This window comes from Mesoplodon densirostris, chromosome 7 (genome assembly GCF_025265405.1).
Source record: "Mesoplodon densirostris isolate mMesDen1 chromosome 7, mMesDen1 primary haplotype, whole genome shotgun sequence".
NCBI lineage: Eukaryota > Metazoa > Chordata > Mammalia > Artiodactyla > Ziphiidae > Mesoplodon > Mesoplodon densirostris.
In genome coordinates this window covers 4,445,258-4,515,285 of record NC_082667.1, presented here as the reverse complement: position 1 = coordinate 4,515,285, position 70,028 = coordinate 4,445,258, and the positions used below count along the sequence as shown (strand labels likewise).

General features: G+C 52.4%; 3 protein-coding genes across 3 annotated transcripts in view; 1 reads left to right on the top strand and 2 right to left on the bottom strand.

Moving 5' to 3' along the window:
* Positions 1–19,141: 19,141 nt before the first annotated feature.
* On the top strand, positions 19,142–31,876 carry CCND1 (cyclin D1). Its single transcript, XM_060103186.1, has 5 exons — positions 19,142–19,519; positions 21,073–21,288; positions 21,811–21,970; positions 25,838–25,986; positions 28,581–31,876. The coding sequence occupies exons 1-5, from the start codon at positions 19,322–19,324 to the stop codon at positions 28,743–28,745; spliced, it is 888 nt and encodes a 295-aa protein (XP_059959169.1). The 5' UTR covers positions 19,142–19,321; the 3' UTR covers positions 28,746–31,876.
* Positions 31,877–42,512: 10,636 nt separating this feature from the next.
* Positions 42,513–49,062, bottom strand: LTO1 (LTO1 maturation factor of ABCE1). Its single transcript, XM_060103188.1, has 5 exons — positions 48,899–49,062; positions 47,416–47,521; positions 46,242–46,312; positions 42,952–43,069; positions 42,513–42,668 (listed from the first exon to the last, which is right to left on the bottom strand). The coding sequence occupies exons 1-5, from the start codon at positions 48,946–48,948 to the stop codon at positions 42,600–42,602; spliced, it is 414 nt and encodes a 137-aa protein (XP_059959171.1). The 5' UTR covers positions 48,949–49,062; the 3' UTR covers positions 42,513–42,599.
* Positions 49,063–67,133: 18,071 nt separating this feature from the next.
* The window catches only part of FGF19 (fibroblast growth factor 19), a 5,338-nt gene continuing 2,443 nt past the window's right edge, over positions 67,134–70,028 (bottom strand). Inside the window, exon 3 of the mRNA XM_060104676.1 lies at positions 67,134–68,686. Coding sequence (XP_059960659.1) covers positions 68,372–68,686 — 315 coding nt within the window. The 3' untranslated portion in view covers positions 67,134–68,371. The remainder of the gene's footprint in view (positions 68,687–70,028) is intronic.

The following is a 70,028-nucleotide window of genomic DNA, read 5'->3' as shown; positions in this document are numbered from 1 at the left end:
CTGGGAGGCTGGCCTTGTATCGCAGAGTCAGAATCCTACCCCCACCCGCAGGACTTCCTGCCTTCAGTCCTGTCCATCCCCTAAGAACTTTGCTCTACGCGAGCACCTTGGACATCCCCTCAGTATCCCTGAAATAAATCCCAAACTCCCTGGCCTGACTCCTTGCCTTCTCTACTCTGGCCCCACCCACCCCTGAAGTCACCCTTCTTGCTTCCGGCACCCCTACCCTCCCCACCTTTCCCCCGGGAACTCCACCTTCCTGTAAGTTCCAACTGCTCTCACTCGCAGGGACATCCACGTACCCCGAAACCTGACTGCCCTCTCTTCTGTGTGTCCCCTCTGACTCTTGATTGTTGCCCATTGTTTTGTGATGGGTTTGTATAGGAGTCAAGTGCCCACCTGGTTGGATACTCCAGGCAGGGAAAAGGAGGTGGTACCCAGCCCAACACAGGACAGGATACAGGAAGATGCAGGAAGATGCTCAGCAGTTCTCAGGTGAGTGACTGACCCAGGTTGCTGGGGGACCATGGCAGAAGGCACAGAAGAGACTGGAGAGGAGCAGGGGCATCAGAGGTGCTCCCTGAACAAGGCGAGAGAGGGCAGCAAACACGCACCCACCCATCTGAGGTCTCAGGCCAGGGAGTAAGGGGTCCCTGAGGGTGGACCTGCCGTTCTTGGGTAAGCCCTCCTTACCTTGAAACCTGCAAAGCTGTAAAAGCCGTAAGATACACAAAAAAGCATCCTGTATCTGTGCTTTGCTTCCCCACCACACACAGCCTCAGCCAATTAAAAAAAAAAAAATCTTTGAACTTTTGACTGCACCTTTTCCAGAGGGCAGGGTGAGGGCCAGCAGCAGGCCTGGCCTGCCTGCAAATGGAAACTTTGCCGAGGAGAGGATGCTGTGGTCTGTTGACCCAAACAAGCCCATTTGCAAATTGGCAGGTGGAATTGACCCCGTGGAGATAAAAGGCTTGATTTGGGAACATTTGAAAAAGTTATTGAGATGTTTTTATTGAGTGCAAGAACAAGAGAGGGGGGAAAAATCGTTCATAAAAATCTTACTGAATTAAGTTAGGCACAATGGTAGTATTTTAAAGCGACAACTTCCAGTGAGGTTTTTAAAAAAGATTTTTACAAGCTGTTTTTTCTTCCCCCCTTTTTTTTCTTTCTTGTTTTAAACCGTGCTCAGTGAAAAGCCTTCTAAATTACTCTTAACCAAATTATTTTCAATTCTTGAACCGCGATTTTTCCCTGTGCCTGGGGAGGCTCCATCTCCGAATTTACAGATGGGCAGGCCAGTTTCCCAAAGGGCAGCTGCTGCAATTCAACTCTGAGATTCCTTAATGTGAGTCTGCAGAAGCCATTGAACAATAACCACGTTCCCAAGGGCCCCAGAAGGCCTTTGATGGGAGGCCTGACGCTATGAGCCCTTGTGATTACTCAGAGGCCGGTCTCCACATCTCTCCCCCACGCTGAAGGCAAAAATGAGAAGATGGAGCGAGGAAAGACCCTTTTGTAGCAATAAACCACTTGAGACTAAGAGGCGGGCTATGGACTGAACGTTTATGTCCCCCTGAAATTCATATGTTGCAGCCCTAGGGAGATGTAACTTAGCTTCATCTGCGTCACACAATTGAGAGTTTGGGAAGTTTACACAGTTCTGCAATGAGAGAGAGGCCACTGGTCCTTGGGCCATCTGGTTCGCCGACAAGCTGCCCTCACTGGCCCTTTGAAGATGGAGCTGCACCCTGCCGAGACAGGTGTGGGCACCGGGATCCTTTGCCCCGAGTACACCCCCAAACTCCCCCTCCTCCGTCCCCCACCCTGGCACCCAGGTGCCACCCTGCCAGGTGGTGAGCTGCCACTTTTCTGAAAGCTGTGGGGAACAGGGCAAGGGTCTTCCCCACTCTTGGAAAGCACCCCCCCCCTTTAAGTACAGCCCCATCGTGCCTACCAGGTCCAGCTGCCTGAAGTTCTGGCTGCTGTTTCCAGCCCCTGATGCAAACCCTGGCCTCCCCTGCCCTTGAGCCAATTCAACACTGTTCTAAAACCAGAGCAAATCAACCCTCCCCTGTGGGTGGAGAGGCCCCCATCTCCCTATCTCAAGGATTTGCTTGCCCTGTGGAAGGAGAGGTAGGGAAGGGAAGGAAAGCTTTCGTTCCTTTGGATTCTCCTAGAACAGCAGGAACACAGATTATTATCACAATACACTAACCTCCTATATATGTTTGTCCACCTGCCTGAATCATGGAAAATTCATATCCTTCAAGGAATAAATAGTTCTTCCATTCAATAGGCTATTATAAATATATATATGGGGTGGGGAATAAATTAGGAGTTTAGGATTAGCAGATACAGATTACTGTGTACAAAACAGGTAAACAAGGTCCTACTGCATAGCACAGGGAGCTATATTCAATATCTTGAAATAAACCATAATGGAAAAGAATATGAAAAACTATATATATATAAAACTGAATCACTTTGCTGTACACCAGAAACTAATACAACATTGTAAATCAACTATGCTTCAATAAAAAATAAAATATATATATATATATGGGGTACACTATTTAAGTATGATGCAAATAGAGTTTTGAATCAAACGGAAAAGAACAGGGAAAATGTATAGGTTAGCCTCAATCATAAACATAGACCCAGAAATCCAAACACTAAGGAAACCTAGCAAAACCCAGTGAAGCCTGGAGTTTAGTTAGCAGCAATGTCCCAATGTCGGTTTCTGGGCTTTGATGCACCAGCCGTAGTTATGTAAGATGTTAATAACAGGGACATTTCATGAGGGATATATGGGAACTCCCTTGCTATCTAAATTATTCCTAAATAAAAAGTGTATTTTTAAAGTTCCAATACGAGCAGAGACTCTCAGCACTTAAAAGAATAAAGTGTCTACAGCAACCAAGTAGGGTTTATCCCATGAATAAGTTGGTGGCGATAAAGTAGGAAAATGATTTATCATATTAGCACAAGAAACAGTAAAATGCGATTTAATTATCTCAATAGACGTCAAGGAGCCATTTGAAAAAAATGACTATCTAAAAATTCGTATAACTAAACAAATATTGTATTCTACACATGATGAAAATTGTGGATTTAAAACCAAAAACCAATATTACTTAAGTAATAAGTCATGAGCATTAAAAATCGTAATCATTCTGTGATGCATCCCATCCAGTCATCAATCCTATTTTAAAATAAAACTAGAAATATTGGTGAAAGCTATTTGATAAGGAAAAGAAATAACATACAAATGCAGGAAGAGAAGACGTACAAGCATCAGCTGTGCTGTGGTCATGAGTATAAACCTAGGAAAGCAACCAGAAGTGTTAGTAAATTAACTCTGGAAGTTATGGTACATAAGAAAACAATGTTTACCAACTGTGTCTTATATGAGTATCAGGCAACCAGAAAATGCATGTAAGATAAAAGAGATTTCAAAAGCAATTTTAAAAATCAAATAATTGAGTATCCATTTACCTGGGACTACAAAACACATGATAAGACCCTAATAGTAGAAAAAAAAAAAAAAGGAAGGCAAAAAAGTGGAACTTTATTCTGCTCTTGAGGAAGAAGCAGAATTAAGATGACGGACTAGTGGGCTAGAGCCAAATGTTAAATATTCAGGAAATTCACAAGCCATTTGACAAATCTCAGAGAGCTTGAAATCAGCCAGGTCAACCACACTGAGAGTATTTACACCACGGGGATCAGCAAGAGCCATGAATCAGGGCTTTCCTTCCTGCAGAGCCGGTTTCCTGCACACCATCAAATTTGGTAAAGGTCAAAGGTTTTTTACTGGTACTCTTAGCAACGCGATAAATTGTGAAATTCCAGAATTTCAGTGGAAGAGTGTATGTGTGCACATGTATGCATATATGTACACGCATGGGCAAGGGTATGTACACTTGAAAAAATTAAAGTTAAAAAATTTTTGGGCTTCCCTGGTGGCGCAGTGGTTGAGAGTCTGCCTGCCGATGCAGGGTACACAGGTTCGTGCCCCGGTCCGGGAGGATCCCACGTGCCGCGGAGCAGCTGGGCCCATGAGCCATGGCCGCTGAGCCTGCACGTCCGGAGCCTGTGCTCCGCAACGGGAGAGGCCACAGCGCTGAGAGGCCCGCGTACCGGAAAAAAAAAAAAAAAATATATATATATATATATATATATATATATATATATATATATATATATATATATATATATACAAGATGGATATCCAGTTTCAACTCAATAAGTGATCAGAGAAAAAAAAAGAAATTAAATTTATATGCCGGAAAATTTAGGTAACACGTTGTCACATGGGAAAATGCAAAGCTTCTTCACTAGCAATTAAAGAAATAAAACTCTAAACAATACGAAAGTATTATTATACCCCTGTGAATCCAGCCGAAAGAACCAGAATGATAAGACTGTGTTGGAGGAGTTGAGGGAAAAGAGTATCTTTCTACTGCCTGCCATAATCTGGTTGTGCCTGGCGAGTATTCTGACAGCGCTTTTTGTCTTATTGAGAAAAAGAGACCAACTATTTATATTCTTTTATATCACGTTGGAAAACATGTTCTGAGGCAGTGTTTCTGAAGAAAATTTCTGGAACCCTGTCAAACAAGCCTGTTTCTACACTGCAGGACTTTTCGGTGCCTTTACGCACAAGTGTGCACCACAAATCTCCAAGAGTATGTAGCATTTACCCAATTAATTGGTCCCCAGAATCTTTCTTGTGGTAATTTTACTAACATCCCACAGAGCACTAGGGTACTGGAAATCAGACTGAAAATAAGAGAAGAATTTTGTATAGAGATTTGATTAATAAAAGTGAACACTTTGAAAGAACCTGAATTTACTCCAGCATAGGAAATGTTGTCCAATTCAGCTGTATTTAGTAATAAATGATTTGAGTGGAAGTTGCCTATTGTCTGCCACGCAGACAAGCAGTCTTTTTCAACTTCTAACTGAACTCATTGAGAAAGAGTTGAACAGGACTAGAGCCCTGTGGCTTGTCACTAAAGCCCCATTTCCTCAGCTGCCATTGCTCAGGGGTCCCTGTTTCATTGGGAAAACCAACCGGACTCCATTATCATCTTGTCCAGAGATGTTATCAAAAATCACATGTCCTGCTGCAGGCAAACCGGAAGGTATACTTAGCGCTAGATGTGTATGTATCTTGGTTAACCTTCAGAAAGGGGAAGAAACAGAAGCCTGCTTCCCCATCGATGGTGTCAGCTCAGCCAACTGACCCCTGATTAGATCTTTGTTTGAGTTAGGATCGGAAATAAGCACTGTATAAACTCATTCATGTCTTATTCAGTCTCATATTCTGCTGATTTGTTTGCCTGCAGTTTCCTAGGAAGCATTCCTGTTTGAAAATATGCACATGGAGGGAAAGAGGGAATTCACCCTACTTTGGTCACTGGCAGGGGTGGGGGGTTGAACCAAAGAAATGTAAGTGTAAAACCAGAGCATGGAAGACTCACCCACATATCACATATGTTCACAAGGCAATGGTGGTGAATGCAGCCCAGGGGACCCTGCAGGGACCGAGAGGGTGGAGACCCATGGCTGTGGATAGTGATTCCTCCACTCCACCCCCAACCTTCACTCCATCTCCCCATCCCATCCATCCATCCCTCACCCCATCCAACCACTTCATCCAACCCCATCCATCCCATGCCTCCCGATTTTCCCACAACATTTAACACACACAAACACACACTTAAAATGTATCTGTCTTCTCAGTAGCCTGAACTCGGGCATTCAGGAAGCAAGAGAAAATTACCAAAGTGGTCATTAGCCAAAAAGGACCCATGTGTTCTGGCGACATTCAAATGACCTTGGCCATCAGGAAGACCTCTTGGGACAAACCCCAACCTGAAATGACCCGAAGGCCATCACTGTTCAAGCCAAAGACACATCTTTTCGCCTTTAGCCCATTCATTCCTCATTCCTTGGTCCAACACATCAGTGCAAAGCCCCTCAGTGTGCATGACCTCAGGACAGGGTACGTTTTATGCTTCCCCTCCTGCCTTCAAAAGTTCACGGTCTAGGACATGGAGAACCTCAAAGACCCACGTCCAGCAAAAATCAAGCCCGCCATCAGCGTGCATTTAGAGCAACATGGCAAACAAGACCAATGACTTTTATTTCCAGATTTCCAAAGGCAGCCACGAAAGGACCAGTTTCCACGGCCTGTGGAGGCTCAGCCTTCCCGGCCTGTCCCAGCCACAGGAGCCGAGTGCGTGTGTCACCAGCTTTGATGGCTGCCCGTGGGGGCCATACTCCACGTCTGGTCACCAGCAGAGGTTTGCGAGTTTATCACATTAACTGTGTCTGACCCCCCGAATCCAAATTACAGGCCAAAGCCACAAAATTGTCTCCAATCAGAGGCCTCTTGCTCAAAGCCCTCACAAGCACCAATTCCCCTTAATCAGGACCCAGGGGATGGGCCAGGCACTCTGCAACCAGGAGCACGCTCATTTTTCCAACTTTGCAAAGCTCCTCGGCAGTCTCCCTCTAATTTTCCCGTTCGTGTTCTTTTGAGGAGGTTTTGTGCATGGCAAGCCAGAGTCCGTCGGCAAACAGAACAAGAACAGCAAGAGCAAAATGTCAAGCTGAGAGCCCTGGAGGGCCGCCAGCCTAGGCTCCATCCCAACAGGTCCCCTGCGAGCTCCGCGTTCACGAGTCCCTCGCTGCCTCAGTCTGTGCATCCGATCACGAGGCACTTGAATCTATGAGCTCTGGGTGTTTGCGTGACTTCCAAAGAGTTACCTTTGCAGGCAGACCCCCTCCCTCCCTGCATCCCACCCCTGCATCAAAACTCAAAGTGAGTTTTCCAAACTCTAAAGACTTTCAAAGTGATGGCTTCCCTGGGAGGCTAACCTGGGGTCCTTTTTTCCCCTGAGCTCCTGGGAAGTCCGGGATGGTGGTGGGATGCGTCGGATGGTTATAGACTCTAAAGGAAATAACACTGTAGCCCAGCAATGTGGGCGGCCCCCTCTGCGTGAGAAGTGCCCGCGGTCAGAGGTAGCCATGCGGTTGACCACACAGCAGGCTTTGTGGAGGGGTTGCACAGCATTTGGGTCTTGCGTGAAGGCCAAGCTGTAATGCACTTGGGGCGGGGGGACACCACTGCAAAGGAGGCTGAATGCCAAGGACAGAAATAGGGGAGTGGTGCACGTGTGAAGGTTTTATAGGAGGAATGAGAGGTAAGGGAGGAGAAGTTGACTTGGGCAAAGAGGGTCTTGGAATAGCAGGCTAGTGATTTGAGAATGTCTTCAGGGGGCCTTGGGGAGCCACTGAGAGTACCTGAGCTTGGAGTGGCATCGTAAGATAGAGTCCTCAGGTGCGGCCCACAAAGTGAGTGGGAAAGGGGAGCAGTTACATCCAGAGCAGTGTAACAGTCCTAACTTCAAGCCAGGTGATGATTACGGTATCCACAAGCATCTTATTCACAATGGTGGTTCCACTCAATGATGCAGCTTTACAGTAAGCCTTGAAGTCAGGTAGTGTCAGTCCTCAAACTTTGTTCTCCTTTAATATTGTGTTGGCTTTTGCCTCTCCATATAAAATTTAGAATCAGTTTGTCAAAATCTACAAAATAACTTGCTGTGATTTTGATCAGGTAGCACTCTATAGACCAAGTTGGGAAGAACTGACATCTTGACAAGACTGAGTCTTCTTATCTGTGAACATGGAATTTATTTATTTTGCTCTTTGATTTTGTTCATCAGAGTTTTGTAGTTCTCCTCAGACAGATCTTGTACAAATTTTGTTAGATTTATACCTAAGTATTTTATTTGGGGGGAAAGGGGAGTGCTAATGTAAACAATATTGTTTTTCTAATTTCAAATTCTGTTCATTGCTGGTACATAGGTAGGCACGACTGACTCTTGTATATTAACCTTGTATCCTGCAACCTTGCTATATGCATTTACCTTTTAATGTCCCAACCTGGAAGTTTCACTCATCACTCTTACTCACAGCCTATTGGCTAGGACTAGTCACATGGCCATACAGCAGCAAGGGAGGCTGGGAAATGTAGTCTTTAGGTGAATAGTAGGTGCCTAGTTAAAAATTCCATTTCTGTAGGGAATGGATCTCAGAGGACACAGTGATACGTGCCCCACAGCCTCCTCCCCCAGCAGTCTCTCCTTGAGTGATTCTGTCTATACAATGTCTATTTGTATACAATCCAGGCGTGGGACACTCTAGGTCTAGCCCCCTTCAAGGTGCCTTTATGTGTCCTAGTAGAGAGCAGGCAACTGCTGGATCAGCACACACATGTGCCTCCCAAGGACCACAGAATTCTCAGAGATAACGTGGTCCAAGTCCACACCAAGGAGAAGACAGCTGCCCCGACTGCTTCTCATTCACGCTCTCAGCACCAGCCTTGCTGGTCACAGAGGAGAGATCATTTTGCACGTTAGGCTCTATCTGTCGGTTCCTCTTTACATTTCCTCCTACTTTCAGCCGATGCCCTGCATCTTAGGAGGCAAAGTCTGGGCCTCGTCCATTCCGAAATGGTCACTACCCAGTGATGATCACACTGGCTATGTGTTTACGAGCGTTGTTTATCCTGTGGGACCCATTAAACTCTGCCTTAAAACACCAGCCTCCCACCCCTTTGTCTGCTGGAGTCATGTGAGAATTTAGCCTCCTCCTGAACTTGTACCTGGGATGCTCCTCCATGATGGGGAGGACCTCATGTGGCTACTGCCTGATGAACCACAGGGGGTCTGGCTCAGGTGTCCCAAGGACAGCAGGGGACCTAGGGGCCTGGAAAATGCCCTTGTATCTTTTGGAGTTGTCTCTGGTTGGATTCTTTTTTCTGGTTTTAAGATAATATTTCTTCATAAGAGGATACAGTATATGGAAAGCACATGATAGAATATAGAAGGAAGGGAAAAAATCATCCCTGTCACCTCCCCAAGGCTCAGCTCCTTCCACGTTGTCATATGTCCTTCAAATCAACTATGTAAGTCCTACAGTTGAGCTAATGCAGTACTGTACATATGTATCTTGCTTTGTTTCATTCTCTGAATATACCGTCCCTTATTATTGGGATGTTAATAATCCATTAATTAGTCCTTAATAATCCCTTAATCATCTACCATCCCTTTTTATTGGACATGAGCTTGTTTCTAGGGTGACTCTTGTAAGTTTCATATTTGGCAGTGATGTCATAGATCTTCGCGCAAGCTGCAAATGTCCTCAGTCAAGGTGCCCTCCTCATCCTAGTTTTTGGTCTAATGCAACTGAAACCAATGCTGATGGATTTAAGCAGAAAAGGAAAACCAGATGGAGAAAACAGGCAGGAACAAGGGAGGTAAGGCAGCGTGAATCCCAATCAGACCATGCTCCGATCCTGTCTCAGGAGGGGCCCATACCGTCCCCAACACCAGACCTGCAGCACGACTGCCATAGCCCAGACCCTGTCACCAGACCCTGTGACCTCAGCCATTGCTACCCCTGAGCCTGGACGCCCTGCCAGTCCCACAGAAGGGATTTTCTACCTCCTCTGATTCTGACCATCACCAGTCCCCAATTCAGCTCATTATCGCCTCTGTGGCAGAGGAGACAAAGCAAAGGGCCACTGCGTGGACACACTCCAACTCCCTCACCCCTCGGGGTGCGGTGATAAGCCTTCTGTTCCATGGTGAGTCAGCTGCCCTGGGGGCTCTGCAGGCCCAGACCTACCAGTCAAAAGAGAGAATAATCTTGGACATGCTTCCAGACTTTTCCCCTTCCTCCCTCTCAAGTCTGGAAGCTTGTTTAGGATTATTCTCTCTTTTGACAGGTTGAACCCCCTGGGTTACTCCTGGGATGTTAAAGGTACAGGTTTATTGGGTAAAAGTCAGAGCTGACACACCCTGGATGCCTTTCCGGGGTCTCGAGGAACGCCCCACCCTCACCCTGATCTTCACTGTGCATGCCTAATTAGGACACGTATGTATCCATGCTATTGAGTTTTCTTAATGTCATGCAAAAAAAGCATTTCTGGTGCATATTTGCTTATGGTTCCATGCTTTAGGACCTCCCTGTGGATGCTGTAGGAGAAAAGGTGAAAGAGAGAGGGCAAGAGAAAGAAGGGCAAGGCAGGAGGTTTGAAACCACTGAGAAACCCTCTTTAGACCCATCCAGGTCTCTTCCTGGGTCCCAGAGAGCAAAAACCCCCAAGAGTGACCCTCCACCTGATTGCATAGTAAAGATGATCCCTGCCACACAGAGAAATGAAAACATAAATGTTCCGAACAGCATTATTCTCACAGTCCAAACACAGAAGCAACCCAGATAGATACATCAAATGTGGTACATCCATACAGTGAACTATCACTCAGCCACAAAAAGGACTGAAGTACTGATGTGTGCTACAAAACATAGACGAACCTTGGAAACACCACGCTAAATGAAAGAAGACACAGAAGAACCCATATCGGAGGATTCCATCTACAGGAAACCTCCCAAATGGCAAATCCATAGACACAGAGAACAGATGACTGGTTTCCTGGGGGTGAGGGGTTGAAGACAAGGGAGTGTCTGTTAATGGGTTTGGGGTTTCTTTGAGGGTGATGAAAACGTTCTAAAATTAAACAGTGATGATGGTTGCACAACTCTGCCAATATACTGAAAATCACTGACTTACACACTTTAAGTGGGTGAACTTCATGATGTGTAAATTATATCTCAATAAAGCTGTTTTAAAAATAGGTGAACGCTGCAATTTCTGGGGGCTTCATAATTCGCCTTTTCCCTTGGGTTTTAGAGTCAGAGCCGGAAGGATCCCAGTTCTGCCAGAGCTCATGACGCTGTGGGCCTCGATTTCCTCATCTGTAAAATGGGGATGAAGTGATGGTCCTCAGAGGTTGCTGTAAAAATGACCTAGTTGCTCTCTGTAAAGATGCTGTGCTGCTGTACAGGAAGAGGCCTGTGGGGTGCGTTCCTAACTTTCCTTTCTGCTCCCACCTTCCAGATTGCTTGACTCCCCCCTCCTCCCCCACTCCCCTGCATCACAATCACACCTTCCTTGCCACCATCCCTATCTTTCATCTCCTCTTTCCAAACAGCCTCTTTCTATGACCTTGACACTTACGTGGGAATGTGCTGGTGCAGTGGATTCTGAGCTTGGCCTCATCAGCCAGTAAGGGAAAGGCAGAGGAAGGGGTGGGTGAGGCCAGATTCCTCTTCCCAGAGAGCTCCTCTGACCTCACCCTCTTGGCCCCCCGACCCTGCTCTCTGCCCTCTGTGACCCTCAGTGGCTCCCTTCCTGCTGTTGTAATCCCAGTCTGGGAAGCGACAAAGGATCCCGAGACCTATTGTTTTCAATACCTCTAAAAGCACAGAGGAAACCATACATTCACCCAGGACAAAGCAATAAAAAGAAATTCTCAGATATTTTCCTCTGTGTCTGGAAGGATATCAACTCGGCATAACAACTTTGCTAATCTCACGTTGATTGAACTTATTGGCAGTTACAGAAGCTTTTGATTGAAAAACATGGGGAGATGAGTTGGTTGTGACTTAATGAAGGGGCTCCTTTTCATGCCTACAGTTTCCAGACTTATTGTGAGTCTTGGCTAATAATGGCCTCACTCCCTGTGTGCCTGGATTTACCCAAACTAACTCATTTAGTCTCCGTGAAAACTCTGTGAGGTCAACACTACCCTTACAGGGAATTAATTCCCTGGCGGTCCAGTGGTTAGGACTCCGTGCTTTCACTGCCGAGGACGCGGGTTCAATCCCTGGTCAGAGAACTAAGATCCCGCAAGCCGAAAAACAAAACAAAACAAAAACAAACAGACAAACAAAAACACTATCCTTACAGCCAGCCCTCGTATCCATGGGTTCCCCATCATGGATTCAATCAACCATGGGTCAAAAAATAGTCCAAAAAAATTAAAATTCCAGAAAGTTCCAAAAAAGCAAAGCTTGAATTTGCCTCCAGACGGCAACTATTACCTAGCGCTGACAGTGTCGTTGGTATTATACGTAATCTAGAGATGATTTAAAGTATACGGGAGGATGTGTGTAGGTTATAGGCAGACACTACACTTTTATAAATAAGGGACTTGAGCACCTTGGGATGGTGGCACCTGAGGGGGTTCTGGAACCAGTCCCTCATGGATACTGAGGTTGACTGTATCTCTATTTTCCCCCAATCTGCTCTAAAGCCTTCAGAGATTCTTTGCTTTTCAGCCAAGTGCATACCCTGCGCTTTCTCCTTTCAGGCTTTCGCTTATGCTGTTCAAACATCTAGAACATTCTCTCTTCCCTCTTTGCCTTCCTCATTCTCGGGTGAAGGCTTTCTCTTTACCCCTCCTTAAAATTCTAATTGCAATCGTGCTGCTCGTGATTTTTCCCTTTCTACCTCTGGAAAGGAGTGAACAGGACAGGGATAGTGGTTGCCTGCAGAAGGCACCTGCTGACTTGGCCATGAACTTGCATTAAAAAAGAAAAAAATTTCCAGGCATTATTTCTCAGGTCCCCAGTGGAAAGCCCTGGAAGACAGAGACCATAACTCAGTCATTTTTGGGCCCTGTCCCCCTGCCCCTAAATATCTAACAAGGCCTGACACAAAGCAAGACCTTATTTGATTGCCTACTTTAAGCTTTAAGACTTGTACCATCTTTCTCCCTCTTCCTACCTGTAGTGGGCTGAATGGTGGCCCCCAAGAGACATGGTCACCTCCTGACCGCCAGAGCCTGTGAATTCGACCTTATTTGGAAATAAGGTCTTTGCAGATGTAATCAAGTTAAGGATCTTCTTGGATTATCCAGGTGTGCCCTAAATCGGATGACGGGTGTCATAAGAGACAGAAGAGGACAAGACACACAGAGAAGAGACGGTCCTGTGAAGAGGGGGGCAGACACTGGAGTGATATGGCCACAAGTCAAGGGACATGGGAGCCCCAGAAGCTGGAAGAGGCAGGAAGGGTCCTCCCCAGGGTCCTGCAGAGGGAGCAGAGCCCTGCCAACATCTTGATCTTGGACTCTGGCCTCCAGAACTGTGGGAGAATCCATTTCTGTTGTCTTAAGCCCCCCAGTTTGTGGTCCTCTGTTACAGCAGCCTTGGGAAACTCATACACCGCCTGACTCGCCAAAGGCCAAAGAAGGGTTGAGGCTTACGTTGGAGGGAGGAGCTCACCCATCTCACTCCACAGGAGCTCATGGAACATTTTTTTGCCTGTTGGCTGCGCTGCTGGCACTATGGTTGCGTTTTGCCCGGAAGCCTCCCAGCTGATGCTTCCAGCTTCCTCTTTGGGTTAGAAAGGCGATTAGACAACTTGGTCCAAAGGATCAAAGGACAGTGGATGACCAGGGTCCTGGGGGCACCGGGACGCCCTCCAGACTGGTGGTCCAGGAGCCCTCTCTCCCCAGAAACCTCCAGCTGTAGCTAAATGTTTAAACCAGCCTCCCCCTGCCCTTCCCACCTTGCAGGGACCCTGAGGGCCGACTGTGCCCTGGCCATGGACTGACGCCGTCAGCGGTTTCGGGCTCCATGGCTTCTTGACACTTCTGCCTCTTTGCTTCTGCCAGCGTCACTGACCCGCACATTTGGTCAGTGTCACTTGTGATCGCCTCCCCCTTTTGTGAACAGGGCGACAGGCCCTGGGCCCCCCACCATCCAGAGACCTGGGCAGGGCCTCAGGCTGTCCCCTTCCCTTGACGCCCCAGAAATCCTTCCTTTTGTTTCTGACCCTCATCCTTGCCTTGACACTTGTGCCCTTAATTCATGCTCTTCCTTTTTTAATCAACCTTTTTACTCCCTTTGCATGTTGAGAAGGAAGAAGGGAAGATTAACGTGGTTAAACTTTTTTTTTTTAACGCGTGTTCTAGGATTTAAACCTCATGTCCACAGACAGCTCAGGAGAAGTCACCAAATAAAAGTGAATTTATAGACTATAAAGCCATTTTTAAATCCTCTTTCTGAATATAAACTGAAACGTTTAATTAATTCCACATACAGCATGCATCACACGGCCTTCATTCCGCACAAGAACAAATACATGAACAACGCCTCGCACACATTACCGTAATTACTCGTCTCCACAGCCTTAGGAGACACACAGTCATGCCCGCTTTTCCAGATGGGAGAGAGATTTGTCCAAGGTTGCATGGCTACTGGCAGATGTAGGTCTGTGTGTGATACTCTTGTGCAGCCTCACAAATATGCTTGCAAACTTCCTGGCACCTTGAAAAGTGATTTGGTTTTGCATGAATCCTTGAAAAGTAGATTATTATCCTGATCCTCAGAAAAAGACACCTCAGGATTTTAAAAAATAGTATAGGCAGCTTTATGGACGTTTCCTATGCGCTAAGGACGTCATGGATTCTGTTTCCCCGTCTCACAGGGTATTGCACTGAGCCACCTACTGATTTGGAATAATCAGAAAAAGGAGAAGAAAGCCATCAGCCGGCTGCAGCTCCTCCTTTTCGCTGTCACTGCTGGGAAGGCAGAATGGTCATCGGTCCGGTTCGGTCACGTTCCTGACATGGACAGTCGCCCTATTGAGATACCAGCGGGGCCTGAGCACCCTTCCTGCCTGTCTTTACAAATGAGTGTGTCATTACTCCAGCAGTACTTCTACTTATTACGTAAAAGAGCAACCTCTATCTGTGCACCAGGAGTGGGCAGGTCGGGCGCACCCTGGGAGGTCCGCACGCGCTCCGAAGCTGGGGAGTGCTCGTCTCCTCTGAGCTTTACGGTAAGCGCGGCGCGCAGAGCGACCACGTGGCAGCTGAACCCAGGCCGGGCGGGAATGCGCGGAATGCGCGGCGCGGCTCCGGAGCCGAGGCTCAGGTTCCCGTGGCGCGCGCGCTCTCGCCTCCCCTCTCTCCCTAGCGGGGCCGCACCCCAGTCCCCAGCCCCGTGACCTCGGACTCCCAGGGCAGGCGATCCTACCTCGAGCACCCCGGCGGGGCGTGGGGACAGAGCGCGGCCTATCGGGCCCCTAGCACCCCGCACGCCCAGAACTCCCCAGCGGTTACAAACCCGTGTCCCGCCACCAGCCCCGACAGCGCGAGGCCGAGGGACCCAAGGGAAGGCGTGCAGGGCGTTAAGTACGCAACCCCTCTCCCCGCACCTGGAACCTTACCCCGACCCCCACGGCAAGAGTCAAGAACCCTGGAACTCATAGACTGCCCGCAACTAAGACCCCGGCCGTCCCCGCACTCATCCCCAAGGCCAATTCGAAGGATGGAAACGTTTTCGGGCATTTCAAAGGCGCAAAGAAGCGGGCTGGAACGCACGAGGACTCGGGGTCCTCCCCGCAGGCACTCTCCGGAAAAGGGCGAGGATGGGGGCAGGGGGCCGAGCAGTGACAAGTCCTGGAGGCGACGGAACGGGTGCAGCGGGACCCAACGAGGGTCTTAGCGAGGGTCCTCCTCGCGGAAGGTTTCCGAGGCCCCGCGGGCCTCCGCAGCGGCGCCCCGCTCCCGGGGCAGAGGCGGGGGCGGAGGGGTCTGCTCAGCCACGGGTAGGCTTGGCCACGGGAGACGCGGGAGGGGTATGGCCCCCTAGGTCATTATCCCCACCTCCCGCCCGATTCCTTCGCCTTGGTTGGAGGTGGTTATCTATCTAATGAGCCTGGGCGCCCACTCCGCGACCCTTAGTTAGAGACCGCGCAGGGGCCTGAGCCAAGAGGCCAGGCAATTCCTCGTGGACTTTCATATTGCTCAGGGCATCAGGCGATGCGTTTTGAGGGAAGGAGATCAAGGAGTTAGAATCTTCTTTCATCCCCGAGTGCACCTTCTCCCTTGGGATCCCAGCGGCGTTGCGGGAGCCAGCACCCTCTCCCCCACCCCCGCACACACACCTGTTGGGGTTTGCTTTCATCTCCCGCGCCCACCTAGCCCACGGCCTTAAGAGCTGGGGGATGGGTGTCCCACCCTCGCAACCTGCCCGACCCAAGACTGGTGCGCAGGGGTCTGTGTGTGGCTGAAATTAATTGATCAGAGGCGGAAACGCACGTCCGGGGCTTGGGGCGGTGGGAGATGCGGCTGCCCCTGTTCCCAGCGTGTGAGTGTCCCGGGTGGGCCCGGGGCCAGAGTTTGCTCGGGCTCGTTCCGCAGCTTTGGGGGGCCGGGGATCCGCGCCGGGTAGCCGGGGCGGAGCTACCTCAGTACGTGGACCGCCACACGCCCCCCGAAAGCGAGCAGTGAGGGGGAAGTGGAGCCCGAGCGCCCCCGGAACCCCGCGGTCTGCATTCGGAAGCGTTTTCCAGAACGACTTAAGGGCTTAACAATGGAAAACTCGCGGAGCTGGAGCCAAGTCCTTTCAAGTCGCCGCCAGGTATGCGGCTGCAGGTGACCCCACCTGCATGCGCGCGTCCGCCCGCCGCCCAGTCCTCTCGGGGGAGGGCGGGTGCCGGAGGTCGAAGCCGGTGGAAGGTCTCCACTGGGCCCCGCACCCCCTCCCCAAAGCCCCCGGCCGGGCGGCGCGCAGCCGCGGTGCGTACTGAGGTCGGCGCCGCGGCGCGCGGGTTCCTGAATGAACGCGCTCCCTTCCCCCGCCTTGAATGAAGGTTCCCACAGCCAGGGACGGTGGCAAACGCGCCTGCCGCGGAATTCGCCCTCTCGGGGCCGGCGATCCTCCCCGGCCGCGGTCACCTCGGCGGGGGACCAGGGGGCGAGGAAAGTGGGAAGGTGATATAAGTTACTTTTGGACTTTCTTTCCAACCAGCGTGGTCTCCTTTCCAATTGGGCCACTGGCCCTTTGTTCCACAGGGTCCCCAAGAAATAGCGCAAAGCACTTTAAATGAGCCCAGAACGTGCAGTTCCTGCTTTGCGGTGGGTATTTTAAAGGCCGTGCAAAATTAAAACTTAAACAGTAAAGTTTTTTAACGTTGCTTTTCTCTCTGCAAAAAATAATTAAAATCAAAACTCTTTCCCCGCTCTCCTGGAAGCAGCCGCTCTCAAGGGCCCCGAGACTGTTGGCCCGCTCTGCGTCTCCGGGGAACGCAGATCTGGGCTCCCTGGGGTGGGGGCTGGGCGGCTAGCGCTCCCCGCCGGGCCCCAAATTCCAGCGCCTCCCCCGCGGGTTCCTGGACGGCTCTTCACGCTCGCCGGCCGGGCTTGCACTTTTGCGCCCGTCCCTGAGCGGGGAAATCAACGGAGTTCCTCGTCGAGATCTGCCCGGTCCGCCTAGTAACAGCGCCGCGCCCCCATTGGCTCATGCTAATTCCAGTTTCCTCTGTCTTTCTCCAGGGTTAGGGGGAAGCTCCCTCCTGGACCCAGAACCCGTTCTGCCGGAGTGGGCGATCCTCTTTATGACCCGATGCCCCTCGCCGTCGCCAGCCTGCCTCGGCCCGGGCGCACGCGAGGCTCGGGTCCCCTAGCCCCCCGGGACAGAAGCAGCCCGGTGGTAGCACGCAGCCCCATAAATCATCCGGGCGGCCGCCCGGTCGGGATTTTATGAATGAAAAAGCAGCCCGGCTGCCCTCGTGCGCGGGCTGATGCTCCGAGGCTCCGGCGTGCCGGGGGCCAACGCGAGCGTGGGTGCCCAGGGAGGGGGACACGGCGGTGGGTGCTCCCTGGTCGGGCCACCCACTGCTCCCGAGGCGTGAGCCGGGGGTAATTACCCTCCTGGACCCGGAATATTAGTAACCCTAAATCTCGGCGGGGGAGGGGGCGCGGGAAGAATCAGCCCTGAAAAGGGCGGGGGGAGGTCCTTGTCCTGTGGCGTGCGCCCTTGCGAAGGGAAGGGGGCTTTTTAATCCGTTTTCTTTGAGCCTTTAACATTAGGGTATATGGTGGTTTGATGACACTAAACTATATTCAGAAGGAAGTTAATGAACAGTTTTCTTAATTTGGGGCAGGTAGAGTAAAAACTGTAAAAAAAAGTATGTTAAGACTGAGCAAAATGTCCCTTTATTTTAAAAATAAGCACCAAAGAGACTGAATCTTTAATTCGAAAAGAAGCTTTATATATTCTTTTATATGTCGTACAAGTTTGCGATAATATTGGGGACTCTCTTATAGCCACGAACATATGTAGGTTTTGTTTAAAATCATCAGATCAATACACCCATTTCTTTAACTTGTAATTGCTCTGATTGTTGCCAGCCCCCGCCATCCCCCTCAGGCTCACGAATGCAGCCCCAGGGCAAGTTCTAAAGGTGAAGAGACGTCCACACCCCCAGCAAAACCAATTAGGAAGCTTCCGGTGGTCTTGTCCCAGGCGGAGAGGCGACTAATATTTCCAGCGATTTAACTTAATTTTTAATTTAAAAAAATGAGACAGGGCAGAGACCACTATTTTGCAGCCTTCCTTTCAGGGTGTTTTTCTAGCTGCCGGGACAGGGTGGGGGTGGGAGGGATTGGGGACCCCCGCAAAAATGGACTGGCTAAGGTAGGAAGACAGCCCGCAGATTCCCCCAGGCGAGGAGGACAGGATGAAGGAAATGCTGGCCACCATCTTGGGCTGCTGCTGGAATTTTCGGGCATTTATTTTATTTTATTTTATTTTTTGAGCGAGCGCATGCTAGGCTGAAAGCCCTTTAACATTTAGGGTTACCCCCTCGGGCATTTGCAACGACCCCCCCACCGTGTGCGGGAATGAAGCCTCCACCAATGTTGCCGGCTCTGCCCTGAGTCCCTGAATGTTAAATGGTTCCTGAAATTTACACGTGTTAATGAAAATGAAAGAAGATGTAGACGCTAAGGTTCCTAGGCTGCTTCTCCGCCCGTGGGTGCCCTCGTGGCGTTCTCGGAAATGCGCCCATTCTCCCGGCTCAGATATAGGGTGTCACCGAACTCCAGAGTCCCCCCTCCATGCGGTCTCCCCAGGCTGCGTGTGGCCTGCCCGCCCTCCTAGCTGTCCCCCTCTGCAGAGCCACCTTCACCCAACCCCCAAATCCTGAGGGACCCACTCGGGGACGACAGGCCCCCCTGCACCCCTCTTCCCCGGCGGGGAGAAAGGCAGCCTCGGGACGATTTGCATTTCTATGAAAACCGGGCTTCGGGGGCAACTCCGCGCGGTGCCGGCGCGGCGCCTCCGGGATGGCTTTTGGGCTCTGCCCCTCGCCGCTCCCCGGCGCTCGGCGCCCGCGCCCCCTCCCCCTGCGCCCGCCCCCCCCCCTTCCCGCTCCCATTCTCTGCCCGGCTTTGATCTCTGCTTCACAACAGTAACGTCACACGGACTACAGGGGAGTTTTGTTGGAAGTTGCAAAGTCCTAGAGCCTCCAGAGGGCTGTCGGCGCAGTAGCAGCTAGCAGCAGCGTCCGCGCGCTCCGGCGAGGGGCAGCAGGAGCTAGAGCCGAGCGCGGACCCAGCCCCGGACCCACCGCCGCCCCAGGCCGCCTAGCAGAGCCCCAGCCATGGCACACCAGCTCCTGTGCTGCGAGATGGAGACCATCCGCCGGGCGTACCCCGATGCCAACCTCCTCAACGACCGGGTGCTGCGGGCCATGCTCAAGGCGGAGGAGACCTGCGCGCCCTCGGTGTCCTACTTCAAGTGTGTGCAGAAGGAGATCCTGCCGTCCATGCGGAAGATCGTAGCCACCTGGATGCTGGAGGTGCGGGGCTCCGGGCGGCTCTCTTAGCACTTTCCTGCGACTTGTTGCGCAAACCCACTTTTCTTTGCCACTCATCGCCCTCCCTTCCCTCCCACCCCAACTTTTGAAGTTTGCGAGTGTTGCTAGGAATCGTAGTTCCGAAATATATAGATATTCTGGGGATTTTTTGAACAAGGAGGGGGTGGGGTGGGGTCATTGGATATTCCCTTGGGGGGCAGCGGTCGAGGAGGGGTACCTTGGGGGAAAGCCACGACCGGGGCACCCCAGTTGGCTTCAGGGTTGGGGCCCGCAGGCTGGGCGCCCTTTGCGGCCCCCGCCTGGACCGCCACTGCTCAGCCCCCGCCTGCGCCAGAGCCCCGCTGCGCCTCTCCTCCCGGCCGCGCGGCCGCTGAGCCGCCAGCTCCAGGGGGAGGGGGCATAGATTTGATTTTTAAATTAATATCCATGGACACGTATGCAAGGGCCGCTCGTGCCAGTATTATGCGCCATCTTTGTTCTTTTATTGCAAAGCAAAAGTGTTTATTAATAATTGGGGGCAGGGTGGGGGTGGGGAGCGGCCGGCGAGGCGCTTGGGGCCGCCGCGAGGGGCCGTGCGGCCACCGGGAACCGGCGGGAGGGGCGAGGGGCCAGAGCTCGGGCAGCTGTGAGGGGACCCCGCTCGGGAGAGGGGGCCCCTTTGTTCAAGCAGTGAGTCCCGGGGCGCCCCGCACGGCCAGCTTGGGCCGGAGAGCACGCCGGGCTGCAAGGTCGCGTGGCCCCCGAGACGCTGGGGATTGACCCTCATATGCAGGGGTCTCAGCTTGGGGGATCTGTCCGGAGCGAGCCGGGGTCCAGGGGCACGTTTTCAGGCCTTCAGTGGGTTCCTGAGTGCACCGCAAGTATTTTAAAATAATTTTTTAAAGTGCGGCGTGGTGCCCTTGCGAGAGGGAAACAGCGCCCGCGCCCAGGGGGCAGGGGGGCCCCCGAGTTTGAATTCCTGGGGCTCTCCCTTGAGCCTGCAACGAGCTCCCGACCCCCGGCCTGGGTAAAGGATCGCCTGATGGTCATTTTCAGGGGGTTTTTATGTACCCAGTTAATTTTTTAATATTTTTAAATATTTTTTGAAAAGATGACGTCTGGGGAAATGCGGCGCGGCGGCCTGGGACGCCACCTTTGTGTCTCGCAGGCGCTGCGAGCGCGGCGCCCATCCCCGCGGCCCGCCCCGCGGCCCTGCACCCCATTTGGTGCCGACCCCAGGCCTGGAGGGTCCCGAAGCACCCACGCGGGCCGGGGTCCGCCGCCCGCGCGCGGCACACGCCGCCCAGCCGTGCCAGCTCCCGCCCCCACTGTGCCAGCCTTGCCGGGACTTTCCCTTTCAGTTTCGGGTGGGTGGGTTTGGGGGACTCTCGGGGAAGGGGGCGCGGCGGCGGCAGCTTCTGCCGCCCCCTGCCCTGACCCTCCTCGCTCTCGGGGCCCCGCAGCCCTGGCGCGAGCCGGGTGGGGGGCGCGAGGTCTCCGCAGAGGGGGCCGGGCGCTCCCGGTGGCGGCGGTCACGGCCCCCGGTGCCCCGGCAGGTCTGCGAGGAGCAGAAGTGCGAGGAGGAGGTCTTCCCGCTGGCCATGAACTACCTGGACCGCTTCCTGTCGCTGGAGCCCGTGAAAAAGAGCCGCCTGCAGCTGCTGGGGGCCACCTGCATGTTCGTCGCCTCGAAGATGAAGGAGACCATCCCCTTGACGGCCGAGAAGCTGTGCATCTACACTGACAACTCCATCCGGCCCGACGAGCTGCTGGTAACCCTGGGACCCCCACCGCCCCCGGATGCCCCGTTAGCCGTGGGACCCCGGGGGTGGGGGAGGTGCGGAGAGCCAGGGGCCCCTGCGGGCCGCTGAGAGACCCTCTGCCCCCAGGGAGGGCGGCCACACCGGTGGGGCCCCTCTCGAGGAGCGGACGGGTCCCCCGCCGCCCCACCTCACACTTTCTCTCCCTCCGACTCCCACCGCCTCGGCGCCCCAGCGCCGCGAAAAGTGGGCGGCGCGCGCCCTCTAGCGGCGGCGGCGGCGAAGGGCCCACGCGAAAGACCAGACCTCGCGTTCCAGGTGTCGCGGGCTTCTCTTCTCCACCCGCGGAGGGTGGGCTTAATCAAGAACGGGAGCCTTTACGAGCGGCACCTTCTCTGTTTGGATGTGGGGTTGCGCGTTGTCCCCCCAACTTCCCGGACCCTCCAACACGCCCCATTCCTTCTCCTCGCCCCCTTTTGCATTGGGGTCCGCTCCTGCGCCTCTCTTTACACACGTGTTCCTCCATTTCCGCAGCAAATGGAGCTGGTCTTGGTGAATAAACTCAAGTGGAACCTGGCTGCCACGACCCCGCACGACTTCATTGAACACTTCCTCTCCAAAATGCCGGTGGTCGAGGAGAACAAACAGATCATCCGCAAACACGCGCAGACCTTCGTTGCCCTCTGTGCCACAGGTAGGGTGCTGGCCGGGCCTCTGGGTGCCCCTGGAGGAGCTTCCTGCTCTCTGCCTCGGTTTCCCCATCCAAGGACATGGTCCCCAGGCTCCTCCACTCTCAGAAGCTTTCCTCTTTCCCTGTTCCGGGGAACAGAGGGCTGGGCTTCTTGTTGGGGCTCCAGGGAGGGGGCGTGGGCTCCTGGGCCCAGGCAGCTGAGGCTGGGCGGCAGCCTGCCTGCGTCCAGCTGATGTGGCTTCTGCTCCCCACGCCCGGCGGGGGTCACTACATGCTGAAAGGGGTTGACTTTGGCAGTCCAGCCTGCCTCCTCCCCCACCCAGTCCTTCCCGTGTCCTCAAGGAGCCTGAGCTGCGGGGGCCCCCTCCTGGCCTCTCCCTGGCTGGGCCACCTGCCAGGGGCGCCTACAGGGGTGGGGAGCGCCGGCCGGCAGTGCCTGGACCACGTGCTCTGGGCGGCCAGCAGCGGCCCTCGTGCGGGGGCGGCCAACAGAGGCGCTTGGCCGCCTGAGGCCCCGCCAGGGGCGCCGGAGGGCGGCTCAGCTCACTGCCCTGGGAGTGGCTTCCTAGCGGCCTGGGCTTGGGCTGCTGTGGTTGGCGGCAGCAGCAGGCCCTCCGTCCCTCCCTCGGCACCGCTCTGGACCGTCCCTGGGGGCCCCTCCCCAGCACAGCCCTCTCCCCAGCCCCCAGGCGGCCAGTCACTCAGAACCCAGTGAGACACACGGTGCCGCCTCCTGCTGGTCCCAGCCCTGACCCTGAGCCCCTGCGACCTCTTCCTCCCCTCCAATCCCATGAGCTGGGCCCAGGACCCCTGGAGACCCTGATCGGAGGACCCTTGCCCACATCCCGTCCAGCTCTGCCATGGGCCACCTCTACCCCTGGCCAGGCCTCAGCCGTCAAATCTGCTTGGGGCCCACTCGGCGTGACCTGAGGGTGACAGGGCACCAAAGGGGGGACTTGGCATCCTTCACCCCCTCCCCGGAAGGGGTGGAGCCCCTCCCCCAGCCTGCCACCTCGTGTCACTGTCCTGATGTCTGGGCGCTCTGGTGGCCGGGAGTTCTGGGTTAGGAGAGCTGGGAAGATTCTGCTGGCCTCCCCACCCTCCTTTGCCAGCTCAAGGCGTGAACCCCTCTTTCTGAGTCCTTCCAAGCGAGCCATGGGGTGGGGGCAGACGAGAGGCCCGGATGAATCTGAGGGGTCAGGGCGCCCCTTCGCCAGGCATTCCTGCCCCGCAGCACCCACCCTTGGGCGGGGATGGGGAGGCTCTCATCCGCGTCCCCTCAGCCTCCAGGGGCCAGCCCAGCAAGCAGGCAGGGAGGCATTCTCTGGCTGGGACGCCTCTGAGAAGAGAAGCCTCCAGGGACTTCCCGGCAGCCTTTTATGGAGCTGAAAGTGGTTCAGAGAAACGGCAAAGTCTCCCACAGATAATGCAAAGAACACTTCCTGCGTGCCCTCCCCCCAGGATGGCTGGGGCAGCCTGGACCTCCCCCTCTCCCAGGACCCCAGGAAGCGGGGTGTGTAGCCCGCGTGGGGTGCTGGCAGCGCAGAAGCCAGGCGCAGAGGCTGTGAATGTGCTTGGTGCTGGCTGTCCAGCTACTGAGACTGTCCAGCACCCCGGCCTGGGCACACCTCGGGTGAAGGTGGAGGGATGGCCGGGGGTGACCCAGGTTTTCACATGCATTAGCTTCGGTGGGCCCCGGTGGGGGACAGGCAGGCCAGGGGAGGGAGGGGAGCGGCACCCCACCACGACCGGGTTCTGGTCCGTTGGAACCTGACACACAGCAGTGTCCTTAGTCACAAGGGGGCCTCTCAAGATGAGAGCGACCTATTACAGCCTAAAAACAAACAGATTTTGTGAAGTGGAGTCCTGAGTAAAAGTCCTGGGAGATATTTTGCCCTCCGTATAGCAAGGGTCCTTTTGAAAGGTGCAGGGGCCCGGCGGGGGAAGGGTGGCCTCTGCTCTCCCTGGTCCGTGCGCCCTGCAGACCTGGGTTCCCGGGTGTGCATGGGGGCAGGAGGGGGCACACCACCCATGCACAGAGTTGGGTTTTGCTCTGCTTTTAACCTGTGTACAGATATGTGCACGCAGTAGAGCGTTTCTTGTGCTGCGGCCCGTGAGTTACCTCTGAGGTTGGCACGTAACTGAGCTGAATGAATGGGCCTGAGCAGGGTCACTGGAGCGGTGCAGCTCCGATGCCCACTCTGGCCGTGGCCCACTGGGCTCTTTGCAGCCAGGCAGTGAATAGGAACAGCTATTGCAGCTTCCAAGCTGAAATATGCGGGTTTCTCAACTAAGCCCATAAACACGCCAAGGCACGCGCACACGTGCGCGTGCACGCACACACACAGCCTGTGTTTAGTTATTCCTTCCCTGTTGGACTGGGGTCTCGAGCTGCGGCCAGTCAGAACCTGTGCTCTGGCCACAGCGATTTCTGTGCAGTCCTGATTGGCCTCCATGAAAACCTCTCATCCCGGGCTTCTGGCTCTCAGACTGGGTGGAACTGCTCCGGTTTAAAGGGGAGAGAGGGCGCGCCTTGTGAAGGGCTTTCTTTTTTAAGTGGTCAGAGCGCCCAGCAGCAGCTTTGTCGCCCCATCAGTGTGGCCGCCTGGCTGCCTTTCTTCCTTCCCACCCCTCCACTGGCTCCCGCTCCGCTGAATGAGAGGCCCTGGCTGTTTATTCTCAGGGATGAAGTCTCAGGCCAGTGGGAGGGGCAGGGGGTGCCCCAGCCCCCGGGGGCCGCACTCCCTTTGTGCCCAGTCCCCTCCCACTCAGCTCACCGTCCAGTTCCTGGGCACAGGATGAGGTGATAGGGGCTGACCTTCTAGGGCCTGGCTCCACACTTAGAGGCCCCCTGGTTCAGATGCTGAAATCGGTGGCCTCCCCTGCCAGGAGTTTCTCGTTGGGAGCAACAGAAAGGCGGCCCACAGGCGCTGGGTCACCTCTTCAGTGTCCTTACGTCCGTGACGAGTGTGCCGTCAGGAGGGAAACCAGAAGTTTCCATGTCAGTGAGCTGCCAGGAAGTGACCCTGGAGCCCACCTGCCCAGAGGTGCAGCGTTTCGCAGCAGGTTGCAGAGAGCTGCCGAGGACGGGCAGATGAAGTAATGCTATAGCCCTGCCATGTCCCTGGAGGCAGATGAAGTGGGGATAAGCATCTGAGGGCAGTGGGGGGCTTCCCTGGGCCCATCTTCCCGTGTGCAAGATGGCCACTCCCACTGGGACCTGGCAGTGCAGGCACTTGGGGTTAGTGGTGTAGGGGACGTGTCTGCTTCCTCGCGGGCTTTCCCCACCTTTCCTTTCGTCGGGCTTTTGTGAGTAAGTGACACATTCACAGGCTCACGTGCTAAGAGAAGGGAGTGAGCGATGACCCCTCTGCAGAGGCCACTGTGCCTCCTCCTCGTCCCCCCGTTGTCTCTTCCAGCAGCTGTTCTCTTGGTTAGCATTTCTGCTGTTTGCGGCGGGGGGCGGGGAAGGTGATGGGGAGGTTTTTTTGTTTTTTTACCATTATTTATTTGGTTGCACCAGGTCTTAGTTGCAGCACTTGGGGTCCTTAGTTGTGGCATTCAAACTCTTAGTTGCAGCATGCCTGTGGGATCTAGTTCCCTGACCAGGGATCCAACCCGGGCCCCCTGCACTGGGAGCGCGGAGGCTTAACCACTGCGCCACCGGGGAAGTCCCTCTGCTGTTTTTAAATGAGCATCACAAGCTTGTGATCAGAGAGTCCGGCCCAGCTTCTGCTGTCGCTGGCGCCCACTTCCTGACCACCCCCTCAGGATCAGCCATCTGCGGGACAGGGCCTCAGGGGGGTCCAGGTCACAGGGGTCCTGCTGCGTCCCTGCTCACAACCCCTTTGCCTCCCTCCCTCTCTGCAGATGTGAAGTTCATTTCCAACCCGCCCTCCATGGTGGCTGCCGGGAGCGTGGTGGCCGCGGTGCAAGGTCTGCACCTGGGAAGTGCCAACAGCTTCCTGTCCTATCACCGCCTGACGCGGTTCCTCTCCAAAGTGATCAGGTGTGACCCGGTAAGTGACCGCTCCGGTGCTGGCTGGGGGGCCTGTCCGGCACCGGGTACTAGAAGCATCCAGGGCCTGGGGGTCCCGAGCTGCAGTCGTCTGGTGGGAAGTGGCAGGGGCTGGGGCCACGTGGGGGACAGGCAGCCACCTGCGTCCAGAGGCACAGGACCTGGCCGTGGCCCTGGCACACGCTGCCTGGGGGCCACTCCACCCTGTCTCCTGGGGGGGCTCCTTTGGGAGGAGAAACACCTCCCAGAACTTGCGATGGGAGGGAGGGTCCTCCCAGGCTTCTGGTGGCCCCAGGGGCGCCCAGGAGCCTAAACCCCTCCTAGGGTCGTGGCGGGGGGCCGTCAGGAAGAGGGGCCACACGGCAGGCGGGGTCGATGATCCGTGCCCTAATGGTATGTGGGGTGAGGCCCGGTCGAGCTTTGTCTGGGCGACAGCGTGGATGCCCGATAAATGGCCGCTTTACAAGGGCCCCTGTGAGGTCTCCCGTCCACAATGGGCCTGGTACAGACAACTTGTTTTTATGACCCCCTTTGAGAGGCTGCTGCTTTGGAAGCCGCAGTCCATTGTATCTTTTTACTTAAAAATGCCACTGTCTTATTCCCCATTCTTTTCTTTTTTTTTCTCAAAGAATTAAAATAACAATTACAAGGGTTTGGGGCTTCACCAGATTAGACCAGCAAGGTTGGTGGCAGGGGTCACTGCCAGGCCCACTAGTGTCCCGAGTAGGAGCCAGTGGCCGCCTTGACCCCGATCCCCGGTCCAGGTCCAGCTCTGGCTCCGGCCGCTTCTGGTGGTCCACCCTTGAGCGCCCAGGAGGCTCGGGGAGGAAAGCTGGGTGTGAGATGGATGCCTGCCTGTCCTCTGCCAGCGGTGCTTGGCCGCCAGCCTGCATGACCCCCAGAGGAGGATGCCTTCTTGTTTGTAGGCGCGGGCAGCTCGGTGGCCCCCTGGGAGGGGGAGGCATCCTCGCCTGGCTGCCAGGGCCAGCGCCATCCCCCAGCTAGAAACTTCACAAACAGCGCTGTCTACAGACAGTGGTAGGAAATCGCTGTGTGATCCCTTATCTGAATAGAGATTATTTTAATTAGATCTGAAGCAAAATGCCTTACGGCTGAGGAATGGTGGGAGGAATCAGTTGAGGCTGAAATTTGTTAGCCTGGTGACCGGGTGACAAACGTCAATGAGCTCAGACACAGCAAATTCTGGGCTGTGGAGGCCCCGGGGCGTGGCTGAGTCTGCCCTCCCCTAGAGCTGGCCCCCGTGGTCACAGTCTGCTCTTCACGGGGTCAGGCTGCAGTGCCAAGCAGGCTGCCGGGAGGAGGAAGCGCGGGCCGTGGACCTGGAGGATGCGCCGGGGCCTGCAGAGAGGGGAGGACCCTCCTGTATGCCTCTGCTCTCCGCTCCACAGCACGGCCCCCCAAGTTACAGGGGCCAGGGAGCCATCCCCGGGGGGCTGCCTTCAGTGGGTGGGTGGAGGCTCTCGGGCCTCAGTAGACCGTGGTGGGTGTTTGGATCAGAGCCTGAGGAGGCCGTCAGGAGTCTTGGGCCTCAGTTTCCTCCTCTGTAAAATGGGGCCTTTTGCACCTTCCCTGCCTCCTCCTTTGCCGTGATGAATACTGAAAGGGTGGGTAGGAAAGCCCCCCCGCCCCATAAGCCCTGTCCCCTTGGGAGATCTCCAGGGATTCATTCAGAAGCCTTCTTGGCCTGGCTTCACTTCTTTGGGGCGGGGTACACCGTTTCCAGCCCCATCTAGGAGGAAGTTAGCAGCGCTTTCTCCGTGCTGAATCTCGTTCCTGTGGGAAAGGCATGGGTCTGTTTCCCAGGCTGCCCTGGAGCCTTTCCCTGGTTCTAGAACAGAAGCCCTGTGTGGCATCCCAGGAGTTGGGACAGCCTCTCTGTTCAGATCCGGGAGCCGCGGCTGCCCGGCTGCGGGCAGCGCCTTCGAGCTGCTGGGAGATTTGCCTGCGGTGGGACCAGGAGAGGCCCCCGGCCTCCGGGGTTCCTCCTCTCCATTGAACACGCGGGGTGGTCGCTGCCGGGAGCTGTGCGCGGCCGGAGCGTCTCCCAGGACGCAGGCCCGAACTGGAGAGGACAGGGATAAAGGCCCCAGGGCCGCCCAGCATTCATCCTCGGTCAAGCACGGCCTAACGCTTTTGACGGCCATTCATCACGGAATGCTGGGTTCACTGCGAGGGCTGACACGGCAGAGGTTAAGGCCGAAAAGCGGGGCTCAGAGGGCCTCCCCATCCCGGATCAGATGGCGCTGAATTCGCTGAGGGCAGCGGTGGGGCTGGTGGGAACCTGGGCCCAGAGATGAGAGCCCTGGCGAGGAGTTCCAGCGAGCGGCCGGGCAGGCAGAAGCCTCGGGGCAGGTGGGCAGGAGCGTCTGTGTCCACCGGAGCCCTTGGGTGCTGAGTGGGCTCACCCGTGGGCTTTTCAGGCCGGGAGGGCAGCTGGTGGGCAAACAGGGTCCCCACTGTCGATCCTGGGGTCTGGGCGGCGGTTTCCCGGGTTTGGGGGAGGCGGCGTTTTCGGTGAGCGTTGGGAAGGGGCCCCTCGGTGCGGACCGCCTCCTGAGGACCCGTCTCGCGCAGGACTGCCTCCGCGCCTGCCAGGAGCAGATCGAAGCCCTGCTGGAATCCAGCCTGCGCCAGGCCCAGCAGCAGAACTTGGACCCCAAGGCCGCGGAGGAAGGGGAGGAGGAGGAGGAGGCGGACCTGGCCTGCACGCCCACCGACGTGCGTGACGTGGACATTTGAGGGCGCCGCGGCGGGGGAGGGGCCGGCTGGGGCTCCGCGGACGGAGCCGCCATCGGAAGGCAGCCCGCCCTTCAGTGTCTTGGTGTTTTCCTTTGCTCTTTCTCCCTTTTGTCTCTGAGTTAAGCAAAAGAAAAGAAACGTCCCCGAAAACCTATCTTTAAGGGAAAAAAAAAAAAAATAAGGAGAGGAAAAAATAGAATTTGCATAACCCTTAGCTGGAGGGGGGAGGAGGGTTGTGCTACAAAAATAGAGGATTTTATACCCCATAATCAGCTAGTTTTTATATTCATGTTTGTGTCTCTGTGTTACAAGGTAGGCGTTAACACAAGAAGCGAGTCTGCAGGGGAGGATTAGATTTGATTCTTTATGTGTTTCAAACAAACAAAAAGCATAAAAACGTTTAAAAAAAAATAGGAAAAAGTCCACAACCCATTTTTAAAGTAGAAGAGGGTTTTAGATAGAACTCTACCCGTGTGCTTTTCCTAAGGGCACAGCTTTAAAGCGGTTCTAGGCATCCTGTATCTCGCTTATGCATGTAGTCACTTTATAAGTCATTTGTTTATTTTATTTCGTAGGTAGGCATGTAACCTCCACCTTGTCAATGGCTGATGTAACCTCTCGGCTAGGGTAGCGTAGAGTTCGGCATTTTCAAGGCCTGATCCTCTTTCTGCCTGTGGACCAACCACCTGAGGGGTTTGTCGGGCGCCAGCCTGCGCCTCGGTGACGGAAGGCCACCTCCGACTCCTAGCGTCCGCTACTAGAAAGAGAAACCGCAATAGTGACCTAATATATTCTATTTTTATAATCTTCATATTTTTGTAGTTACCTGTTTATGAGGTGCTGGTTTTTCACCCAACAGATCTGCAGCCTGCTCACATCCAGGTGAAATCTACAGCTGTTTTTTTGTTTTTGTTTTTTGTTCCTTCTCAATATTCCAAAACCATTCCATTTCAAAGCACTTTCAGTCTCTAGGTGACATCTCTGTGTATGTTGTGTGTGGAGGGGGCGGGGAACGGTTTCTTAATGGAATGGTTTGGGAATATTCCAGTACTTGGGTGCAGACAGGATGGCGAGGCAGGTGCTTGTCAGTATGGTGTTAGCGAAAGGGAGGTGATGTTTTGGAGGGGGCTAGGTTCCGGTCAAGGAGAAGAAAATGTGCATTCATTCTCACACTGCCAGGATGATGTGTTCCTTTCCTTTTCTGTAGAGAAGTTGAAGTTTAGGAATCCTTCAGTGCCAACTGGTGTTTGAAAGTAGGGGCCTTAAAGGTTTACCTAGAGAACCAGCAGTTTCAGAGTTATCTTTAGATGTTTTGCAACGGAAGGTTTTTAAACACTAAAATATATAATTTATAGTTAAGGCTAAAAAGAATATTTATTGCAGAGGATGTTCGTAAGGCCAGTATGATTTATAAAGTAATGCAATCTCCCCTTGATTTACACACACACACACACACACACACACACTTTTCTGCCTTAGATGTTGCAGGTGTAGGACAGTTTGTTAAAGTTAGGTCCTTTTATAAGAGAGGGAGAAAAATCCCGAGAAAAAAACACAAAGACATGGATTTGGCTAATTTGGCCTGATTGGCTTTTTGCAGAGTGATCCAACTGGAGAGGTGTCAGAGTTATAAGCACAATTAGGATGCTGGAAACAAGTTCAGTTCCAAGTTCAGTTCCAATACGGTCTCATCCCCGAACCCTCCTTTCAAAAAAGAAATTTAGCAACCGCTAGATAATTTGCACATCTTGGCTATGTACCTTTTTGTAATTATTCTGTAGGGAGTGTTGAAGGGAGCGAGGAGGTGAGGGAGGAAGTGTGCGGAGGGGAGGTGGGCGGGGACCACGCGAGGGACAGGCTGCGGCTCCATTTTTCTTTATTCGCTGCTACCGATGACTTCCCAGTACAGTTTGGAAACAGATGCATATCGCTTCTCTTATCTTTCACATTGTTTTGCTGCTATTGGAGAATCAGTTTTTTTTTTTGTTTTACAATGTCATATACTGCCATGTTCTAGTTTGAATTTTCTCATAGAAAAAATGTATTACGGATGCCTTTTTTTTTTTTTTGGTAGTGTTGTTGTTGGTTTTTTTTTTTCTTTTTTTTATGTGATCAATTTTGACTTAATGTGATTACTGCTCTATTCCAAAAAGGTTCCTGTTTCACAATACCTCAAGCTTCACTTAGCCATTTGCAGACCAGGTGGTCAGGCTCTGTCTGCTGCTTCGGCAGACAGACACGCGGACGAGATCCCAAAAAGGACCTGGTGGGGATCCCCACCCCGCCGGGCCGCGTTCACGAGGACCCCCGGGCGTCTCTGGAGACAGGCCATGTCCGTTTCCTTTGCCCTGCGCCTGTTATGCTGGACTCTCCATCTGACCTGGGATTTACCATCATCGTAGTTTTTACAGCCCGTGTCGTTCTTTGCGTATAGCTATGAAAGTTGCATTATTATTATTATTATTATTATTGTAACAAGTATGTCTTAATGTGCCACTGTGGTGCTGTGCTGTAGGACTCGGTCATTTGGCATGATTGGAATCGCTTCTGGCCCGTGTCACAGTTTGGGGTGTGTTGTATCTGTTATTAGTGTTCTGTTTGTTGTTCTGGTCATTATAGCAAAAATGCTCCTTTAAAGAGACTTCAGATCTCCATGAAGCCACAGCCAACAGTGCTGTGTGCCCAAGAGCCACCTAACACGCTGCCGAACCAAAAGGATTTGCACCGTCCGCTGCGGCCCCAGGCGGGGCAGCCCGTGCGCTTCAAGGCCATTGGCAGGTGCAAACCCGCCCCACCCCACCCCTGCAGGAACACTGCTTCCGCTTACCTCAACCATTCTGGCTGCGGCGTCTCTGTCTGAACCAAACGGGGTCCGTGAGGGACGGTCTGTCCGTGGTTGGGGGTGAGATGTGTGTGCTCGAAGGCCAAAGGCCAGTGGCAGGTCCGGGAGCACAGGAAGTCTGTCCCGTGACCAGCAAGTCTGAGGGTCCGGGCAGGCAGGCACCTGGGGGTCTGTGTGTGTTTTTGGTTGCACACCACGGTGTTTCCCAGCACAGACATGTAACCGGCACGTTTCCAGCAGGAAACAAGACAAACGTGAAAAGTCTAGAAATAAAATTGGTAAAACCCCAGTGCAGTGCCCGCTTGTCTGTTTCCTGGGGTGGGCAGGGAGCCAGGGCCATGCACCCCAAGTTCCTTAGATGGGGGTGGCAGGCAGGTAGGGTGCCTGCCTCGGCCCTGGGGACACCGGGGCCAGGCCATCCTCTGTCATGGGGGGCTGCCCTGGGCACCGTGGGCTGTTGGGCTGCATCCCCGGCCTCCACCCGCTAGATGACAGGACCGACCCCAGTCGTGACAACAAAAATGCCTCCAGACGTGGCCAGCGGTCCCCTGGTGATGCAGAAGGAGGGTGTGATGCCCTCCCAGCCGGGAGGAAATCCGGACCAGAGGTCTGTAGTGGGAGAGGGCCGCGTGGACCCCCCCGAGTTTGAGGACGGGCTTGCAGGCTGCCCCGACCACCTTAGACTACGGCTCTGGCCCCGGTGACATGACCCCCGTTGATCAGCCGCCTGCCAGCCCACGCCTGGCCAGTTCGCCCTCCCAGGTTATTTGCAGGTAGGAAAGGAGAGAAATGCGTTAACCCTCTGCTGGCGCAAACCGCTGTTTGCTCTGGGTGAATCATGGCCCCAAGGTGCCCTGAGCTCGGGGCAGGGGGGAACAACACCAGTGTCTGGGCAGCGGTCCAGCGGCCTTTCACACGGACCCGGCGACCTGGGAGGCCTGGTGGACACCTGTGACGTCCACCTTTGGGCTCCAGATGCCTGCGAACTGGCCGCATTCCCAAAGCCGGTGGAGGTGGGAAGTGAATCTTGGTCCCAGCTCTGCGGGGCCGGGGCCTCTTCCCAGAGCCTGGGGGTCCCCAAGGTGCCCTCATCCCCCAGCTGAGCATTCAGCGAGCGCTCCAGAGCCAGGAGGAGGCCTGGGTCACGCGCCAAGGATGGCACTACTTGCCAGGTCAGTTCACCGCAGCCCTAATGAAGCGCCTGCCATGTGCCAGCCTGCCCAGGGGGTGCCCACGGGGTCGGTGGGGCCTGTAGCTTCTGGGAGGAGGTGGGGTGTGCAGGCGCCAGAACTGCTGCCGCCCTGCCCCCGGGGCCTACAGGGTGCGCTGAAAGGGGGTCCCGTACAGCAGGGGACCGAGGGACGGTCAGAGCCTCGGGAGGTGCCCTGAAGCCCAGGGCCTGCTCTGCACCGCCGCGGTGGCTCAGCCCCGGGGACCCACTAGTCTGTGTCAGCACCGGGGCTCAATGACGTCGACGGCCACGGGCGTACAGAGGGGCCCAGGCGAGGCTCCGACGCCGCGAGGGCCTCGGGGTATCTTGAGGGGCAGGGGCAACACTCTGCATTAAGTTCCAACGAGAACCTGGGCAGAGGAAGCCGGGGGGCCGGCCTGCACTCCACAGGGAGCTGGACGCACAGGACACCAAGCCTGCGGGGCTGTTTGATGGTTTCTAACGTTGCAGGTGGAAAATCTGTTTGTGGGCTGACAGGTCGGACGGTGGAAAGGAAGAGGGCATGACGGGGAGGTGGCCTGTGAGGCACAGGGGGAGGGGGGGAGGCAGGGGCAGGGGCGCGGATGGGACCCAAAGTACACAGAGGGTTTGGGCCGAGTGAGGAGGGGCCCGGAGCCCCCCAGCGCCGAATCCCCAGCCGTGAGGCCCCCGGGGGAGGGGCAGCAGGCTTCTCTCAGTTATGCCATGGGCCCAGACCTCTCCAACCGCCCACGTCAGCTCGGGCATCTCCTCATGGGGACCCCCCCATGGGGGTCTGGCTGCCCTGTGCATATCAGGAAAACAAAAACTGGCCTTTGGAGACAAAGCCTTCCAGTGTCCACTCCACTGCCCCCTCCCGGAAGCCCGAACGCCTTCTCTCACTCCGGCCCACGGCCACTCACCTGGGGCCTCCCTGCCTCGCAGCCAGTCTCCCTGCCCCAGGCGGGCCCACCACCCTCTCTGCCAGAACCCCCTGGGGCTTCTAGCTCCTTCCGGCTCCATCCAGGGTCCTGGGACCTGGCCCATCTCTCCAGCCTCACACCCCCATCTCCCCCCAGCCTCACCCCCCGTCTCCCCCAGCCTCAGACTCTTCATTCCCCGAAGTTTCTGCCCAGGGGACTGCAGGACACACCAGACTACTTCCGGCCTCCAGTTGTGTGCTGGAGTGCCCACCCCCTGCTCTCCCCCAGGCTCACATAAGACTCTCTACAGTGTTCTCCACCCTGCCCCAGACAGGTGGCTCCGGGTGGTCCAGGAACCATTACACGTGGTGTTTCCCCTCCGGGCTGTGAGCCCTTGAGGACAGCTGTCTGGCTGGTCCTTCTCTGCCCACGCCCTGCACCCCGCCTGCATGCAGCGGGTGCTGAGCAGTAGGGCCGCGTGCGGGCTGCGGGCTTTGTGAGCTGCCGAGGGCTGGGCCCTACCTGACCCGGGTGCCGTGGGCAGACCCCGAGTTGTGAGGACTCGGGGGCTGGGGGGCTCCCCAGGGGCCGGGAGCACCTCATTGCCCTGACGAGGCCCGATAAGCCCCGGGACACAGCCTGGGCACTAAGGCGAGTCAGTTCCCTGCCAGGGCCCCAGATTCGAGGGGCCACAGGGCAGGCGTGTTTGCAGAGGTGGGTACTGCTGGGACTCTGGGCGCCAGGCTCCCCACCTTCCCTCTGAGCCCGTCCCTCCTGGAAGCCCGGCAGCAGCAGGGCTCGGCTGTCCCACCACGAGGCCAATCCCAACTCCGGGGGGGCGGCTGCATGGGTCGTGTGTCCCGCATGCTGGGCTGGCCTCCGCCGCCGTGCACAGGGCTCTGTCAGCCCAGGAATGTCTTTGATCAGGAGTTTATGCACAGGGGACGCAAGCCCCCAGCCTCTAATCCGTTCCCACAGTCCCCCTGCCCGCCGGCCCCTGCCCTGAGCCACACCTCGGCCCAGCAGACAATAGCCACGGCCGGTGGGCGGGCAGCGCCAGGGATGAGGGCCGGAGGCCTACATCCGGGGGCATTGTCACCGCCACTCACAGGGCGCACAGGAGGATGGGGAAGCTCTTGGCTCAAGGGCTGCCGTCGGCCCAGAGCCTATCAAAGACGGCAGCGTCTGTTAATCCTTTCAAGTTACAACTAGCAGCGAGACAGCCTCCCCAGGGCGGTCCCTCTAGAGCAGACCCGTCTAGCTGGAGGGTCTACCCACATTCTGGACCCCAAGCCCGCCGAGCATGCCGGGCCGTGTTCCTTCCCTGGTCCCATCGCAGGAGGACAATACCTCAAGTTCACGCAGCACGTACTGGGGGCCAGGCATTGTGCTAAGGGCCAAACACACCATTTCTCCCTACATCTTTTTGTTGTTGTCGTTTTGTTTTGTTTTTACGGCCGTGCCGCATGGCATGCAGAATCTTAGTTCCCTGACCAGGGATCGAACCCGCGCCCCCTGCATTGGGAGTGCAGAGTCTTAACCACTGGACGGCCGGGGAAGTCCTCTCCCTAAATCTTGAAACAGCCCCCAGGGGTTGGTGACAGGCAGGGGACACACTGGCGAGGGGGCCCTGTGGAGCCCACGTTCCTCTCGCAGGTCCAAGTATTCCCATCTTCCAGGTCAAGGGTAGGCAGGCTTCTCCACAAAGGGCCAGACAGGGAGTGTTAGGGGCTTTGCTGGCCATGGTCTCCGTCCAGCTCCTCTATTCCACTGTACGGAGCAGGCAGCCACAGAGGACAGCACGGCAACGAGCACAGCCAGGCGGGATCTGGGCTGAGGGTGGGAGTCAGCCGATTCCTGCTGGGGACAAGTAAACCGGGACCCAGAGAGGTGAAGTAACTGAGCCAGGATCACATGGCGGGGAACTGACCGAGCCAGGCCAGTGGCCGAGTTTGTGTCTCTGGGGCCTGGGCCCCTGGCAGTCAGTTTGGCTGCCTTGCCGAGAACGAGGTCTTCAAACATGGGCTTGAAGAAAACGCACGAAGTCTTCAAGTATTTTCACCCAACGGTCAGTGCGTGCACTCGGGGCGGCCCTGCTTTGCCAGGAGGCCCAGGGGTCAAGTTCAGGTCCACCCACATCCGAGACTTCAAGTCAGCGGCCCCTGCGGTCAGGGCAGTGTCTTGGTCAGCCGGCCTGGAGAAGGGTGGCCAGGCATGCTGGCAGTGTCGTCTGACGTGGTCAGTCATCGTTTGAAAAACACTCTCTCACACATGAGCACGTTTTAGAGGAAAAGACCCAGGAGTTGGATCTCAGCTCTGCAACTTTCAGGCTGTGCGGCTTCGCCTTCTGGGCCTCAACTTTCTCACGCATAAAACGGGGATAGGGTTTCCCTGGTGGCGCAGTGGTTGAGAATCTGCCTGCTAATGCAGGGGACACAGGTTCAAGCCCTGCTCTGGGAGGATCCCACATGCCGCGGAGCGACTAGGCCCGTGAGCCACAACTACTGAGCCTGTGCGTCTGGAGCCTGTGCTCCGCAATAGGAGAGGCCGCGATAGTGAGAGGCCCGCGCACCGCGATGAAGAGTGGCCCCCACTTGCCACAACTAGAGAAAGCCCTCGCACAGAAACGAAGACCCAACACAGCCAAAATAACTTAATTAATTAATAAACTCCTACCCCCAACATCTTCTTAAAAAAAAAAAAAAAAAAAAAAAAAAACGGGGATAGTCAACGTCTATAAGAAGGGCGGCTCCGAGAGGGCATCCTAGCATCTGTGACACACCCAGCACGGAAGTGGGGCTCAGTCAGTCTGCTCGGTGACCGCCTCCTGGGGTGACGCGAGGACCACCGGCTCGACGTCCACGAAGCGTTGAGCACAGTGCCTGATGCACAGGCATCAATCAGGAAACGTCACCATACTGTCAGTGTGACTACCACCATCCCGTGCATCGTGCAGGTGTGCAAGGAGGCCCCGCTGGTCCCCGGGGGGTGGTCGAGGCCATCCTTATTCCCCTCCTCTGGCAGTTCTTGGTCTTTGTGCCCACACTGAGCCCCCCACCTGGTGTTGACAGCACCCAGATTTCACTCGGTGCGAACCACCGTTCTCAGCTCAGTGGCTCAGGTGGGACTGAGCCCATCCCCAGCTCCAGGACAGGCGCCAATGGGCTCAAAGCCAACAGCACATCTGCCCCCCAGGACGAGTGGCAGGTTCAAGGGTGGATGTGAAATCTAACAGCCAACGAGACTCAGGGAGACATTTTCTGGAGCTTCTGGAAAAGGGAGCACTCCACTCTGTTCCTTAGGACTCCTGGGGGCTGGCACAGCCCGTCTGCCCTGACAGGGGCGTCCGTGATGCCACGGCCACAGGATGGAGCCCGAGCGTGAAGCCGGTCGTGCAGGAGAGCAAGAGGGGGACCAGGTCTCCAGACGAGCTGCTGGAGACTGCCCATCACAGCCCCTTACTGTTTGAGTCCATTTGATATGAGTTTCCTAGCATTTTCAAAGCTTCTTAACTATCACGCCGTATGTGTGTTTTCTACCTTTTCTAGATGTAACATGTATTACTGATATAAACAACAGGGGCTGAGGCCAGGGGAGAGCTTCGAGCCAGCCTTCACTGGCAGACCCTGTCTCGGCCCCTGTACAGAGCCAGCGGGGTCCCCCAAAGGCAGCTGGGGGAGGGAGCCGGGGGGCTCCTGTGCCTTGAGATAACAGCGTCTTTCTGGGGTGTAGGTACCACCTGCCCCTCAGCGCAGTGGAGACCAGGGAGCTGAGGCAAATGCCTTAAGAAGGAAGCTCCCCGCACGTCAGGCCAGGATGAAGGGTCTGGACGTGCCCGCGTCCTGCCTCTTCACTCAGCAGACGGCCAGACAGCCCAGACCTCCTTATCAGTGTCCTGGGGCTGCTATAACAAGCCACCACAGAGTGGGCAGCTACATCAAGAGACATTTATTCTCTCAAAGTCCTGGAGGCCGGGGCCGTGCTCCCTGCCCCAGGTCTCATGGCTGCTGGAAACGCCCGGCATCCCTTGGCTTACAGCCGCCTCACTCCGTTCTCAGCCTCTGCCCTCGCACGGCTGCCTCTCCTCCGTGTGTCTCTCTTTACACGGCATTCTCCTCTTCAAGGACGTAGTCATGTGAGACGTAGGGCCCCCTACTCTAGTACAACCCACCGTAACGCACACCTGAGTCACAGCTGCAAAAACCCTATTTCCAAAGGTCACATTCACAGGTACCAGAGGCTGGGACTTCATCCTATCTTTTAGGGGACATGGTTCAACTCAACAGATGTGTCTGAGCTCTCAGAGCTAGGGAACCTGTTCATGGAGCACCCTGGGATTTCAGGGGCACATGCCCACCAAAAATAATGGAAGTTCAATAAATCCTTGCTGAAAGGATGGAGACAGCCTGCCACCAAGTCTTCAGTTCCATGGCCGTTTACTTGGGGCATGGGGTCCCCTGGCCCATCACACTCCTGAGTGGGTAAAAACAGGATCATATTCAGGTATCACTCCAACCCTAGGGAGCCAAGGCCCAGCTGATCTGGTAAAGAGCACCAGGGAGATGGGGCCAAAGTGCTGTTTCCACAGGGGCCCCCAAGGGACACAGCAGCAAGGGCCTCAATGTCAGGTGAGGAGTTTAATCAGCCATCAGAGCTATGGAGAAGTTCACAGGCAAGGAGTGACTGTCCTTCTTGGGACACTGAAGCCCCCCTGAGCCCCCAAGTCCTGGTGGCTTGGATAGGCCCATCCCTCTGGGGGTCTGGCCCAGCACCTGCCCGACTCTCGTGTCCTGTGAGAACTGAACGCCGTGCCTGCTTTTCTCTGATGGATCATACTCGCTTGGGGACACGTTTCCTGGGCCGCAGGCCGGTTCCTTACTTCACTCACTAAGGAATGGAATGACTGTGGAGTTGGGACGACCTCACCAGTTACTTACAGGTTTTGATCTCTCCAAATTACGCTGTGTTTTCAGGTAGGGTGGAAGAGACATTCTCCACGGTGCTGAGCTCAAATGAAAGCTCACAAAGCGAGTCATGCCAAGGTCACCTCCTCCAAGGCTTCCTGCCCACCTTCCCACTCCCTTATCCCCCAGGCAGAGCTGAACGCCCCCCCCACCCCGCCTCCAGGCTCCCCATCCATCCCTCAGTGAGCCGTGCTCAGAGGGTTGAGGGCAGCTGATGGCCCACGCGGTCCCTTCCCATAAAGCCGACTGTCTCCGCCGCGATCAGCTAGATGCAAGACTGGTCACACAGACAGGCTGTGAATTATCAGGAAAATGAGACTCTGTTCTGGCTAAGAATAATTTAAGCAAACCCCTTGACCCCCACTGTGCTTAGGCCTGAGGTCAGCCACTTACTGCGACCGCTGGCACATCACTCAACTGGGAGCCCCAGGCCACCATCTGCCAGGGTGAGGGGGGCAGGCAGCGACCCCACCTCACAGGCTTTGTGGGCACTTCAGTGACCCAAGGAAGGTCAAGGCGGCCACGAGCAGCCACTCGGTAAATAAGACTTCTTATCCCTTCCTCCAAATCACTTCATTCTTTTCTCACCGCTGGGTAGAGAAAAACAAGCTGAACGTGAAGTAAAAGTAAGCGTCCGGGACTGGGTTCTGGCCTGTGGGTGGATGTTTCCCACCACCCACCACGGTGCCTCTGAGAGTACAGTTCCAACGTGGTAAGTTCAGGTGGATTGGTTAGCCTGCTTATTCCCAATTACTAATGTTCTAAAAAATAAAATGAAGTAACTTCAACTTTTTTTTTAAATAAAATTTATTTATTTACCTATTTATTTTTGGCTGCGTTGGGTCTTCGTTGCGGTGCGCAGGCTTCTCTTTGCATTGGCTTCTCTTGTTGCGGAGCACGGGCTCTTGGTGCACGGGCTCGGTAGTTGTGGCGCACGGGCTTCGTTGCTCCGCGGCATGTGGAATCTTCCCGGACCAGGGCTCGAACCCGTGTCCCCTGCATTGGCAGGCGGATTCTTAACCACTGCACCACCAGGGAAGTCCCAAAGTAACTTCAACTTTTAAGTGCAATGGGCTTCTTCTCTCCCAAGTTAAGTCTGTCCAGGCAGCCAGACAGGGTATCTATTACAGGCCACCCTGTATTCACCCTATGGCTGAATTATGTCCCCACAAAAATTCATGTTGGAGTCCTGCCCCTCAGAACCTAGAATGTGACTATATTTGGAGATGGGGCCTTTAAGGAGGTCATCAAGGTGGGCCCCAATCCAACAAGGGCTGGAGTCCTTAAAGCAACACCCACACACACAGGGACGACTGTGTGAGGACACAGGGAGAAGACAGCCGTCTACACACCAAGGAGAGGCCTCAGGAGGAACCGGCCCTGCCCACACCGGGATCTCAGATTCCAGCCTCCAGGACTGGGGACAGTGAATGCCTGTTGTTTAAGGCACCCACTGTGCAGCATTCGCTGTGGCAGCCCCGGCTGGCTAATAATGTGGCACAAAATATGCTGGGAGTTCCCGACAGGGAGCAGCAAGCAGGCCAGAGCAGTGGGGCATCTACGAGCCCCTGGAAAGGGGGAAACCCAACAAGGGCTAATATCCAACAGGACCAGGTGTAGGTGGACAGGAAGGGACGGGACGGGATGGGATGGGGGAGGGGCAAGCAGGATACCTTTGCCTGCAAACAATGGAAGCCCTCCTGAAGTGGCCTTGAACTAGGGCATTCATCACCTCCTATAACCGAGGCTGGCAAGCAGAGCGCCTCTCGGGGGTCAGTCAGCACAGCTGCTCGGCAATGTCCTCGGGCTGGGTCCTCTCTGGCTGGGCTCTGCCACGCCCAGGTCTGGCTTCATCCGTAGCTGCTTGCAAGCTGCCTGTTGTAATTCCAGGTGTCGCATCCCCGCAGGACAACTTCCAAAAGAGATACCACCTCTCTCAAGAGTGATGTGACCTTTCCCAGAAGCCCTCGGGTGTCCTCCACCGTCTCATGAGCCAGAAGAGCAAGCTCCCTGGACCCCATCGCTGGAGGTGGCATCACAGGAACAGAGTGGTTGTGACGCGAACAGGGGCTCTGTCTGTACTGTAATCCAGAACATCTGTCTTGGGTGACCAAGGGGTCCTGGAAACTGGGTCTCACCCTCCAAGAAGGAGCCAGGCCGGTGTCCAGGGGCCCTGAAGATGATCCATGAGCAGCTCGGCCCCGCGGGATGGGGGAAAGGAAGTGGCTGCCGGCTGCTCTGGCTGACACCTGGCAGGGGAGAGGCTGAGAGGAGAGAGACGGAAGGGGTGGGGGGGAGTGAGGTTTGGGGCAGGAGAGGTCAGTGATAAACGCACGCGGTGGCCGGCCAGGGGCAGCAGGACCCGGCCCTTTCCTGAACACCACGGGACGCCGTCCTGTCGCGGTAGCTGCCTCCATGCATATTAATGAAACACGCAGACACAAACACAACAGAAGGCTGTTCGGTGCGACCCTGGTACCTCAACCCCAAATATCACGGAGAAAGGAATGAATTCCCTAGATGTCACATCAAAAATGGTCCCAGACGGCCTTTTGCTTTAAAATATACTCTTTATTTTTATTTATTTATTTTTTTTGCGGTACGCGGGCCTCTCACTGTTGTGGCCTCTCCCGTTGCGGAGCACAGGCTCCGGATGCGCAAGCCCAGTCGGCATGGCTCACGGGCCCAGCTGCTCCGCGGCATGTGGGATCTTCCCGGACCGGGGCACGAACCCGCGTCCCCTGCATCGGCAGGCGGACTCTCAACCACTGCGCCACCAGGGAAGCCCTCTTTTTTTTTTCAATTATAAAAATAATACATTATCCAAACAGATTGCTTAGGAAGCACAAAAATCCACCCAGGAAAACGACAACAAAAGCCCCTCCGTCCCACCAGCCCGAGATAAGTGCTGCTGGTGTCTGTGACGAAGGCGCACCTGAGGCCGTGCACCACGTACAGATGATGCCTTTTAAGTCCGGGCAGAAGACAGAAAAACTCACACTAGAAGGAAGGCTGCAGTAAGGCTCCAAAGTTTCTGCACACTTAGAGTCTCCTCCCCTTGACCATTTTTGAGGCTGCAGAGCCCCACCCACCCGGGGACACAGGAAGAGCACGTCCCGGCTTCCTGGGGACAGGGCTGGCCTCTGCTCCTCAGCCAGACGCCCACGTCCATGGCCACATGAGATGCCCCAGGGCTCCACGGGGCATAGTGGGGACCTGCGGGCAGGGACCCCCGAGACTGTGGGTGCGACCGTGCATTCCAGAGCGGGCACCAGGAGACAGGGCTGGAGTCCCAGTTCTGACACCCACTGCCCTCGGACCAGGCAGTCTCTTGGGCCTTGGTTTCCTCATCTATAAAATGGGAATAACGCCTACCTCATGGGCTCCTGAAGGGACTAAATAAAACACGAGAAGCAGGTCACAGCACTGGCGCATCTCAAGGGTCAATAAATGTCACAGCACCCATCACTCCTTCCCACTAACCGGCTTTGTGTCAACCCTGTGCCTCTCATTTTTTAAAAAACTGTCCCTCTGAGCACTGACCAAAGCCCGGGGGGTAAAGGGGAGGTTTATCCTATCCAGAGCCAACCCGAGTCTAGATCCAGCCAGGCCTGCCAGGTGACAAGAACCCGTGAGCCAGGGGCCTGGACCCTGGACCAGAGAAGACCAGCCCGGTGAGGGCTCTGCCAGGGCCGCGTTCACGCTGCAGAGCAGACAGGGCCCAACAAAGGACAGGCCTATGTGGAGGGGCCCCGTGGGGGGCACGGAGGCCACCCGGCAGACCTCGGGGGAAGGAAGCCCTTTCAGCGGCCAAGCTGGAACCCTCCCTGCAAAACAATGAATCCCCCATCATTGTTTTGCCTTTAATCACATTTTTAAACACTTAACATACGAACATCTGTTCCCTGATGTTTCGTCTTTGTGCGTCTGTCATCCTCAAAATGAAAGTCCGGAACCTTGTGCGCTAATTTTAAAGTCGGGCTGGACGTTTAGTAATGAACAAAGCTGAAAACACAAAAGAAAAAAAATGTTTTTTTAAATTAGAGCAGAACTCTCTCTCTCTAGCTGCAGCTCTACTTGTCTAGGTCACCACCCTTAAAGAAGTTCTCACACCTGTTCCCTAGATGGTCCTCGGTTTCCTTAGATCGACATACAGAAGGATTTGCTTTACTGACCATTTATATGTTACTGGTGGCCCCAAAACCATTAGCAAAATGAGCCCCCAGGGCTGCCCCAACTACATCTGAGAAAGGCACCCTGATCAAAACGAAACACACAGGACACAAACCTGCTTAAATTTCCCTCTAATTCTCTCTAAGTCTTCATGAAGTTTATCATAAGTAGGGTCATCATAAGGGAATTTCTGAATCATTCTAATCAACGATTCTAAGACCTTCATCTTTTTGCTGTAAAACACAGAAATAAAGACTTTTAGTCCTTTGCACACAACAGGCTCAGCTTATGTAACAGCGATGCCGCTAGATGGCTTTAAAGTGGTCGTGCTGAGCACGCCTGGCCTCGGGCACTGGTGACTCACTTTGTCGTCACACTAAACAACCTTTACTCACCTGGCAATGTGAGCCCGCCCACACCGCATCCGGACATCAAGAGCGAACCCACCTTACAGGGACAGCTCCATCCGGACCCAGCGGCCAAGGCAACACCAACAAGCACGCCGACCGCCGGTCCCCAGGTCTGACCCCAGAGCAGACAGAAGCAGACGGGAAAGAGTGCCGGGCAACCTGCTCCGAACCTGGGGATTTTCCAGGATCTGCAATCCTCACGCTCACAGCCTCTGGGAGTTTAACAGCAGGTAAACCGGCAAGCCCCCTCCATCCATAGGGCAGAAACCAGTGGCTGGTGTTTGAGTTTGGCTCCCTCTCCCAGGAAGACAAGGAGCTCAGCTAGTGGGCGGCCTGGAGCACAACCGCCCCAAGGCACTCAGGTATTTCACTGTCTCTGAGCCTCAGCGTCCTCATCTGTAAAGTGGGGCCTTAACGGCCACCTCCCAGGCTCTCAGGAGGATAAAGCCCAGAACGTGCTACAGAGTAGGGGCTCGATAAACATCAGTCTCTTCGCTTCATCTGGGAGGGTGGGTGCCCTCTGGGTCATAGGCAAGCGATACTGCCGAGCCACCTTCCCAGGACCACATCTGATCCCCAAGGTGTCAGGAGCACGCCAGATATCTGATCCCTGGGAATCCTGAAGGACTCATCCTTAGGATGAAGCAATAGCCATTCAAAGTGACCAGGACCTGCTCACATTTGCGGTTTTTAAACCAGTTTAGAAGAACTATGACGGCCACCTCTTGGAGAAAATACAAAACTGCGAAAGGTCAGCGTGAGTTAATTAAAGCAACAAAGCACTTGGTTTCCAGGGAGTTGGAAGGCAGATGCCAACATGCGGGAAACGGCTGTACCTGCCACAATACAACGACTACCACCCACTCCCAACTCTGCAAGCAGTGACGGGTCATTCCTGCCTTCCCGGGTCAGTGAAGCTACTCCAGACACACCCAGCCCATCCCACGGTCAAAGCCAGTGCATGTCAGGAGGGTGTGACCCGCTCACGGCTGGTGTAAGGGAAAAAGCCTTCACCAGACAGAGTAGCATCTCAGGGTGGGTCAGAAAGCTATGGTCACCTGATGGAAAGGTCGCCATCCTTCAGGCTGAGACAGGGCTCTCCACACAGCTTCTCTGGTGTTAAAATTCCCTCAGCTCACCGAACGATAACACACATGGCAGGTGTTTCTCTTTTAACATCCTTACGTGAAACATAAAGAAGCAGATCCTCTGCCCGCCTTCTACCATTTAAAAAAAAAACTGTAGACTTAGAAAATCCAAAAACCATTGCTCTAAGATAAAGGGTTTTAGGCTGTGTTTCAAAGGGCTTCCCGGGCTCTGCAGGTGGGGTGGGGATGGCGGGGCGGCGGGCCACGGGCCCTCTGATGGACAGACCGGGGGCGCGGCTTTAGGATGGGAGGGAACCCCTGCCCTGGGGTGCGGGTTGGCAGCCCCCAGCTGTGAGACCCTTCACACCCAGTGCAAGGCCCCCCGTGAGCCGCAGATCCCGGTACAGGGAGAGGGGAAGGCTGCTGAAGCATTCCGAGTCAGTGCGCCCCACCCCGCCTTCGTGGACCGGGAGCGGGGAGCCACGCTCCGCTCCGACAGCCGCCCAGTGGCGCCCGGGGCTGCCAACCACTGTCCCAACCTGACCGCCAGCTACCCGCCCACTCCCACTGAATCTTCAGAGGAAAATCTCTCCAAGATGGCCCTCGGCTGATGGACGAATCCGGTCAACTCCCACTTGCTCAGTGACAGGACAAGTCAGAGAGCAGGCGAGCCCACAATCCCCCAGACTCTGTCTTGAGCATCCCCGCTCTGACATTTCAATATGGCTGTGGCCCAAGTTCTAGAAATTCAAAATATTCCAAATAAGATGACAGGTCACGTGGACGGGGGAATGCCAGCTTCCCTGCTCTGTTATCCACTCTCCTGGCACCCCTCCCAGGCCAGGCAAAGCCACCAGACATCAAGATGATGCAGAGCAGCGCCGAAGCCCAGTGTCGGCTCCCATGAGCGGCAGGACGGCCTTTCACATAAGGGTGCGTTTCCAGCTTAAGAGTGAAGACCGGGGGTGGGGACAGGGTCCTGGGGCTTCAGGAAGCAGCACCCAGCAAGAGCACGCTCCAAAGGCTACAGATGGGCTTCCCTGGTGGCACAGTGGTTAAGAATCCGCCTGCCAATGTAGGGGACACTGGTTCGAGCCCTGGTCTGGAAAGATCCCACATGCCGCGGAGCAACTAAGCCCGTGCTCCGCAGAAGCTGAGCCTACACTCTAGAGCCTGCGAGCCACAACTGCTGAGCCCGTGTGCCACAACTGCTGAAGCCTGTGTGCCTAGAGCCCGTGCTCCACAGCAAGAGAAGCCACCGCAATGAGAAGCCCGCGCACCGCAACGAAGAGTATCCCCCGCTCACCGCAACTAGAGAAAGCCCGCGCGCAGCAACGAAGACCCAATGCGGCCAAAAATAAACTGAAAAAAAAAAAAAAAAAAAGGCTACAAACACTACAAATAACAGCTCATGGTTACTTAGTGCTTCCAGGTACCTGACACCTGTGAAACACATGAAATGGGTCATCTCATTAGCAGACCTTTCAGCTACATTAAAGAAACCAGTGACAAGGGAGTCACCATTTCTGAGCCCTGATCATACCACGACTGTTGTTCTGCTTGTTACAAGCTCAGAGGAGAGATGAAGGAGAAGATAGTATAATTTTCATCGTGGTTTGACTGGCAGGGTAACCAAAAGCCACTCAGCGCCCTAAGGTCTCCTCCAGTGGGATCCGAGGACCCTTGGGAAGTAATAACAACGGATGTTCACCCAACACCAGAAATGTGCCCAGTGCTTTCTAGTTACTATTTCCTGTAAACCTCATGACAACATTTCAGGTTCAGCCTGGTTATTTCTCCATTTTACAGATGAGGGGACTGAGGCACTAACCGCCCAAGGTGAGAGTGAGCTATGGAACCGGAACTTCGCATCCAGACACCGAAGAAGAAAGAAGGCTCAGCTTTACCTGTCTTTCTCAGTGGTGCAGCCGTGCAGGAGACATCTCCAAGCAAAAGCAAAACCTTGGTAGCACCCGATCTGTGAATTTACGAAACATTCAAGAGTGAGATGACTAACCAACAGCTATATTTGATCTAAATATCAAGCTCTCAAAACAAAAAGGGGGGCAGGGGCCCAGGGGGCAGTGGTGCTTCTTCTCTTGTTGTTCTGGAAGCACCCACTGGGCACCAGGCTACAGAAGTTGGAGGTCAAGTCACCAGCGGGGCAGCCAGCCTCCAAGGTGGCCCCACTGGGCCCCACCTCCCCACCCCCTGGTAATCCTGCCCTGTGCGGTCCCCTGACCGGATCGGGGTGACCTTGACGAGCAGGAGCACACACAGGAAGAGGCAGCACGTGACCTCTGAATCCAGGCACTAACAGACAACGTCACCTCTGCCCTGCCGACGTGGGTCACCCGCACAGTGTCACGAGGACACTCAGGCAGCCCTATGGAGAGTTCACGCGGTGAGGACACCCGCGTGAGCAGCCACCTGAGAAGTGGCTCCTGCAGCCCCAGCAAGCTTCCAGCTGACTGCAGGCTGGCTGACTCTTAACTCCAGCACCCAGAGACCCCGAGCCGGAACCAGCCAGCTCAGCAGCTCCTGGACCACAGACCCTCAGGATCCGTGTGAGATAATAAGCACTGGTTGTCTGAAGCCCACGTGTCTTGTGCTGATTCGTTTTGCAGCAACAGACACCTAATACAGTCCTGACGGCCTCAGACGTTACTGTTTAGGGCCAGCTATCTCCATAAGTGAGGGCCAATCTAGGTCGAAGGGCAGGAGGAAAGGAAAATCAGGAATTTCAACAGAAATATAAATGGCATGTTTTCACATGACACAGGGTGCTCACTCTCTGGGGGAGGATCCAGCTGGCTTAAGACACAGGGCAGCACCAGACACTCGACGTCGCCTGAGGCGAGGGGGGACTTGTCTTCTCTTTCTCCAGCCCACCTGACTTCATCATCTCCACACAGCAACCCTCTGCGGGTTCCGTTCTGAGACGATTTCTCCGTCAACGTTCTATCTAGCCTACGGCCACGTGAAGAGGCCTGAAGTCGTGGCTCGATCATACTGATCATCAAGGCAAATTGTCACTGGTAAGAGAAAAGGATTCCTTTCTAAGTGGGGGGTCCCACTTACCTCAGATCCGATTTTAGCTCCATGTAACGTGCCATACTGTCTTCCTTCAATCATACCCAAGCTACTTCCTTCTTCGTAGCCTTCCTGATAACCTTCCCCGTGAAACCTGCAACAGAGAAGAGGAAGCATGAGCAAATAAACAGGAGAAAGAGCATTCTTCCTGCAAAAACCTCCCTCTTCCACATTGCCCAGACCTAGCAAGACAAGACCTAGTACTGTAGAAAAAGAAGAAAATTTAAGCCAGAAAACGTAAGTTCCAACCTCAGCTCCACCCCTCCCTAAGTCTCTCCGTCTGGCAAGTCGCTGTAATTCCGGAAGCCCAATTTACCTCTTCTACAAAGAGGAAGGTGGGCTAAATCAGTGATTCCCAAACCTGGCAGAATATCAGAAACACACAGGAAAATTTCAAAGATACAAATTCAGGGGCCTCACCCCTCGTATTCAGTAAGTCTGGAGTAAGGCCCAGGAATCTGCTTTGCAAAATCTCCCCGGTAATTCGTCTGCAGCCAGGTCATCGAGCCCCTGTTCTGGGTCTGTAAGCTAGACTGCTTGGTCAAGGGCTTCAAAAAAAACAAAAACTCTGCAACATGTACCGGGCTTTCCATCACATCTCAGGAGACTAGCAAGGAGAAACGCCATCAGATGATCACAAAATGTACCGTGACCGTGGCGCCTGCAGTAGAATAAAGGCTCTGACTTTGAAGGCCCAGCAGTGTAACTGGCATCATCATAACCTGGTCACCAAAGTGAAAGGGGTGTGCTGGGGCACCCAGTGAGGCCGAGGGGATAGCTCCCACTTACTGGCTGTGTGGCCCTGGGAGTGACCTTGCCTCCTCATCTGAAAGACGGGGTGAAGCATAGGATCCACTTCACAAGTAAGGCTAAAATAAATAACTGGATACAACGCTTAGCTCAGAGTCCAATTCACAGCAAGCTCCAAATAAACGTCAGCGACTGTTTACTGTTCACTCTCTTCCTTAACTGACACCTACTGATGTCTCAAGTGCGCAGGGCACTGGAAGACAGCCACAAAGCAACCAACAGCTCCCCCGCCCCCCCTCGTCACAGTCCTAGGCGCTCCCCGGGGGCTCAGGAGGGAAAAGGATGACGCCTGACACGTTTAAGAGCATGTCCGTGAATGCTGCCGTATGTCCTACCACTGAGGAACAAGAAAAAGGGGCAGCGCCCAGATGGCAAAGGTCCGTCCCACCCGAGGAAGAACCGTCCCTGGAGGGAGGCAGTCACCAGACCGAGCAGATGCGTGAGGCAGCCCCGGACGAGGGAGGGTCTAGAGGAACAGCTGGGCACATGACGCTCGCCCGAGAGGCCGATGAGCAAAGGAGAAGCAGCAGCATCTCGGGCCCTCCCGCACCAGCCGCCTTCTGAGCCACAGCGCGTTCCCCCAGGGCCCGGGCGGCCGCCGCAGCCCAGCGGCTGAGAGCAGACCTGCTCGGGTAGGGGCCCGGCCCAGCCCCCTACCCACCTGTCATCCGCCATCACGATGGTGTCGAACATGTCGTGACTCCCGGCCATGGCGGCAGCAGGCCCGCCCCTCGAGCTCCGGCGCCAAGCGCTCCGGCCGCAGACCCACGAGCCTCGGGCACGGACGCACCGCCTCTAAAGAAGCGAAGTCCACTTCCGGGGGCGGCCGCGCGGCGCAGGCCGGGTAAGGACGGCACGCGGGAGGGCTCAGCACGCGCCGGCGCGGGGCCAAGCCGCGTGCGCGGCGGCGGCGCTGGGCGGAGCTAGGCCGGGACGCGGCCCCGCCCCGAGGCCTCTTCGCCTCGCTCCCCGGCTCCCGCCAGGGGTCAGCTGCTCTCCGCCTGGAGCATCCACCTGGCTGCGGGGGTGGGGGTGTGTGTGGGGGTGACCTGTGACCTCACCGTCACAAAACCAGGCAGATGCAACCGAACTGCCAAAAGCGGCTTGGAAGGAATCGGGGGAAAAAAATGGAAAAGTTACCAAAGAACCAACGCCTCCGGAGGCTCTGCCAGTGGGGTTTTGAGGGGAAAAGTTCCAGGAAGGGCAATTCCCGGCGTGGAGGCACGACCCAGAGGAGAGTGGCCCGGTCCCCCACCGACCCCGACCCAAAGCCAGGGGCCACCCTCCAGGACGACGTCAGACGTGAGACCCCGCCTACAATGCCATTAAATCCATGTTAACAGTAATCCAGGGACTGCAGGCCTTTGTCCAAGAAACGCAGGGCTGATCCGACCCCAGGGAAGATGAAACAGCAGCAGGTGACAGGGAAACAGCCTGGTCGTCTTAACACTCGCTGGGAAAGACATTATACATGTTGAAACTTAATTGAAACTCTATAGTTTTTTGAAAACTGGAAATAAAAGTTTTTGTGTTTTTATTCTTGCAGTTGTTTGATTGTAAAGCAAAACCAGAGTAATTCATAATTCACGTAGAGAGTCAAGAATCAGCACAGAAGGGTTCATGATTAAGAGCCACCTGTGCCCTCACTCCAGCTGGAGGCATCCCTGCCTCTTGAAAAAATAGCTTCTAGCTTCAGTCCTCCCATTTGTCATTGCCATGACAGATACATCCTGAACACGATTTTTAAAAGGTACTTCAAACTATCAGCCACAATAGAACATAGATATGAAATACCAAAAGCATTCCCATTAAAATCGGAAGTAAAACGAGAATGCCTTTATCAGGTGCCCATTGAACGCATCTAGGAGGCCTAACCAACGCAATAAAATTGAGCAAAAAGTCTATCCAAAAAAAAAAAAAAAATCCGACAAACTACTGTTATTTGTAGATGTGATGGTCCATCTAGAAATCCCCAAATAAGCATTTAAGACACTCTCAGAATTCGTAATAGAGTTCAGCAAGTAGCTATATACATGAAGAATTGCCAAAAAAATCACTTGCTTTCTATTAATTCTAACACTAATTGGTAGTAGCCTGAGCAGGGATGACTGGGGAAATCCACTATACCAAGATCACAGTAAATTTCTTAGAAATAACAAGATTTGAGCAGGACCTATACAAAGAAAACTACAGCTACACCACCCCCCTGGATGGGAAGAAATGCAATACCAATCAGTTTCCACATGATCTGGGGAGAATGTGTCAAATTCTAAATTTCATCTGGATGAATAAATTGATAAGAATAACTAAGGTGTTTTTGAAAGAGGGAATGATATGGAGGGCTTGCCATACGAGATTTGAAAAGATAGAAGTCTCCATAAAAATATTGTAGCATATTGGTTCAAGAATAGACCGATAAAAAAAAAGAATACACAGATGAATGAAATAAAGATGGAGTGGCCTGGAAGGAGACTCTAGGAAATGTAAAACCTTTCCACATGATAAAAAGCACCACAAATTAATGAGGAAAGGGGATACGCATCAATCACTAAAATGGGAAAATTTGTGGTTGGGAAAAGTCAAGTTCCATTTATATCTCATACCATTCATCAAAATAGTTCCAAACGAATTAAAGACTTTTTTTAAAAAAAACATTTAAAAATTGAGGTGGAACATTCAGGTAAGCATGGAGATGCATTTAAAAAAATATATTTACTTATTTATTTGGTTGTACCGGGTCTTAATTGCAGCTGGTGGGCTCCTTAGTTGTGGTAGGCATGTGGGATCTAGTTCCGCGACCAGGGACCAAATCCGGGCCCCCTGCATTGGGAGCACGGAGTCTTATCCACTGCACCACCAGGGAAGTCCCTGGAGTTGCATTTTTAACACATGAAAAGCCACGGAGGACATCACAAAGGAAAAACCAATGCAAATGTGGTAATGAACAAAATTAAAAACTAAAGAACAATCTGGGGATATATTGGTCATAAATTTTATAACTAAAGGAATAATATTTCTGGTTTATAAAGAACTTATTCAAATGCATAAGAAAAAAATGCATCTTAACAGGAAAAAATGGGCCAAGGACTTGAATATATAATTCACAGAAAAGAACAACAGCTGACTGGCAAACGAAAGTATAGCAAAGACAGACTTACTAGTAGTAAAAGAATGAGAAGCAAAAGAAAAAGTTGAATTTTTTACCTTTTTAAAATTGTAAAAAAATAAAAATCATCTTTTTTAGAATGAATATACTCTCAACGCCCATGGATGCCTAAGTTAAAGCTACCTTTTGGTCCAGCAGTTTGAAAAGATAGGAAGGGCATTTAAAATGTTTTTTACCCTTCCACCTAGTAATTTCACTTCTAGGGCTTCAGCTCAAGGAAATAAACAGAGAAAAGTGAAAATTTTTTGTACAACGCTGTCCATTGCAGCATGATAGCATGATCTGTAAAAGCCAGAAAGAGAAACCAGCTTATGATGACAAAAGGGAGGATGATGATACATATATGGTAGGATATTCATACGGAAGACTCTTAAGCAACCACCAAAAATAATATTGGAAACAAGAGTAATGTCACAGAGAATGCTCGTGATGTTTAAGGAAAGAGAAAAAAACTCTAGTAACCTGAAACTAACACGATACTGTAAATCAACTATACTTCAATAAAAAAATTAAAATTAAAAAACAGAAACAAAAGGGGAAAAAAAGAAAAAACTCTACATATACTCCAATTCCATCGACATTAAACAATTATGCTTTAAAAAAGACTAAAGTAAGCACACCAAAATGTTAACGGTGATTATATCTAGATTTTGGAATTACAGTAATTTTTTAATTTCCTTTTATATTTTTTCTAAGTACTCCATGTTCACACAGTGAACACGAGTGACTTCTACAAGAATAAAAAACGTTCAAAAAATATATTTTGTGAAGATGAAATGAAATAGACTTTGTATTATTTGTCCTTTAAATGTCTTTTCATTTTTAACTTTTTTTTTCTTTTTTTCGTAAGCAAATGAAATCACAAGACATTTGGGATGTAGGAAAAAGAGCAAAACAAGAAAGCAAACAAATCCACTCTCCCACCACTCTGGCCACCGATTCATTTTTGCTAATTTTGTTACATTTTTCCCTTTGAATTTCCACACAAAAATAATCTTCATATATATACAACTTTATATCTTTCCCATATGCACTTCACACTGTATTACAAACATGTCCCAAGTAAGGGAACTGTTCTCTTATTATGACATACATAAAATACATGTCCTGACCATAAACCTTATCAGCTGAAAGAAAATAAAACAAGCTATATATTTTGGCATAAGGAAACAGATATGTGATGAGAAAAAAAAAAAGAGAGACCAATCACAAGATAAAATTCGTGGGTATAAAGATTTGTACAGAAGACCACGAATCAACCTCAAGCTTTTTAAAAAAGTGTGCAAAGCTTTGAAAGATTATATGCGTTAAAAATATCAACATTATTCATTTCACTCTATTAGTCTGAAAATTAAAGATTTAGAGGGTTCCCCGGCTGTGTTCCTAAATATTGTTTTGAACACAGATTATCTTAACATTGAAGGGTAAGAGTTTGATTACATTATCTTGGATTTTTAATATTGTATTCAGAAATTGCTTCCTTTTGCAATAAGGGCCAGACTTTAAAACTAGGGCCTTGAAGGTAGAAAAAGGCAAAGTTTTAAAGTTCAAATATAATTTTTTTCAAAAGCCTTAAGTAAGTTTCAAATTTGGTGCCCATGTTAGCAACTGAACCCATAAAAAGTAGGCAGGGGACTTCCTGGTGGCACAGTTGTTAAGAATCCGCCTGCCAATGCAGGGGACACGGGTTCAATCCCTGGTCCAGGAAGATCCCACATGCCGTGGAGCAACTAAGCCCGTGTGCCACAACTACTGAGCCTGCGTGCCACAACTACTGAAGTGTACGCACCCAGAGCCCGTGCTCTGCAGCAAGAGAAGCCACTGCAGTGAGAAGCCTGTGCACCACAATGAAGACCCAACACAGCCAAAAATAAATAATAATAAATAAATTTTAAAATATATATATCAACTAAACATTTTTTTAAGTAGGCAGGAAAAATCTGAATTAATCTCTCTCCTTGTTATGTTAGTTTTCGAGAAAACGTTGTGATATTTCCTTGTGTTTATCTTAGGAACTGAAATTTCTCCACCTAATTGAATGGAATAAGAAATGATTTGTATGGGTACAATGAAAACTATCTAAAAAGGTTTTCAAAGGTATAGAGCTTTCTAAGCTTCAATTTTTAGTTCCCTCTGAAAGCTGCCTTGATTGCACTTATTCTAGTGGTTTCAAAACACTAATATTAAATACTTAATTTATAACAAAAGATATAAAGGAGATGGTATAACCAACTCCCAGGGATCTACCATATTAACAAATAAAACACACTTTTAAAAATAGAAATGTTTTGGGCTTCCCTGGTGGCGCAGTGGTTAAGAATCCGCCTGCCAATGCAGGGGACACGGGTTCTAGCCCTGGTTTCGGAAGGTGCCGCGGAGCAACTAAGCCCGTGTGCCACAACTACTGAGCCTGAGCTCTAGAGCCTGCGAACCACAACTACTGAGCCCGCGCACCACAACTACTGAAGCCTGGGTGCCTAGAGCCCGTGCTCTGCAACAAGAGAAGCCGTCGCAATGAGAAGCCCGCGCACCACAACGAAGAGTAGCCCCCGCTCGCTGCAACTAGAGAAAACCCACGCACAGCAATGAAGACCCATCACAGCCAAAAATAAATAAATGAATTTATATTAAAAAACTATGCTTGCAGGTTTTTTCTTCAACCAACATAGGAGCAAATGACACATTTTGTTTTTAACTTGCTTTTTTTGTCCTAATAAAATGGATGTGTTTCCAGGTTAACCACTGTACAGCTATAGATCAATTTTTGTTTGGTTAGTTTTGGAGGCTGCCTAGTATTTCATGTGAATATAAAATTTAAAAAAAATCAATTCCAATAAGTCAGCACTTTCTAATAAGCTTTGATGAAGTTTGTTTTTCATTTTAGTTATATCCACCTGGTTCTCTCTCTTTTTAAAAAATATTTATTTATTTACTTATTTTTGGCTGTGCTGGGTCTTCATTTCTGTGCGAGGGCTTTCTCTAGTTGCGGCGAGCAGGGCCCACTCTTCATCGTGGTGCGCGGGCCTCTCACTATCGCGGCCTCTCTTGTTGCGGAGCACAGGCTCTAGAGCGCAGGCTCAGTAGTTGTGTCACATGGGCCCAGCTGCTCCGCCGCATGTGGGATCTTCCCAGACCAGGGCTTGAACCCGCGTCCCCTGCATTGGGAGGCGGATTCTCAACCACTGTGCCACCAGGGAAGCCCCAGCCGGTTCTCTTTGAACTTGCACCAGAATATGCAAACATTTCTATTTTTTAAAATATTTTATTGAAGTATAGTTGATTTACAATATTGTGTTAATTTCTTCTGTACAGCAAAGTGACTCAGTTATACATATATATATTTTTCATATTCTTTTCCATTAAAAACATTTATATTTTTTTAATTAATTTATTTATTTATTTTTGGCTGTGTTGGGTCCAAATTAACACAATATTGTAAATCAACTATACTTCAATAAAATTTTTTAAAAAATAGAAACGTTTGCATATTCTTGTTCAAGTTCAAAGAGAACCAGGTGGTATAACTAAAATGAAAAACAAACTTCATCAAAGCTTATTGGAAAGTGCTGACTTATTGGAATTGATTTTTTTTAAATTTTATATTCACATGAAATACTAGGCAGCCTCCAAACAAAAATTGATCTATAGCTGTACAGTGGTTAACCTGGAAACACTTCCATTTTATTAGGACAAAAAAAGCAAGTTAAGAACAAAATGTGTCGTTTGCTCCTATGTTGGTGGAAGAAGAAACCTGCAAGCATAGTTTTTTAATATAAATTTATTTATTTTTGGCTGTGATGGGTCTTCGTTGCCGTGTGCGGGTTTTCTCTAGTTGCGGCAAGCGGGGGCTACTCTTCGTTGCGGTGCACGGGTGGCGCAAGGGCTTAGTTGCTCTGCGGCATGTGGGATCTTCCGGGACCAGCGCTCAAACCCATGTCCCCTGCATTGGCAGGCGGATTCTTAACCACTGCGCCACCAGGGAAGTGTCCTGCAAGCATACTGACTGGTTTTATTATATGTTTAAAAATAATCTGCAGGAGGGACTTCCCTGGTGGTCCAGTGGTTAGGACTCTGTGCTTCCACTGCAGGGGGCACAGGTTCGATCCCTGATCGGAGAACTAAGATCCTGCATGCCTCGCGGGGCAAAAAATAAGTAAAGAAAATAAAGTAAGAACTACTTTAAAAAATAATAATAATCTGCAGGAACAGGGTCCCTTTCCTAGTGTAGATTAACTCTATCCAAGTCCTAGAGTTACAGAGCCCCTCTCTTGGGGATAGGATTGATGAGATTATAAGTAATCTTTATTTTCTCCTTTATATATTTTTATGAAGTTTTTTTTTATCACAAAGTAATATCACTTTTCATAATCAGAGGGAAAAAAGGATTTCAGTTTCTTAAAAGGAAGTCATTAAATGACAACTCACTTCCAGGAAGCAAACCTCCTTCTTGTTCTCTATTCATCATACATAAGTGAAAACACAGTTGGAAAAAGAGGAGTGCTTCAGGCTTTCGTCCAAGTTTGACCCCCTGGGGCAGGGGGCAGAGAATCCAAGGGTCGAGTCCCTTGCAGGCTTTCTGTTGGATTCTCTTCTCCTCCTTCCCTGCAGGAGGCGCTCTGGAGCTTGCCTTCAAGGGTCATTTTCCACCTGCCTCCCCAGGAACCTTCAGCAGCCACAAAGCAGAAGACCTGGGGTAGGGGTGGGGGCCTGAGCTGTGACCAGTGACCATGAGCAGGGGTCCTCTGAACACCCACCTGCTACAGAAGGGCCCTGGCCAGCAGGGGTGAGCCTCTGCCCCGCCACCCCCAAGGCAGCAGGGACCCCTGGGTGGCTGAATGGCGTAGGCCAGTGCTGTGCAAGACAAGCTCTGAGATGCAGACCATACTGTGTGACCCCAGCCCCGCAGCTCCTAATCACCCATCTTTCTGGCTCGGCTCTGGGATCCACAGGGACAGAGCCATCGCTTCCCAATGCAGGAAGGAGAAACGGTGGTGGCCGCCACTTCCTTTCTTGAAAGGAGGGTCCTCCAAGCAGGCAGGGCCAGACTCCCTGCCTCCTTAAACCCCGGGCCAGTCTCAGGGGAGTCACATGCTGATAGAGAAGCAGAGAGATTTGGGGAAAGTAGCACAAAGATGTGGCAACAAGCCCTCCACGGAGGAGGGCGTGGAAGTCTAAGAGGAGACTTACTTTCCACTCTTAACCCTTGTGTTAGTCAGGCTGGGCTAGGCTGGGTTGCTCAAACAAAGAAACCCTGCCGTTGCTGTGACTTAACCTGGGAGGGGTTATTTCCCACTTACGCAGACTCCAGTATGGGCCAGGCAGCGGTTTCTCCAAAACCATGATTTTCAAAGTAAATGAAGTTTGAAAAGACAATATGAACGTTTAGGTGTTAGCAGATACCAAAGCTGCAGAGCTTACTTTGCACAGGGTCTAGCACAGAGTAGATGCCCAACAGATGGCTGTTGAATAAATAAGTGAGGGGATGCGGGAGGCTGAGAGGTAACACCCCCAGCTTTGGCGGGAGGAGGGGCCAGAGGCCACCATGGCTATGTTTGTCCATGGCTTGCAGGGTCATCCCGAAAGAGATACAGGGTTTTCTTTATCAGAGCTCAAAGATCTTTTACCAGGATGGGAGCTAGCCCTTCCGAGCTATACTACACCTGTGGTCGAGGAAGTAGAGCCCTAGACCAAGCCATGACTGGTCCAGGCCTGGCATGGTCTTCCAGAGAGGGAGGGGTCCTGTCGAGGCCACGTGATGGGCGAAGGCACAAGCCAGCTCTGCTCCGTCCCCTCGCGTAGGGGGCGTGTAAGACTTATGACCCCCCCTCATTTGTAGAGTCATGGATGGATCTAGAGATTGTCATACAGCGTGAAGTCAGAAAGAGAAAAACAAATATCGTATATTAATGCATATATGTGGAACCTAGAAAAATGGTACAGATGAACCAGTTTGCAGGGCAGAAATAGAGACACAGATGTAGAGAACAAAGGTATGGACACCAAGGGGGGAAGGGGGGGTGAATTGGGAGATTGGGATTGACATATATACACTAATATGTATGAAATAGATAACTAATAAGAACCTGCTGTATAAAAAATAAATAAAATTCCAAAAAAAAAAAAAGAATAAGACACATGACCCCCCTGTGGAGGCTCTCAAAGGTCTCCACAGGGCTGACACCCCTTCCTTTCTTCAAAGGGGCCTCAGCTCTGAGCCTCCAGTGTCTGCCTCCAAGGGCTGTGGTCCCCCCTGGCTGGGGACCCCTCTCTGGACTTTTCCTCAATTGCGCCAGCAGCCCTTCCCCCTCCACGCACTGCCCCCCCATTCCTCCCCAGCTGGAGGGCGGCATCCGGAAGAACCCCAGTCAGGCCCAGAGTGCAGTCTTGGGCAACAAAGGGTGGGCAGTCCCCTCAACAGCCTTCCCTTCCCTCCTTTGCTTGGTGGCTGGTTCTGGTCCAGGAAACCAGCTTTTACGGCATCTGAAATGCGGTCTCACCCACTGGGCATTAGTGGAATTCCCCTGGCCATGCCTCAGTTTGCCCATCTGTAAAATGGGAGGAATACTGATACCCACCTCGCAGGGTTGATAAGAAGATGAGTATCTGGCACGCGGGCAATAGAATAAATTCATAAATATTATAAATATAATACATTTAAAATGTCGGGCTGCAGAAGGGATGGAGCCTTCCTCTCCTTTCGCACTCTCCCCGGGTCCACGATCCGAGGTTCTCCCGCCTCCCACGGGGGTTGTCTGCGAAAGAGGGTGGGTGGGCGGCGGCTGATCAACCAACCACAGGATGAGGCAGAGGATGGGGCGCACGGGAGCCCCGAACACGCTCCTCCGGGTCTCGAGCCCGCGCGGGGCAATTCGCACACCCGCCACCGGGGGGCGCCATTGCGCTTCGGACCGGCTCCCGCCCCACTCGGGCCGCCGCCGCCCCGCAGCTCAGGCACCCCCTCCTCTCTGCCCTCCTACGAGTTCTGGAACATTCTTCTCCGGAGTTTACATTTCCCCAGCCGGGACACCATAACGATGATAAGGACCCACTGTGTGTCAGAGCCTCTTCGCAGGTCATCACTGTCATTCTTTTTTTTTTTTTTTTTTTTTTTTTGCGGTACGTGGGCCTCTCACTGTTGTGGCCTCTCCCGTTGCGGAGCACAGGCTCCGGACGTGCAGGCTCGGCGGCCATGGCTCACGGGCCCAGCCGCTCCACAGCATGTGGGATCTTCCCGGACCGGGGCACGAACCCGTGTCCCTTGCATCGGCAGGCGGACTCTCAACCACTGTGCCACCAGGGAAGCCCATCATTGTCATTCTTAAAAGCAGCCTTGGAGATGGACTTTATCAGCATAACTCACAGAGGCTCTGGAAGGGTACGCGGCTTCTAAGAGGCAAATGTCACAGCCCGTTCCCTGGGCAGACACCTCTGTTACAACCCGACTCAGCCCCTGCCTACCCATCCCCCACCAGGGACTGATCAGGGGGCCTTGGTCCACCGCCCCTGTCGGCTCGGAGCCCTCAGATCACATATGGGAGAAAATGTGGGCCAAGTGACAGGTTACCCAGTTCTGATGGGAGAAGCAAGGTTACGGAGCCCCGCCTTCCAGGTCCCCCAGGGGTGCACTCATGTCCTGGAGCTTTCCCCCTCCAGGCGGCTTGAGTCTGGGCCCAGCTACCCGCCAAGGTCTCAGACTCCTCATGGGGGCTGGTGTTGGGGTCCAGGCTTCAGCATCAGTCACTCCACCTGGGGCCCAGGGGCTGTGGGCAGAACAACTGACAAAGAGGTGACCCCCGCCAGCCCTCGTGTATGGGGAAGCCCAGGTTGGTTGGTGTCTGGCCCGCTGTGGGTGTGGCACCGTCACCACCCGTTCTCAGTCTCCCCTAAAGTAAATTGAGGTCGGAGGTGCTGATGAGTCTGAGTCTGTGCCCAAGTGTGTGTTAAAATTGCTCCTGGGTAGATACATTGAGGATGCAGTCTGGCAGCCTCTGGAAGTGTTTGTAATGTGCATGCCCTTTCATGCAATTCCACGTGTGTCTGTCCATCTGTCGTGGGTTGAGTGATGGCCCCAAGAAGACATGTTTAGGTGCTAATCCCAGAACTTGTGAATGTGACCTTAGTTGGAAAAAGTGTCTTTGCAGGTATAAGAATCTTGAGGTGAGAACACCCTCGATTACCCACATGGCCCTAAATCCAATGACAAGTGTTATATTGTGACACAGAAGTGGAGACACAGAGGAGAAGATGAGGCAGAGGCTGGAGGGATGCGACCACAAGCCCAGGGACACCTGAAGCCCCCAGAAGCTGGAAGAGGCAAGAAGGATCCTCCCCCAGAGCTCAGGAGGAAGGGGGGCCCTGCCGGCACCTTGATCTCAGGCCTCTGGCCTCCAGAACTGGGAGAGGACAAATCTGTATTGTTTTAATCTCCTGGCTTGTGGTCATTTGTTATGGCCGCTCTAGGTAATGAACACAGCACCCTGGAAAATGCTTGCTGATGAGCACGGAGAGACATGTTCAAGGATGTTTCTAGAGTACTGCTGATAAGAGGAAAGTATCTCAGCATCCGTGTGCCTCCACAGTCCATGGTGCTGAGAGCGGTCCACGCGTAGGACAGAATCCTGTGTAGGACGAAGCAGGCTAGTTTAGTTGTCATGCTCAGGAAGGTCTGCAATAAAGTGAGAGGGCGCAATCAATCCAGGCAGAGCCTAAGGGTGAGTGGTCAGCTTGGAGGAGCCATCAGGAGGCCAGAGAGGCTGGTAGAGGGATGGAGTGGGATGGAGAGAGCGGGGAGGTGAGGGCAGGGAGAGGAGAGTAGTGCGGCAGGGGATTACAGGTCTTGGGACCATGGTGGTACCAACAACGGATGTAGCAATGCACACAGCCTGGGACGGGTGGGAGAGTGAGCTGGGGTGGGGGGATTGGGGAGGAAGATAGACTTCTTCTTTGCCCATAGAATTTGCTTTTTCACAAGAATAATTCATGCACCTTTATTAGTGTAATTAAATACACACCTTTTAAAAAGGAATTTCATGTGGAATCCAGGGACCCAAGTCTGATCCCCCATTTTACAGGTGGGAAGGTGGAGGCCCAGAAAGGACCAAGCTCTGCTGCTGGTGTCATAGCTGCGTCCAGTGAGGACTCCTCACCAGGCTCCCCACTCCCCCAGTTGTCCATCAGCCCCCCACCCACCTGGCCTGGAGGGGGTGCATGTTTGGTGGACAGCACTCTTGCAATGTTTTCCCCTGCATTCTCTTCTGCACCCCAAGGCAGATGGAGCTTCCCAGGGACCTACAGGACCCCAGGGCTCTGAATCCCCCCCCCCATGGCTCACCCTCCAAGTTATACTTCTTCCTTTGGCCAAAAGGACCCCTCCTCACCTAGGTTTTCCCTCCATCACCCACAAGCAAGTGCCTCCAGGACGCAAGATGCTGGGTGAGACCTGGATCCTGCCTCCCCAGGAGCTCCTGGTCCATAGCCTGTGGTTCTGTGAGTGATACAGGCTGACATCATATCAGTGTCTGTGGGTGTCCTGGGGCTGCGGGTACAGCGGGAAATGAACATTAAAACCTGCCTGATGGGGCTTAGGTGCTAAGAAAATGGGCTAAGTCCAGGTTAAATTCTCTCATCTGGACTTCATTCTCAGCAACATATGTGGAGATATTTATTAGTTTGCTAAGTGTGCCATAATAAAATGATCCAGCAATCCCACTCCTGGGCATATATCTGGAGAAAACTCTAATTTGAAAAGATACATGCACCCCAATGTTCACAGCAGCATTATTCCCAATAGCCAAGACATGGAAGCAACCTAAGTGTCCATCAACAGATGAATGGATAAGGAAGATGTGAGATATATATATATATATAGATAGATAGATAGATAGATAGATAGATAGAATATTCGGCCATAAAAAATGAAATCATGCCATTTTCAGCAACATGGGTGGACCTAGAGATTTCATACTAAGCAAAGTAAGTCAGAAAGAAAAAGCCAAATACCATATGATATCACTTATATCTGGAATCTAAAATATGATACAAATGAACTTTACAAACCAGAAATCGTCTCACAGACATAGAAAACAAACTTATGATTACCGAAGGGGAAAAGGGGGATTAATTAGGAGTTCGGGATTAACATACACACACTCTTATATATAAAACAGGTAAACAACAAGGACCTACTGTATAGCACAGGGAACTATACTCAACATCTTGTAATAACCTATAACGGAAAAGAATCTAAAAATGAATAGATAGCTATATATGTATGTATAACTGAATCACTTTGCTGTACACATGAAACTAGCACAACATTGTAAATCAACTATATTTCAATAAACATTTTAAAAACCACAGATGGGAGGCTTAAACAACAGAAACCAATTGTCTCTGTTCTGGAGGCTGCAGGTTCAAGGTTTGGTTCCTCCTGAGGCCTCTCTCGGTGGCTGGCAGCCGGCCTCTCCCATTTCCTCGTGTGGCATTTTCTCTGTGCACAAACATCCTTGGTGTCTCTTCCTCTTCTTTTAAGGACGCCAGTCATGTTGGATGAAGGACCCACCCTAATGACCTCATTTGAACTGGATTAACCTCTTTAAAGACCCTATGTCCAAATACAGTCACATTCTGAGATATACTGGGGGTTAGGGTGTCAACATCTGATTTGGGGGCATGCAATTCAGTCTATAACACACACAGGTATATGTACAGGATATATATATCCTACAGTTACGTGCTCCCTGCACTTCCTTCCAGAGATGTCCCCTGCACACATAAGCCTCTGGGAAGGATGGCAGTTGGTGACATTTGCCTTAAACTCTAGGTGGGAGGAAGAGAAAGCAAGCAGGAAACTTAAAGTTATTAAGGAAGTTAAGAGGGGGAATGGAAGGAAGGAGGGAAGGAAGTTTGTATGGATGGATGGATGGACGGACAGATGGAAGGAAGGAAGAGGAAAGATTGAGTTCTGTCTGAGTCCAGCAGGGCTGCCATATAACAGAATTTCACAGACCAGGTGGCTCCAGAATGAAGGAGACATAGACATTCCCAGAGGAAGGAAAACTAAGAGAATTTGTTGACAGCAGCCCTACCAATGAAGAATGGCTAAAGGAAGTTCTCTGAAGAGAAAGAAATTAGAAGAAGGCTTGGAACTTCAGAAAGGAAAGCGCATCGGACTGGTCACACCAGGGCTAAATACACGAGACTAGCTTTATCATGCGTTTTTTAAGATCCTATTTGGGGAATCAAAAACAGTAACATCTGACGTGAGTCTCAACGTTTGCAGAGGAAAGATTAAGACGATTTTACTTGGAAGGTGGGCGGGGGAGCAAAAGATGGAAGTAAAAGGAAGGTTGCTCCCCGCCGCTCAGTGTTAAGGGTCTGGTATCAGTAGGCAGTGAGGACTTGTGTGTGTGTGTTGGGACACCCAGAGCACAGCCGCTAAGAAAACTCTCTGTCCCCCGGTCCCCCTCCCTTCCCTCTCTCTCTCCCCTCCCCCACCGATCCCTCCCCTTCTCGGTCTCTCTCCACCTTTCTCTGTCTTTGTCTCTCCCCCCAGTTGCAAAAGATACACCTCCCCTCCCCATTCCTGGAGTTGAGCCTCCTTTCTGGTGCCTTGATAGTGGGGGAGGGCAGTCTGATAGCGCAGGTAGGTTGTCCTGTCCTCTGTAACTAACTGGTTGAGCAGTTTCTGCATCTTGGGTGGCCCTATACTCACCCACCCCTTAGACCTCCCAGTCCTTTGGATCCTTTCTAGGTGGCATGTCCTGATCCAGAAGAGGGAAGCTCACCCAATCTAGCCCTAAATGGTGAATGTAGGCATTTAGAGGGAATGCTTCTCCCCCTGGGTTTTCCTCTAGGGAACCAACCCTCCTCCATCCCAGAGCTTTGCGGGGCTGACTCTTCCAGGTGCTGGAGGAAGTGACATGGAGCTGACCAGTCAGAGCATCCTGGCCCCGGCTGTGGAGACCTGGTGCAGAATGAAGTTGGGACATGATAAGGGTCCACCAGACCTGATTCTGGGACTCCTGCTGGAGCTGCTGGTAGGAGAGAACTGTGTGTCACCCCTGCCGAGGCTGCAGGAGGACGGAAGAGAAGCCGAAGCTGCTGGGGACCGTCTTGTCATCACGAACAGGAAAGTGCCTGGAAACAGAGACAGAGATGCACAGAGATGCTGACACCTGATGCTGTGTCTGGGCCCAGACCCATCGTGCCACAGGCCTTGAGGGGGTGTAAGGATTCTCACTTTACAGACAGGAACCAACCCAAAGAAAGAATGGGATTCTCCCAAGGCTTCCCTGCCCCTGGGGTCTTTCGAATTCTGCTTCTGGGCTCTGACCACTGGACAGGCTCGTCCAAATGAGCCATTTTCTGCCCCTGGTCCTGCCTCCTTATTTGACCCCCGTTTCAATAGTGTGGAGCTAAAGCAAGGGCTGCCAGATAAAATACAGGACACCAGTCATATGTGAATTTCAGATGAACAATGAATAATTTTTTAGTATGTCTCAAATATTGCACAGAACATAATTATACTAAAAAACCAAAGCGTTGCTTATCTGAGATTCAAATTTAACTGGGCATGCTGAATTTTATTTGCTAAATTTGACAACACTATCTAAGGCAGGAAGGGAAAGACAGCAAGAGGGCAAGGCTACCTTCCTAGGAGGTAGGGCAGGTGGGTGGATGCTAAGAGACAGACTCAAAAAAATATTCTTCCCTATCTCCTGCCAGAGTGCCCACATCATCCATAGAGACAGTCATCATGACTCTTTGGCCACCAGGTCAAGTGAAAATGTGACCTGGAGAGAAAGCATATCAACCATCAACACTCTAGTGTGAATTAGTTTACAAGGTTGTGCATTTACTCATTGCCAGCTGTGCTGTAGGGAGGAGGTTCCAGGGAGGGAGGCTTTTCATTTTCCCTGTTTCCCTGTGCTCCTCAACCTGGGCTGCAGAGGAGAACCACAGGGGAGGTTTAAAAAATCCCTCTGTCCATGAGAACAGGCTGGTGGTTGCCAAGGGGGAGGGGCTTGGGGGAGGGGTGGGGTGGGAGTTTAGGGTTAGCAGATGTAAGCTATTATATACAGGATGGATAAACAACAAGGTCCTACTGTATAGCACAGGGAACTATGTTCAATATCCTATGGTAAACCATAATGGAAAAGAATATTTAAAAAATTCCACTTTGCTGTACAACAGAAATTAACACAACATTGTAAATCAACTATACTTCAATTAAAAAAAAAATCCCTATGTCTAGGCCACACTCATTCCAATTAAACGAGGATCTCCAGGGCTGGGGTCTAGTTATACCCCAGGGGATCCCAATATGCATCCTGTCAACGGAAAAAATGCACTACCTTAAAGTTGAGCATTATGTTTTATTCCGTGGCCTTTCTGAGGACTTGAGCCTCAGAGATAGCTCTGAGGGACTGCTCCCAACACCCCCCCCCAAAAAAAAACCCAAAAAAACAAAAACCAGGTAGTCACATCAAAGCCTTAGACATCAAAATATTACTGTTACTTAAAGAAAAACCAGACATCTCAAGTTAATGAATTTAGTGCAACATTTCTCGGTACAGTACAGGGAGATGGAAGAGTCTGGGCTGATTGAAATCATTCCTTTGATATGCACCTAAGCTATCTAGGGCCAGCATCCTGCTTTTCTCCATCCTGAATCCCCTTAGGGTGCACAGTCGGGTGGGGGGGGGGAGGCAGTTGCAGTGTCTGAGGGCTTGATGGCCGCAACATCCTTTGTTTACTGATATGGCAGACGACATTTTTCATCCACAGCCAGATCTGAGAACCAGTGGAAATAATGGTTCAGGGTGGAGAGTTCTAGCCCTTGTGAGGGCTGATGTCGCTGGCAGCCCACCATGTAACGGGATCTTGCAGACAAAATTCTATTGGATTTCCCCAACAGTTCTGCAAGGCAGACATTGTTCATCTCACCATCCACACCAGGGTGCAGACTCAGAGAGGCTACAGGACTGACTCAAGGTCACGCAGCAGGTTAACGGCCTGAGGATTCCTTGCCGGGTTGGCCTGACCCCATAGCCCTTCCGCCAGGTGCCTCTGGGCTGTGCAACTTTGGATGAGTGCCTTGCCCTCTCTGGTCCTGCACTTCCTCATCTGTAAAACAGGGCTAGAGGATGCTGTGTCAGCAAGCATCATGCAGTTCTGCCTGCCCAGGATGGCTGGGGCATTAAACCATGAGGGGACCTCTTGATGTGCAAATGGCAGGGGTCAATTCTGAGCGCCTTGGGCATGTCATCTGTGTGAAAGGTGGTTTAGAGGGTGGGGCCCCCTTGCTGGTGGGGTGGGAGGTGCCCGGTGAAATGGTTTTCATAGACTTTAACAATGATCTCAATCATCGTAAGGGCCCCACCTAAGCACCCAGTAGTCCCCTGCTGAGCGAGTGAAGAAGACACTTGCCCACTCCAGGCAGTGTGCTGCAGCTCCATTCTCATCCCACCCTCGGCCCATTTTACAGATGAGGAAATTGAGGCTCAGCTAAGAACAAACAGCCAGTGTCTGTACCCCAGCAGTCTGTTGCCCAGCCTTCAAACTTATCCACGCTGCATTTGTGACCTGGACAGCTTGAAGAGCAAACATTTGTGGTTTTTATGTTGACAGAGAACAGTTTGTTTTTGCTTGGCAGTTGGTGAGGGGGCTTTATTTTTTATTTTGAAATAATTATAGATTCACCGTAAGCTGCAAAGTCGGTACAAAGAGGTCCCGTGTCCCCATTGCCCAGCTTTCCCCAACGGCTGCATCTTAAGTAACCTTGGTGCTACATCAAAAGCAGGGAATTGAGGTCAGTCAAAGGTGAGTGTAGTTCTGGCATTTTCTCATGCGTGTAGATTTGATGCCACACCATCAGGGAGATAGGGAGATACAAAGCTGTCCCAGCACCACCTTTACATTCACACCACCCCTAACCCCTGTCAGCCCGTCAATCTTGACTTTTAACGCACATTTCAGCAGCTGAATCCATGTATCTGTACTTGCATTTAGGAGGTAGGTCCTGAATTAGTCGCCCCATGGAGACTGTCGCCCACCCCCCTTCTTTCTTGCTAACAGACCCCCCCACCCCGTTTGATCAGAATGGCAGTGTGCCCCACCTAACACCTGCTTTCCCAGCCTGCCCTGCAGCTGGGGGTGGCCCTGGCATGTAAGTGGAATCTGCTGGAAATTTCTAAGAAAGCTTTGGCTTTACAGATGAGAGGCCAAGGCAGCAATGAGTCCTTGTCCCTGGCTGGAGAACAGACAAAAGTTTCAGCTGAAGGCACACAGCCATGCTGAGACCACAAAGCCACATGACAGAGACACCATGAGGGTCACAGAAAACAGCCTGGGTTATTGCTGGGCCGTGAATAGACATGACCACCTGCTTTGTTACTGGACAAAAGAAACCCTGTATGTGTAGGACAGTGGTTCCCAATCAGGGGGTGATTTTGTCCCCCAAGGACATGCAGCAACTTTTGGACATTTCTGGTTGTCGCGATGGGGGGTAGGGGAAGTTACTGATGTGTTGTTGAGTAGAGGAGGGGGATGTTGCTCATCATCCTAGATCATTCAGGAACACGTGCCCCCAAATATGAGTCCCAGACACAGCAAACACACAGCAAGTGCCTCCTCCCCTCCCCCCGGCTTCCTCCCAAATGTCTCAGTTCCACAAATATTCCAAACAATTTTTGATACAAAGTCTGCTTTAATGTAGAAAAAAACCCTCGTGTACATACATAAATACCATTTGGGGGTATAAATAAAGTAAGAAAATAAAGAGATGTACATATCAAACACAATAAATTACTCATAAATATCACAGTGGAAACCAAGTGCTGGGGAAAGGACCTGATCTCCATGCGGCTTTTACAAGTTACTGGAGAGATGGGGGGCTTTCAGATCTTCCTTTTTCTGGCTTTGAGATGAAATGTTTGGGTTTATCTAAGGCGGGAGGCTGCTGAGTCCCGATTCACAGAATGACCCCACACCAAGGGGCCACGGGCTGGAAAAAGGGAAGCAGCTGCCGGAAGGCAGCGTTTTGCCCTTTTCAGGCCAACATCCCAGCGCGTAAGGAGGGAGTCAGCCCCCAAAGTGAGGTGAGAGCGAGGAGTTGGGGGGGCGGGCAGTGGGGTTCCATCTCTAGGGGACCTCAAGTGAAATCCACACGAGAGATCCCATTCCCTGGAAACCCCAGCGGCTGTGACAGGGACGGGCTGCTGGGACCGGCACTTTAGGGGGTAGGGAAAGGAGGTGGGTAGACTGCCATATCTGCCCTGGGTAGGTTGCAAAGTGGTCCCGTGGAGATTACCCATCCCAGAACCAGCCATAGCAGGGAGTTCTCAAGATTTACCCCCAGGCTGGAGGGGGCCTCTGCGCTCTCCCTGCTCTTGAAGCGTGGTGGGCAGTGCCTGCACCCAGTTACTTCTCTGCCAGAGGGGCTTGGGGAGGGCCAGTGGGCCTCCTTGGAGTTGAGATCTGGAACAATTTTCACATGCAGTCGAGTCCAATTTACCTGAGGTTTCACCAAGGTGATCACCTGTACATGAGTTTAAAATGACTGCTTTTCCTCTGGCTGCCCCTGCTAGAAAGGATGGGAGAGAACTGCAGAAAATGTCAGCTTGGCATAAGAACGTTGCCAAAGGTAGTGAGCTCCCCACCAGTGGAGGTATTCAAGCAGAACCAGGGCAGCACAGCGACTTGTCCAGCAGGGTTGGGGGGCTGGGGTAGGTAGCAGCTGGACGGGTAGGATGGAAGGCTTACAATTTTATGATCATACAAGTCTATCCACTAGAAACTGGCACAGCCAATGTAAAACTTTGTCTATGTACAAGTTCTAAATGTTTCTTCCTAAAGCTAAATAGAACCTGGACTCAGGATCATACTTGTAGAAAACCCAGTCCGCAAGCACCACAGGCCTGGGGTCCTGGTCTCCGGGGGCTTGGGGTGGGAGGACAGAGCCTCTAGTTACTTATAGAAGCTGGGACTCTTCACCACTCCCAGGTTGGTGGCGAGCCCGAACGGGTCCATGCTATCTGTTTTCAGGGGCAAAGCAAACAAATCGGGCTTCAAGTGGTCCTGGATTTCACCGGGCTCTGTTGGGATGGTGGACAGCATGGGAAGGAAGTGAGACAGCGGCAGAAAACCCCTGCTTCTGAACAGCTGCCTCTGCCGGGCGCTGCTCAGGGAGACCGGGAGGTGGTGTTTCTTGGACCAGTACACGTTGTAGCCGTCCGGACGGATTTCCTCCTCAAAAGCACAATCCTCAGCTGAGTACTGACTCTGCAGAGCAAAGAGGCAGCTGGTGAGCATCAGTGGGTGCCCACCAGGGTGTGACACCGGCAGAAGTAGTAGAGAGACCAGAGCCAGGTGAGCATGCGTGCTACATACTGCCACTTGGGTCCACACCATGAGCCGTGTGTGTGTGTGTGTGTGTGTGTGTGTGTGTGTGTGTACACAGTTAAAGGTTATATAAAGGTTATAAACTATGAAGGTGTATAAAGCACATACTTACATATATATATGCTTATATGTATTTAGTATAAGGTATATATACTTACATAAAGTATATAGCATGTGTTATATTAATATACTCATTAACCATATTACTTTTATTAATATATAAATATGATTATATAATATTAAATGCGTGTTAAATATAACATTAAACATATATACTAAACATATACTTTATATATAAATATATAGGTACTTATATATATTTAGTATGTTATATACACATATACGAAGTAGGAACCTTTTTGTTATATTAATATACTCATTAAACATACATCACATTGTATTAATAGGTAAATATTTAATAAATTATATCATATTAAATACATGTTAAATATAACATTAAACCTATATACTAAACATATATTATACATATGTATGTACCTTATGTACCTTTATACTTTGTAACCTTCAACTATACACATATACTTCATGTGTTTTATGTATATTCTCAATATCTATATATACCTTACATAGATCCCTTATCTTTTTCACTAAATCATGTCACTTTTTAAACTTAGTCTTGCTCTGAGCAATATCCATAAAATCACAGCCACGATAGGCACACATGTTTCCCTTCCCCTTACATTGACTATATAATTATTGCCATGAAAAAGTCCCTTGTATTCCACTGGCACATTGGGAGACATTGCTAGGCTAGGTTATCCTTTTTGGATCAGTCTTTTAATTAAGAATCAGGAGTAATCCAATCCGGGGCCCAGATGAAAGAACCTTTTCCCCATTTAGGCCCAAATGACTGCGGTTCTGAGCCTTTTTGTCTGGTGCCCTGGTAAGAGAAACCTCAGCCCCTCTGGCTCCTTTATTCAGTAGCTGGGGCCCTCCAGGCAGCCTGCCAGGATCGGGGAGATAAAGGCAGCCCCCTCCCCCCAGGCCAGGAAGAAGCCGCCACCCCGTGGGTGGCCAGAAGGACCGGAAAGCAGTCTCTGGTTCCAGAACACAGAGAATGAGCAAGTCGTGTCCCAAACTGGAGAGGGTCATTACGTCTTGGGGACACAGAGGACAGCCAAAGGCGGGGAGCCAGGAGGGCTGGGCCATAAACTACGCTGGGAGGCACCCAGTCTCATTTCTGCCCAAGCCTACAAAGGTC

Coding starts and splice junctions, on each gene's coding strand:
- CCND1 (XM_060103186.1), top strand. CDS start 19,322: ATGGCACACCAGCTCCTGTGCTGCGAGATGGAGACCATCCGCCGGGCG. Junction 21,289..21,810: donor TCCGGCCCGACGAGCTGCTG/GTAACCCTGGGA, acceptor CCATTTCCGCAG/CAAATGGAGCTGGTCTTGGT. Junction 25,987..28,580: donor AAGTGATCAGGTGTGACCCG/GTAAGTGACCGC, acceptor CGTCTCGCGCAG/GACTGCCTCCGCGCCTGCCA.
- LTO1 (XM_060103188.1), bottom strand. CDS start 48,948: ATGGCCGGGAGTCACGACATGTTCGACACCATCGTGATGGCGGATGAC. Junction 43,070..46,241: donor TGCACCACTGAGAAAGACAG/GTAAAGCTGAGC, acceptor TGTGTTTTACAG/CAAAAAGATGAAGGTCTTAG. Junction 42,669..42,951: donor TTAGAGGGAAATTTAAGCAG/GTTTGTGTCCTG, acceptor TTGTGTTTTCAG/CTTTGTTCATTACTAAACGT.